We start from the raw sequence: 60,948 nt of genomic DNA, 5'->3' as shown, positions 1-60,948 counted from the left end.
ATTCTAACTTTTGAAGGTGTAGGTACTGATCTTCAGCACCGTCTCACTGTCAGGTTTCAGAGCTGTAATCAGTTATTGATTCCATCACTAGAAGCTGATCAGGACACGAGCTTCTCCGACGCGCGTCCGTCCCGTCGATGACGCGCACTCGGGAGCGCGCACTCGGAGCTGCCGTCTCTGCTCCTGTTTAAGAGTCGGAGGAGAGTCCGGATGCTGCACATCCCGGGGAGCGGACCTCAGAGGTGCTGCCGCTCCTACCTGCAGCCATATCACCCTACTGCCGCTCAAACCTGAGAGGAAATCAACAGAAACAACCAGAAACAAACACAAAGTAAGGATCTATCTTTATTCACGTATTGCATTATTGCCAGGTGTTTCCACCGACTGGTGCTGCTATATGGAAATATTCTGCTTTGTAGTGTTTCTGTGATGCACACACGAGTTTCACAGTTACTTACGAGCATTATTTATGGATGTTTCTCCTTAGAGAAGATTCATATAATAGATACAGCTGACATAATGAAAACCAATTTCAACGATTTGTTATTATTTGACCAATATGCAGCTCGGACCATTTAACCTATTCACCATTTGTGCGTAAAAACGCACGTGTATCTAACCACATTAATGTCACAAGTCCGTAATTTTAACTCAGGTTCACCTCCAAGTTCCACTGATTAACAATAATTGAAAAAAACAATTAAATAAACTTTTCAGGAGAGTGCAGCTTCTGTAATCCAGACGGATGAGTAACGAGCGTTTCCCAACATCAAATCTAATTTGGTTTCATATCGGTAAAATAGATTGTAGCTGATAATTAGTTTAACTTTATTGATGACTTTGTTCTCCTGCAGTCATTCTTTGTAATCGCAGCAACATCACAAAGGGATTTATTGGACGAATGGCAAGGCAAATCCTAAATGATCGGGGAGATTGTCTCCTCTTGACAGCTCATTGTTGGTCCCAAAGACAGCTTGAAAGCGTGAAAGAGACAGAGCCGCGTCTCATCGCGACACCATGTCATTACAAGTGAGCTCTGCTGTAAAGGGTTCTTTTTCTTTTTAAATTTGTAGCTAATAACAATCAGATACAAGTCAATCAAAAGTAAGAAGTTGGGCATGATCAGAGGAGCGTGAAGGGGTCACGTGAGGGAGTTGACATAGGTCCAAAACAAAAGTGAATTAAAACAAAATAACAATGACACCCAAATATGAACATTTAAATAGTGTTTCCAAACAAAGCCCATTTCTGAATCATGCATCTAAAAATGTTCATTATAACCTTCAGATATCTTTGTTTTTTTCCATCTCCACTAGAGCATATCTTTTTATTTCTTTGATCCTGAAAGTGACCATTGCTCAGCATCATCCACCCTCCTCTCCTCCGCCACCAGGACTTGAAATGTATGATACATTCTTCTGGCTGAATCTGTTTGATCTGGACTTCCAACACTGGCAGTCACAGCCGCGAAATTAGGGATGCGGGTGTTCGGGGGGGAAACTTGTGGTTGCTATGATTAGTTTGCATGCTTCACTTAAGGATGTTTCACCCTGCTGCTGGGTCGAGCTGTTCCCACGTGGAAAGGCCTCATACACATGTCCACATTTCAGGGTTTTTTTTTGTCAAGTGCAAACCAAAGCCTTGTTTTTTTGAGGTCATTCAGCTGGTTTCATCTGTTGATGATCTGAAAAATACCACACATGTTTTGTTTTTATTTAGACAGGATAAATCCTCCATTTTCGCTCCCTTTCTTCATGTGCTTCTTTCTCAGCGTTACATCTTATTTTCTCCCTTTCTTCAAGTTTCTAACCCACTCCTCCTCCTCCTCCGCCTCCTGTTCCCCTTTCTTCCTTCTCTTTTTTTTATTCCTCTCATTTGCGCTGCTCTCAGTGGGACGTCTCTCGCTGTGCTTGGTGGTGCTGCTTGGGTCTCAGAGCGTTTTTTTGGAGCATGCCTCTATGTGGGTGTCTGAAGACGGTCCCCCTGCTGTGAGTGTGCATTCGTGTGAATGTGTATCTCGCAACACAGAGAGAGTGTCAGTGCGCTCAAACGAGCGTCGCAGGATGCTGCTGATGTTGCTGTGCTTCAGATACAATGTTCTGGCCTCGTCTCACATCTGTTGTACCTGCAACCAAATTACCCCCCAAATTGCTTTATATCTCCCTGCTCTCTGCCCCGGCTCACTCGCTGACAGATGGACCTTCCTTATGGCTCCTTTTTTCCTTTTTTCTTCCTGTTTTTTATCACTCTGTGCTGCTTCCAGGGGCCTTCGCCATCCAATGCACACCTAAAAGCTGAGAACACCCCCCCCCCTCAACCCCTCCAGTCAATGTGTGAATCCCACTATTATTGTTTGTGGAGGATTTGAGAGACAAAGCACTTTTATATTGCTGAAGACACTGCTACTGGCCCCTGAGGAAATGAAGTTTTATGGTGTTAACGGCAGCTTGGCAGACGTGTTTATTGTACAAAGGCTTTACAAGAGCTGTAATTTAGACGCTTGGTATTGAGTGGATACTCATGACTATTGGGTAACACCAATTACTTTTATTTTATCCAAAAAGAGATGTAAAAAACAACAACAAAAAAGTCAAACAGACAGGATTCTGTTCCATTATTTAGCTTTAAAGACAAAGAGAACGATCGGTATATAACCTTTTTACTACCACATTTAATTCCCTTCTCGATATCAGTTAAATCTGTTTCAAGAATGAAGCACGCAGCAGAAAAGAGATGTTTTGTTCCCGTGCATCCACAGTCCCAAAGTGACCTGCAGTCCCTTTTGGACAGCTGGTAATGAATTTGCAAATGTGCTCAAAAGCCTGATTAATAGCTGTTGTTTGACTTTCTGCTTCAATAGACAAGATCTCGCGAGTATTTCAGACATTAGTCAACGGGACAGTACGTGTGATTTAAACCTTAAATCGCTGCATGTGGCCAGGAAGAAGAATTAAAAGAACAAACCAGCCCTGAAGGTGGTCTGTGTCTGACATGACAGCCCTGCTTCCACATTCTGCTCCTACGGTCTTTGTTTGCTGGATCCTTATGGCCATGCTGGTTGCTGCGCGAGATAAAACAACGGGAGCAGATGGCTCCTGGAGGTTCGGTGCCTCAGCAGGTGAAGCTAAAAGATGCACACGTGCAGCAGTTTTAATACCAGCACGGCCTCCTGTTCCGCCCCGCCGCCCCTCTTCTTCTCTAACCCTCCTTGTCTCAGCCACAGATCTGGGTTCAGCCTCTGTTAAGTATATTTTCATAACGACTGTGGCACTGTAGCGCTGCCTTGCTTAAGGGACTGACCGGTTGATTGCAGACTGGAGAGAGGTCTCTGATCTCATCAGAGCTTAATCATCCAATGCTCCAGTGGTGGCCCCTTTGCAATTTCTTGCAAGATTACCAATCATTTTATACTTACACACTCTACTCTGATTCATGTCTCTCCGGTGGCCCTCATTGCTCTGTGCGCTGTGCTTATAAAATATCCCACGGCCACCGCACGCACGCTCTCACACACATCTTTGGTGTGTTTTACCAATGAAAACTATTTTACTACAGTTTCAGCTTCCCTTTTTCTGACATCCTCAAAAATATACTAGATTTGAACAGCTAAGAATCAGATAAGAAGATAAGAAAGTTTATTTGCCATTTGTATATTTGTTAAGGTACATAGGAATTATTGTCAGGAATCAGATGGGAAATTTGACCTGACATCCTGGAGACAACTTAAGTTGCTCAATTTTTTTTGTCATGTCCTCTTAAAGATGTTTTTTTTGTCATTTATTAGTTTAAAATCACTCATTATCTGTAGGCTGAAAAAAGCAACAATAATCTTTCAGCCTTTCAGGAGGATACACTAATTACACGTGTTTAAGCATCTTCATTCTGACTTTATTTCAATAACTGGAACAAACTTTTTAAATTCTTTTAAATTTGCGGATCATGCTGAATTAAAAGTAACCTTCACCTCATGTAGGTTAACGGTCTGTCAGTCTCCTGAGAGGATCATGCCGTTCAGTCTTTCACCATTTCCTTAAAATCCTTGACTTGAAGCAACACTTTTAGTGTATTTATTCAGGCAGGGTAAAAACCCAACTCAGGTGTTCTGCATTGTTTCTCTGCAGTGAAAAACAAAGCAGAGCCACAAGAATTTATAGGATGGCAATGTTTTATGTTACCTAGTGTTTCATGTACGGCAGCAGCCCGGCCCGCTATTTCATTCTCGTACTCTTCCATACAAAGAGTTACTCTGGTTTCTTTGGATTCAGCTTTGATTTCCAGGATGCGGTACCAACAAACGGAGAGAAAACAGCCCCCGGATGCCGTCGGACAGGCAGGCAACCAGTCAGAGAAACGGAGAATGTGACGTCAGCAGACTCACAACCAGACGCGAGTCAACAAAAGACTTCCAAAATGGTGTCAGTGACTGCTGACGGTTGTAATGTAAAAACGTGCTAACGTCGTTAGCAATTCTGCAGACATTTTGGTTGCTTTGAATGGCGGCTTTTGGATGCTTGTGTAAGAATCATCGTATAAACCCCCAGAGCCATTGGGGCTTGTTGTCAGAACGTTTGGTAGAACGAGCTTCTGTGAATACGAGGGGTACCAGGCCCATTTCACGACACACAACTCTACCACATATGCTTTCATTTTCTAACACTTACCGTGTAACTTTAATAACTAAACATATCCAATCACTCGAGATAGAGAAGCAGAAAAGTGAATAAAAGAAAAGAGAAAATTCAACAACATTCGATAACCGCCCCTCGCCGTTGTGTGACAGCGACTGGGCGACGGTCCCTTTCCCCCTCCTCACACACACAATCCAAGTCTTTCAAAGGAAACAAAGACATGCAGCAATTTTGGAGCCATAAAATAATGATTTTATTGAGTTTTATGCTGAGGATTAACAGAAAGTTCTGGAATGACACTGTTATGAGTTTATGTTGACGATATGTCATAAAAAGAGGACCTATTGTTTCTGTATTCTGAGTATTTTGGGAAATCATAACTAAAAATCATAAAACTGTTTCTTCGTCCAGGCGTATACGCAGGTTTTTTTTATATACTATTTTTCTACCCCTCAGTACTGCAGTAACCACTTTTATGCATTTTGCACTGCTGTTTACAATAATCATAATTCACACTGGCCCTTGTGTATAGTTGTTAGTGCTTCGTTAAATCAAGATTTATACATATCTGTAGTTTGACTTGACTTGTGGTGTTTATCCTCTGCACACTGAGCACAAGCCACATTCTTCGTTTTGTAACCTGGCTAATGTATAATGATTCTGTTTCTGTGACAGCTTGAGACAGTTTTGCTTCGTAGAAAGAGATCTATCGAGTATCAAAGACAAATAAAAGACATGATGGTGAACCAGAGGCAGGGCTTGCATTCAGTACTTTTATCTTACAGGATTGTGGTTTTTAAGAGCTCTAATTGGAGCAACTGAGGTTATTTTTGACTTGATAAAAACACCCTATGTGATCTTTGTCTCAACTTCAGTACAAGCTCCATCAACATCCTTCTTTAGGAGCCTCGCTGTAGTTTTGGCCGACTGCATAACAATTATCCAAAGATCCTGATGTTAAATTTTGACTGGCTAAACCTCAACATCAGTGAGAAAACGGAGGAAATATCGGCACTGTCGTTGCTAGAAAATCACGTTCAAGCCGAACCCCATCCTTTGATAAATAAATATCTAATAATCATTTAGATCTGACAGGTCTTTCCATAAAAAATCTTTTATTGCACTTTTATTGCTCAAAGCTGAGCATAGTTTGTTTCACTTTCCTCCAGAGCGTCTGTTGCCGTTTTTTTGAAATGTTCCCATTCAAGTGGTAGATAATCTTTTCTGGGAATAGAACCCGTCAGGCCACCCGTTAACCCGCCTGGCCTCCCATCACCTCGGAGCAGATGATCTCCCTGCTGCGTCCCACCTACAACACATAACCTCGTACAATGCGGGAGGCTGGCAGGAGGGTGCAGTTGCTTATCACACAAAAGCGCTCTGTGCTTAAAACCCCGAATGCCACCCAGAGAGCTCCATTATCACGCTCACTCCTGCGTCTCCTCAAAGGGCCACCTGTTAGCAGCACATGAAAGTCTGAGAGAGGAAATCAGGGCGCCGCCGCGCCGAGATACCAGCTCACTTTCCTTTTCACTTGACAGTGAAAGGCGGAGTGCTATTCAACCCAGAGATTTGATGAAGATGTGGAAGGGGGGGGGGGCTTCAGTTACTATGGAGGCACCGCATCTTTCTTTTATATCTGAAAAATGAAGACTTTTTGAAGGGTCATATGCTTGTCCCAGTGCTTCGACCTCCAGCTGAGGTGATTCTCCTGCGTCTGCGTTTGCTAACAGTGTTTTTAGATCCTTGTCAACCGAAAACAAATGCAATGCTCCTCTAAAGATACTGGAGTGGTAGCTTTTAGAAACATTTCCATAATTAACCTATCCTCGGAGAAAGGTTTATTAGATTTCCTGCTGAGTTTTATCTGGTGAAACTGGAGCTACTTCATGGGAGCAAATGTACCAAGAGTAAGGTGTCTTTCTGTATTTGTCACTAGGAATGGGTGATATTTTACCGTTCACGATATACCGTCAAAAAAATTCCTCACGATAAGAATTTGTCATCTCGCGGTAAAAATGATAAATTCCCATTGATGACGTTTTTGTGTAAAACTGATTTATGGTTCTGCATTAAATCCACGCACAACGTACGGGAAGGAAGGAAGGAAGGAAGGAAGGAAGGAAGGAAGGAAGGAAGGAAGGAAGGAAGGAAGGAAGGAAGGAAGGAAGGAAGGAAGGAAGTAAGGAAGGAAGGAAGGAAGGAAGGAAGGAAGGAAGGAAGGAAGGAAGGAAGGAAGGAAGGAAGGAAATGAGCCAGAAAGAAAGAAAGAAAGGAAGAAAGAAAGTAAGATGAGCCTGAAAGAAAGAAAGAAAGAAAGAAAGAAAGAAAGAAAGAAAGAAAGAAAGAAAGAAAGAAAGAAAGAAAGAAAGAAAGAAAGAAAGAGAAAGAAAGAAAGAAAGAAAGAAAGAAAGAAAGAAAGAAAGAAAGAAAGAAAGAAAGAAAGAAAGAAAGAAAGAAAGAAAGAAAGAAAGAACGATAAATTCCCATTGATGACGTTTAGTATCATTTAGTATCTTTTAGAGCAGTGTTTTGGGGGCTCCAAAGACTGCATGTGGTGATAGATTTATAGTTAAAAAGGTGGAGTTGAATTGGTATTTTTTTTATCGTCATTTTTATCGTTATCGGGATAAATGCCAGAAATTATCGTGATACATTTTTTAGTCCATACCGCCCATCCCTATTTGACACAACATACTAATCATTCATACATTTTGCACACCAGTATGCAGTGTATACTGTATTGTATGCACAGTGTGTATTACCCTTGTTTTTGAAAACAGCCAATAATTTCCTCACATGAATACAACTATTGAAACACACTGACGCGTCAGGATCAATAAGAACCCCTCAGACTGTTTGCCTGCGAGCAGATGGGTTCTTTGCATGATAATGGGTCAAAGTGAGCAATACCTGTTGGATCAATGAAAGAAGGAGGGGACACCAACCTGGATGAAGACTGTCTAGTCTTGTGCCAAAAATCTCATTTAATGTTTATAAAACACCAAACACACAGCAGGTGGCACTTGTCTCAGAGCCACTGCTGTTCAACTACCTGCTTATCTGTTTTTATTTTCTCTTCCCCGACTCCTGCCAGTAACAAATGTTAGAAATGCGGCCCGGCGCTCGTACTCGGCGGTTTGTTTATCTTTAAACGACCCTTTTCTCGGGCACGATCATGACTTGATGGGTCCAACGGACAGATAGTTTGTGTCATGTGACATGTCTTATTACCCTGCCCTTTGACACGCCGAGGGCCCGTTTGGAGATAAAGATCCCACCCCAGCAGCTGGCCTCACACTCTGCTCTGCAAACTGCACAGCTGGTTTAACTGCCGACACAGTCTGGCCCTGATTCCCCCGGGGGAGGATTTCTGCACCGCCGCTGCAAATCTCCCCCGACGTCGCCATCATCGCCTCCGCCCTCCAAAGACACAACAAGCTGCCTGCATCCAGTTTTTCTGAGAGACACCCTGATATCCGACATATACCGAAGGGTGTTTTTCTTTTTCGTTCAACTTCGTGTGATGAAAGATCAGAGACCTTATCAAGCCTCGGGCTCCGTCACCCAGAACATACACCCGCCATCGCCACGAACTCAATACTTCTCGCTCATCGATTTTCTGCATGCCCTGCACTGTCGTTTGTCTTTTATCACAAAGGACTCTCCTGCTACGGCACCATAACAATGCTGTGTGCGCTTGTGTCTCAGTCTGAGAGGAGAGACAAAACAAAACAAAACAAAGAGTAATCTTACATGACAGGACACAACTGAGATTGCAAATGCAGATGACGGGGACGGGGAAAATGATTAATTCTCTTTTTAGCGTTTGAACTCCGTGGCCTGCAGAGCAGAGGAGCATTAGTCCGAGTTTTTGAAATTTTAAACTCGTTGCATGTTTAATTCAGCTCCCCAAACCTCCTTTAGGGCGGTGCTTCTCGTTTAATGTGCTCCGTTACTGAGCCAAGTGATGAAAAATATTACTTCCAGTGGAGACCATCATAATTCTGAGTTTACTGACTTATCTGCAGAGATACTGTAGGCTCGAAGATACATGAGCTTATATTTATGTTGTATTCCTCCTCACAATGCAGTTTGCAGGATGCTGACTTCTTAAGAGTTTTTTCTACCAGCAGCTCTCCATAACATATAATAAAAAGGCCTGAAGTTTCTTGTATATCCATAATTTCCAGGCAGTGTGCATCCACAAGAACAAAAGCACCTGCGGTCATTTTAATAGTGAACGTTTACGACTTTGCAGCGAGAATCTACAATGTTTCTTTCCCGGTGGATCTGCTACCGGCCCTCACTGCTCATTGTACTTTTGTTTCCAAGATATTGCGAAGTAAATGTGACAGCCTCACTATCACACTATCAAGCAAAAAAAAAAAAAAAAAAAACATTTTAATGCAACTCACTAAAAACAACCCAAAGTGATCAATCAGGTCAGGTATCACATGAATAGAGCCTCAGTTATTGGCAACTCGGCATCAGCATCGTGTTTTCTATTCTTTGCATGCAGACGGTTTCTGACTACACTTTACAAGCTTATGTTTGCAGAAAACACACACACACAGCTTGCCAAGAAGGAGTCATCCAGCTGTAATCTTTGTTGTCGCTGTTTGTTTTGCGGTCCACTTTCACGCTCTGGATCTGATTCCAGCTTAAAGATGCAGTGACAGATTTTAATGAAAGAGAGCAGAACAATACAGACATGTTTTAGTAAAAACTGACGTTTTTAAGAAGTTATGAAATAAATTTGTAAAGTCAAACACATTGGGACGCAATTGGACAAGAAAACAAATTAGACATTTTCTCACTCACAATACAATTATTATTTTTTATTTCTTTTCACTGTTAATGCTTTCATGCTTTAACCCGTGTTCTACTGCAGAGAAGCAGAGCGGCATTGACAATAGGCTGAAGCTTAATGGGTTAAATATGCCCCACTCCTTTTTTCCCCCTTCTGAACTTATTATTATTATGCTGCCAAAAATATAGAGCTTTTTCAGGAAGAATTACACTGAAATAGCTCAATGATTAGACTAAATAAGAATTTAAACCGAACCCAATGTGTACATTCTTTCAGGTGATGGGCCTCAAGAAGCAAGTAAAGCAGTAGTTTAGTCCTTTGGGTTTCAAACAGGACTTTATTCATATTTAGTTGAGGTGTCGCACCTTTAATGTAGACACATAGAGTATTATATTGCAATTCATTCACACCTCGCAGATATGTTGACTTTTGTAATGAAAGGTACGGTTGAATGGCTCTGGTGACGGTGAAAATGTTTCATATTGAGTGTCATGAGGGTAAAGGAATGAGGAATGGAAAAGTGTGTTTTTCAACCAGCTTCTGCATCAGTTTATTACATCTTTAAACCCTGTATGATGAACTGAATGATGATAACTACAGAGGAATAGAAGACATCGCCGTGGTTTAGGCCTTTCCATGAAAACATGGACGGCCAAGGCTGAACGAGGGTTCCTACTCTGAAGAAAGTTATTCTTTTTTATGCGACTTATATTTTTCCAGTTCATTTAACGGGATGTATTATATACAGTTGAATTGAAGCCATTAAACATAGGGTTAGTGATACAAAAATAATAAAAATAATAAAAAAAATCCAATCTTCAAACAGCCCTGGGCTCCATAAACTGGAAACAAACAGAGCAGGAGAAGACGCTAGTTAAATAAAAACAACCATTGCTCCACCCAATCGTTGATAAAGGGAGGATGGAGGTGGTAATGCTTTAAAAAGGTTTGTTGGTGATGCGGTGTGTTTTCTTGGGGAGTACATGAGAGAGGAGCTTATATTCCATGTTTTGTTAATCTTCTTTTCAAATATCAAAGACGTGACATTATCCAGAAATTGCTTACCCTAGCTTTAATACTGATAGGTTTCTTGTTTTATCATCTTTTATCCTTTTAAATACTGCTTTGGCACATTTTTGCTCATGGTCTGATGATGGAAAATGACTAAAATACTTGAATTCAATTCACTCGACAAGCTGAAATAAAGGTTATTTTGCAGTTGGCAAAGCATCACAAATAGGTCATAGTTTAGCCGAGATGGGAGACAATTTTGGCTTCAATTCCAAAATATAAATGTCAATCTCAGGGTGGGACGTGATGGGCATTCTGGACATTGAGATTCCTCCCACGCACAATGTATATATATTTCTGTATGTTTCTTTTTAATCCATCAAACGGTGCAATGCTGCAAGTCAATAAATCAATGAACTGACACAGTGATCAAAGTAAGGTGTTTTATGTTTCTTGATACTGGAGGTATGTAAGATGTCAACATTTCTTGACAGATATTCAGACATCTAACCTGACCTTTTCCACACAACTGGTGTACAACAGTTGCTGGGATGTTTTATGGGTTTTACATCTTTGAAACTAGGCTTGGAATCCACAGAAAGACTGAAGGGGATGTTCTTTAATCCTAACTTTCATACTTTTTGGTTCGGTTAATGTACCAAAACTTCGTAAGGAAGGTTGATCAAAAGTTTCAGATTGGATATAAATACAAGCCTATTCTCTGCAGAGGGACGCTAATTGTGCATTTTTGGACCCTAAGCATGGCTTTTCCACTGCTGTTATGCTTCCATATTCGTTGTGTTGTTAATGCCCGGTTTTAAGGCAAAGCCTGCAGTTTTCCTAACTGTAACAAACAAAGTGCACCTCTGGCAGGACAAAGTGGTATTACAAAATGTGCCAGACGAGCCACACTCAGTATTGTTGGGACTCTTTACGCCACGTAGTGGCTTTAAAGTACCGTAATCTATAAAATGAGCACAAAAACAACAGGCAAAATGTAACTATTTATGTTATTAGATGATCTGATTTTGTTTATTTCATTAATTCAGAATAACTTCAAAACGTGTAATGTAAGGAAACTGCAAAAGAAAAAAAAAGGTTCTGGATTTCATTTGACTTTTCAACACATTTCATCACAATTCAAATTTGCTCATAAAATCTGCTTGAAATTTCTTTGTTTTTTGTCAGAAAATGTGCAGTGCTGAGATATTATTTCATCTCCCACCAGGTGGTTGCGAGCTGGACCGACAATGGCACTTTCCTGGACTCTCCTACTGGTGTGTTTGTTTGCCATCCTGGCAATGTCACATGGCGCTGAGCCCGGAGCCGCTCATGGCAAGAGGAGGAAGGCACAGACCTCAGCAGGTGGCAGCAATGCCCTACAGTACCTTCCACAAGGTCTGCAGAGCCACGGTTACAGCAGGGAGCGCGGAGGCCACGCCAGCCAGAGGGCGCGCGCTGCCAAAGACCGAGCCGCGCTGCTCTCTCGCAGGGCCGTGCATCCGCTCGCCAGGCCCGAGGACGACGGGACGGGCCTGGAGGGTCTGAGCCCCGTGAGGGTGGAGAAGGGCCCGGGCCCGGGCAGGGACAGAGACGGGGTTCGGATGAGCATGAAGAGCTTATCCCAGGTTCGGGAAAACCAGCTTCTGGGGACACGCAAGGGGAGAGGGAACGGGCATGGGAACGGGTACGGGCACCATTTAGAGCATAGGAGGCAAGGAAGCCGGCGGGACAAGGGTCGACACAGAAAAGGTGAGCTTTGCACGGATGCATGCACATGCACCAGATCTCCTGTCCAGAACACTTCTTTATTGACTGCAGTTGAAGGGACTGACATGGTGGGAAGACTTCACTCTGGCATCCTGACTCGTTAACGTCAATAGATAAAAGCCATAATAGAGATTTTAGAAATGGAAACTGATCTCCGTTTCATGGTTCTGTTCATGCTGGGACAAAGGAGGGCAGAAATCAGGAATCAGGAGAGTGTTTTTATTTTTTTTTATTTGAAGATGTTGCATTAGGGCTGGGCGATATGGACCAAAAGTCATATCTCGATATTTTCTAGCTGAATGGCGATACTCGATATATATCGATATTTTTTCTGTGCCATAATTGGGGTTTCCCCTAAAGCATTATAGCATAGCATCTCTGTTAGCTTCATTTTTTTCTGAGGCAAACCCTTAAAAAAACAGTCAGTTTTAATACAAAGCCTCGTGCCAAATGTCACACAGGTTCCTTTATTAACAGAGGTCTGCACAATATCAAAATGTATAAAACAAATGAAATAAAAATAAACTGCCTGCATATATAGAATAAAAATGCTTCTTGAATAAAATAAAACAAATATCCCTTTCCTGCATAACAATTAAATTAAAATACACTGTGCAATTAATATAATGTAGACAGTAACAGACAGACTTTTCCACTGAGGTTGACAGTTGTGCAAATAACAAAACATTTGTGCAAATCTCAAATAAAACATTCAAGTCAATTTGTCACAAAATAAGCTATATCAAAATCATAAAAAAACATTAAAAAAAAATAAAATAAAAATCGATATAAACGGTATTGTCTTGTACCATATCGCGTTTGAAAATATATCGATATATATTAAAATCTCGATATATCGCCCAGCCCTATGTTGCATTGATTTTATTAACAGAACACCACCCAGTGCTGCCAAGCATTTTAAGTTTTATTCCAGCTCCAGAGATCATACAGTCGAGCTGATAAGCAACTCTATCTCCAAGGGTGAGTCCAGCCACCCTGCGGAGTAAACTCATTTCAGCTGTTTGTTTCCGCAATCTTGGTTTCCAGTCACTCCCCCACGGTTCACGACCACAGATGAAGGCAGGGGCACCGATCAACCAGTAGACCCGCACTGTTCCAGTTTATGGATTACTGCAAACACTAGAAAACACACAACTGGCAGAACAATATTTTTAAAATGATCTGGCAAGGATAGCAAAAAAAATCGGAGCGAATGCATATGAAGAAAGCGATGGTCGACTAAACGCAGGTGTGTCGGGAGGAAAAGGCAGACGCCACTAACACCGGAGCACAAAGACATCATGAAATAAACCAGACACAAAAAGCCCAAACAGTAGCATTTTATTCACTTTCACCATGGTACGGTTCAAGGAACATTTCCAGAAACAGAAATTATATATATATACATATAATGAAAACATAGATCTGGATTTTCAGTCCTCAGTGTGGAAACAGAAAGTCAAAATCAAAATTGCAGTTTAATAATAGTAAAGATGAATATCCAGTTGACCAGTTGATACAACAGAGAGTTTAACTGAATGGGCTTGAACACAATCTATGAGTGAAGTAATTTTAGGAAATACTTAGGCCACATTAGTACTCATTTAAGGACAGCATGGCTCAATGTTGTGATTGTAAAACACAATTTTCTCCTTCTCTCTCTCTTTCCAGGTTTTTCTGCAGAGCCCGACCTGAGCTCCGCGGTGAGGGACGGAGATCAATTCGAAGATCCTCCCCCCTTGTCCTCATCCGTTCCCTCCCCCTCGCTCAGCATGACCCCTCCCAATGAACCCCCCTCCCCCAATATTAACATCTTTGGCTCTGGTTCCTCCATGGTTACCACGGCAACCAACGAGCATCCCCCAACGCTGCTCCCAGCCTCTGCCAAACCCCAGGTAGCCTCAACAAAACTTGACTGCTTTTAGAGGCTCAACGTGATTGCAGCAGGGGTGTGTGTGTGTGTGTGTGTGTGTGTGTGTGTGTGTGTGTGTGTGTGTGTGTGTGTGTGTGTGTGTGGGAGGGGGGGTGATATGGACTTCATTACCACTACTAGCCTGCCACAAACCTCTTATCTCATCTTAGAAAAGACACTCTTATCCCGAAATTGCCACTTGTGAGAGATTTCCCGGAGCATTCCGACCCCTCCGCCCGTTTGGTCACAGTGTGTTTGACAGATATGAGCATGTTCTTTATAATAGCACTGCACCTCTGGGTCTCTTCGGTCCAGCGGCACATTTCCTCTAACAGCCTCTCTGTTGCTTCACCACGAACCATGTCGAGACAAGCTATGTGAGCAAAACTGTGGGTGCATGTTATGGAAAATGAGAAAATTTCCCGTAACGTGCACTTTGGCACGCCACTAATCACCTGTCACTTCCACAGAGAACGATGCCTAAGTAGCGTTCTGCTTTTTTCTTTTTTTTAAAAATACTGCATTTTAAAAACGGTGCAAACAAGGTGTCAGGAAACTGAGGTTGAAATTTGTCACATCCGCTTTAAGAAGCAGCCAAAGGCTTGGTTGACAAGAACAGAAAAATAACAACCAAGGGTTTCGCTTACGTTAAATTACAGTGCAGGAACGTGTATTTTGGGCTTTAAGCCAGAAATTGTTCTACATCAGGTCAAACTCACTAAGCCTTTTTCATGGACATCAAAAGAACTTTGATCAAAACCGAACAGTCGCACTTCACAGTGATGCAAACAAACTGATTTCTGGAGAAATCAACAACTCAAAGCAACCACAACATTTTAATGACTATGACTCTGTATTGGGAGATTTTGGAACTCAAAAAACTGTCCATCATTTCTTCCACACAATTGGCTGAGATCTTAATTAAACATATTTGGAAAGCTTTTATCAAAATGCCACAGAGATAAAATGTGGAAACATTAATTTCGACTTTGTTTTACACCAGTTAGCATGACTCTTGAAAACGGAGACCTCGCTTCAATTAGTAATTGCCACTGCTGGGATCTAAAGTGGATGAAAAAACCTGGGAAAACAGAGTTTCTATGAATGAGGGTTGGAAAGTTGAGGGGCATGCCTTCAACCGGTACCTGTTTCAGTTGGACTGTGTGTCCATGTCATTCACTGTGGGTCAAGGCCAGGTCACCACCCACTCTGGAACAAGCCCCTCCCCCAGACCAGGGTCCGCGGTGGGACCCTAATAATCTGTGGCCCCGTTTACACGGAGCAAAAACGGAGGTGTTTTCATGCGTTTTGGCCGTTCGTTTACACGAAAACGGAGCTCAAAATCACCAAAAACGATCATTTCTGAAAACTCCGGCCAAAGTGGAGATTTTCAAAAACTCTGTTTTCACGTTTGCGTCTAAACAGAGGAAAACGGAGATTTAGGCTTCAGAACGTCACATTATGCAACAGAAACGTCACCAGCGTCATGTGTGCGACCTGTGTTTACAATTAGTTTGGCCACCGTCAATATTTTCTTGTATTTTACCTGTTTTATATTCTAAAGTCACACTTAAAAGTAACTCCACTTCTCTGTCACTCCAAACGAAAGACTCTCGTTCCGTCTTGGAAGTAAAGCCTGAATTATGGTCCCGCGTTAAATCGTCGCAGAGCCTACGGCGTAGGGTACGCGGCGATGCGCGCCGTACGGTGTGCGTCGCCGCGTACCTTACGCCGTAGGCTCTGCGTTGGTGTAACGCGGAACCATAATTCAGGCTTAACTGGAAGTTACACGTGTCATTTGTTGATGTTTTTTCCAGGATTCTGATTGGCTGGCATGACATTAACAGTGTATTTATGCGGATTCGTGTAAACGAAGAGATTTTGAAAACGATCTCGTGTAAACGATGGAATTTTTCAAAACGTAGAGGGGGAAATATCTGTTTTTGTAAATACCCGGCTATGTGTAAACGGGGCCTGAGCCAGAAACAATGTGATGCTTGATTTTTCTTCTTCTTGTCTGCCTGAATCCCTGAAAATAATCAGATGATGAAGGCAGCAGATGATCATTCAAATGATTATTCAGAGACAAAGCCCTTATGTAATGCATAATTATTAAGTAACGTTAAAGTACAACTTCATCGTATTTCTAAGGCCAAAAATAGACACAGACCAGACTGGTGACTTCAGATTGACCTGCTATTTTTACGAATTAGAGCCATTTTCATAACAGGTTTTCTTTTTCGATGTTTGGGTTTTGCACAAATTTATGGGTAATAGAAACGCCACTATAATGCATAGATTCCGAGCTTATATCACCTGATCTTCATAACCCAGATGCACCTTAACAACGGTGTAATCAACAGCGTGCAGGCGGAACAGGAAGTGCTGCTGACTTTGTTCTGCGTGGTTTCAGCTTTTATTCAGACACAGTCTGCATTTAATATCACTGAACGTAGAACCCAGTTAGGTGGTATAATGTGGATGTATTCTTCAAACACTGCTGTGATTAGAGATCTGGTTTGTTGTAAAACAGTAAAACATTTCTTGACCAGGAAAATCAACCAATGAATTGGTTCTTTGGTCATTTTTCTATGTAGATCTGAAAAAAACCCAAATCTTTCGGTCCATCCCTTAAATTCTTGCATTTACTTTAAATGTTGAGCACTTGATTAGACTTTAAAAGAAGTAACTGTTCTACTGTTTGACCATATGTCTTCATCTCTTGGAATGATCTGTTTTCTCTGAGATCCAATTAAATCTTGCATCTAAATTATTTCTGTACCACGGAAGGATACAACTTTCTTCAACTCATATACAGTCGCATGAAGGGAGCAAATGCTTCTTAATGAATGTTCGATCTTCTGTTGATGGTTTAATAAGCAGCAGAGCAGAGCAGGTACACCCCCCTCCCTGCAATTAATCTAATTGATACATTCAATGGTTTATTTCCTGTCGGTGAAAGGAAGCTAGTATGGATCTGTGCTCATGGGGAGATTATTTTGGATAAATGAAGTCGTCCCGCAGGAGGCATCTCACGGTCCTGCTGACTTAATTATTCTTCGACACAAGTTTCCCCCAGTGTGGGCAAAATGAAGGGGGAAACATTTTTATGGATTTCATTGCACGAAAAGGTAATGGCTGCGTAAATCACCAAGGAGTTTTGTTTTGCAGTCGTGACAAGAAAACACTAACGCATATGATGAGATTTCACATAGATTTATGACACTCCTACATTTAAGTTAAATAAATCCATCTAAACTGGCTTTTGAGATCCTTTTTTGTCGTTTATTCTGTTTCTGCTCCGGTGTCTTAGCTTTGGCTGGTTGACTCCTTTGTGGTTTTAAGGTTTTTTCTTCTTCTCTTATCTCCATCTCTCTGCCAGCCAGCTCTCTGGCATCAAACAGAGGAATTTTAGCTTCAGCTACACACATTTTACACACATTATTTTAAATATGCCTCATTCTTTTCTTACTTAAAGATAGTTTATGTGGTCTGAGATGATAAAACATCCGCCTCAGACTATTGATCACATGCAGGCAGCATTTGTTTCCTGCTGTCCTCTGATCTGAAAATAAAGCTGATGGTTAATGAGCTGTAAATTACAATCTGTAAACTGCATCTGTATCAACGGCACACATTCGATGTGAAGATTATTTGTAGCCTGGACTCCTGGCAGCCATTGTGTTTGTTACTGATCAATTAATTTTACTTTATTTATTTTTAAGCTCTGCTGCGTTTTCTGTGAGTGCCTTTTATGAATCGCTAAACTCTCACAGATGCTCTTCACAACCCAGTTATATTAAGTTGTATTAAGAACACTGTAAAGGAGTTTAATTGCAAAGTGAAGAGCACACATTAGACCTCATCACTTACTGATGCTTTTCAACTGAGAGACGAACAGTAACATTGTTATGTAAAATTAATTTATCATTTCTCTCATCACACTGCAATTATACATGAATATAGCAGATACAGTACAGTGTTTACACTGGCTGATAATGTTTGAAAAAGGACTTCTGAGACATAAGAACCGGCTTTAATGTGAGTTTCATTTTCAGAAGTCTGGACGAGCAAAAGGGCAAGGAGAAGTGATGCCAACTCTGGACATGGCACTCTTCGACTGGACCGACTACGAGGACATGAAACCTGCGGACACCTGGCCGTCCAGCAGGAAGAAGGGTCAGTGATATGACTGCAATCGTTTCATTTCTTTTTATTTGAGGTCAGCAGAGTTCATTCACACAATAGAGACTATTATAAATAAAAAAGAGCAGATGACTACAGGAGTTGGAAATCCCAATATAGGTCTGGCTTCATTTGTCTATAATGAGCTGTATGTGGGGTCAAAATGATTGCAACAAACACAGAGGTGTATAATTGTAGGTACAAATCCCTCAGATGCTCAGTGTTCTGATTGGTGTGCGTTCATCAATAACTGCAAGCTTTTTGTGAGCTGTGTGGCGGAAACTCACGACTGAGTAAATGTCAGGACGGTTTTAATGAGGGACTGAGGTACAAATCGTATTCTGAGGTATCCGTGATGGTATCATTACTGTTTACCAGATTATTGAACGAGGCAAAAATGTAGAAGTAATTTAATTCATTTGGGTTCAAAGAGTGATAACAGCACAAAGAAAGGCAATGTTTCATAAAAAAAACAACTCTGTTAACGTTATCCAGTCAACCCTCTCTTAGCCTGTAAAAAACGTGTAAATGCTAATTCAAAGCTTTTTCACTTTTTTAATATGACTGTCTTTGAACTCATGTTACTCAATATTCTAAAATAATTATTATTTATATGTATTAAACATGATTATGCTACACTTATGTTGAAGTAGTCTTGAATGATAAAACATAAAAAAACTACCAATGTGATTAATAATGAACATGACTGTAGCGTTAAGCTTTCCTGAGGAAAAGCATGTTGTAGTGTATGACATGGTGGAGTGTGCTTTATATGGATTAACAGTAATAAGGTGATAATAAAGGCTGATACTTTTTTATGAAATACAGTTATTATAAATACAATTATTGCCACCTCAGTGAAAGAAAAATACAGTCATTATCACTATATAACGGGAACATTTATTGTAAAACAAAAAACTATCTTATTAAAGTTATAATGTGATTACTATATTATTTTTCATGTTTGAATAATATGATGTCACATTATTACAAATATATGTTTATCAAGTCAATGAAAAACTTCACATTTGTACAATACATGATCATGTTATTACAAAGTAATTATATTGTAATAATGTAATGATTTATTATTCAAACATGAATGATATATTGTAACATGTGAGAAGATATTGTACAAATGTAACATTATGAATGAACATTAACATTACATTATAACGTGATATGGCTAACTTACTTTTAAAGATGGTGCCAGTTCTACAGTACAAACACTTCCGTATGAAATACAGTATAATGCTTTTTTGTTATTTTTGTTACTCTTGGTAAAACAGTAGTGTTTGATTACACCCCCAAGCAAAAAGCTTTCTTACAAGCATTATACAAAATATACTTATTATGTTCATGGGGTTGATTTATTTATGTTTTTGTTGCTGCAGACAAAAGGCGGAGTAAGAACCTCAGCGATGGAAAAGTGAATGCAAGCGCTGATGCAGTGGAACCGTGTGACCACCACCTGGACTGTCTCTCTGGTCAGTAGAAATGTGGCACGGCTCCAAGATAATCCATAAACTAATAAATGAATACATGTGTGACTCCAGCTCCTGTGCATCCACGCGTCACTCCTCCAGAGACTGCTTTTATGCCACGGTGCAGAGTTTGAACAGAAATTGATTTCAGTGATGTGAACTGTGTAGCCACCGATATCACTTTAGTGTTGATGTTACAAGTTGGGTGTTTTTCTTCCACAAGGTTCCTGTTGCGACTTGAGGCAACATGAGTGTAAACCTCACAACAGAGGGCTCAACAACAAATGCTATGATGACTGCATGTGTGAAGAAGGTGAGGAAGGAGAGCATTTCTTTATATCACATCTTGTTTACGCTCTAAGCCGATCATTTTTAGTGTCCACCGGTATATTTATCGTCACACCTCATCACTTCAGCTGCAGCTATCATTTTCTCTCATCTCATTGAGTCAGTTTTGTTTTTTTTACTTGATGTTATTTAAATTGCAATTTATTTTTCAACATGCTATTCAATTTTTTTATCTTATGCCAAATGCACCAAATGGGGAGGGCTCCAATCCAACCCAAAAGTGGCTAAAACTAAATCTTAAACGGATACTTTCCCAATGCTTTGCAAATTTGACATACATATTTGTGTAAAATGTGCCCGGAAGTCCCGTCAGGGTTCATTTTCATAAATAACAGAAAGACTTTCACCGTTTTGACTCATGTGGGGAGCCGTGATGGACAAAGGGACTACTGAGAAGCTGGTGGGGGCTACATGCCTCCCAAAGCAGGAAGTGAATTATGAAACTGACCTCGAGTAAGCGACTCACGTGATAAGTCACTTCAGAGTTCATCACATGAGTTTCCTGATGTGCGCAACCGTTCAGATTAGCTGTCGTCTCGCTTGAGCATTTGTACGCCAACTGGACCGCCTGCTGATTCAGCTGCTGGTTGCATATCAGCTCTGGCAACCCAGCAAATGGGACTGAGAGGTCAGTTGATGACCGCATCTCTTTGGTCAAACCGGCCCCTTAAACACCCCGTAAATCCAGACCCATGTCAAGCTCCCCTGAACTTAGACCTTTGTGTTAAATGTCTTAAATGGTCCTATTCAAACGGTTGCTTCTGGGTAATATTCAACCCTTTTCACCCAGGAATAGTGAAAAAGACACCCTCGTTATGCTTTCATTAGTCTTGCCTCTGCTTCTTCAAATTAACCACACATCGTCTATCATATGCTTTTAGACTACATGTTGGCAAAGTGAAGATTAACACTGTTACAGCAGTGCAGAAAGAAACGTTTGCAGTTTTTAGCTCGGCAGGTTCCCCTATTGGCGTGGAGGTTTGGGCACCCTATTGTTAGGTCTCCAGTTTCCTCTTCCATTATTACTGTCTCCGTTATGCCATCTGCAAGCTAGTTTCATTGTGACTGATGGGAGACGTGTCGTAAAGCAACACGCAGCTGTCGCAAAACATGACCAGGATGGGAGTCCAAAGTTACTTTGGCTGGTTTTAGCTTCATAAAGATTACTTCACATTAAATCACAACTGATATTTGACATGAAAGAAAGTTGTTTGTGCCGATTAAAGGCCCATGTAGATGTTGGCTTCATCACTTCAAATATTACCTTAATCAACTCACCTCTGCACCTCACAATAAAGACACAACAGCACATAATTACTTCACATTTACTGCTATAACTAGCTCTTATGTGATGCTATTTGCTGCATGGTTAAAGTACTACGTGCTGCATGAGAGGAGGGATGAAGGTCAGCCGTAGGAAGACAGAATGTGTGTGTAAATGAAAGAGAAATAGGAAGAACGCTGAGGATGCAAAGATTAAAAGTAAAGAAGCTTCTGGAGTTCTGATAATTAGGTCCAACTGTGCAGAGCGGTGGGGAGGGTGGGGAGGAGGGGAAGAAGAGCGTGTCAGCCGGAGTGGAGTGGGTGGAGAAGAGTGCCAGCAGTGAAGAGAGTAAAGGGAAGGTTACAACAACAGTAGTTAAAACAGCCTTTCAGTGTTGCTTGGAGACGGAGGCCGTGCACACCGGTCAGGCAGCTGGAGATGGCAGAGATGCAGATTTTAAAATCATCATCGTGAGTGACAAGGATAGACATGATGAGAAATTAGAAAATCCGAGTAACAGCCAGGGTTAGATGTATCGGAGATAAAGTGAGACAGTGATGGTTCACAAAGAAAAGGAATAGATTGTTAGAAGAATGCTGAAGGTTGAACTTCCTCAAAAGAGAAAAAAAGGAAAGACCAAGGAGGAGACTGAATGTGGTAAAAGTTGATATGACAGATGCAGAAGACAGGGCAAGAAGGGAATAAATGATCCACTGTGGTAAAGGGAAAAGTCGAAAGAAGAAATAGACTCTGGTAATGTCAAGAGATACTAAATCAGTCCAGGTACGTATGTGGACTTGCACATTTTGACTCGTGTATAACTTCATATAAACACACATTTACACAGAGGTGTGCTCTGGAGAGTGACCCACTAGAAAATGTGGTGGTGTATTAGGACCAATCCCAATACACCCCCTACTTAAAAGTAGGCGTAAAAGGCGTAAAAGTAACCGTTAAGATTCCCAACCTGGGCTCAGTTTATCCAAATAACGCCTGTTAAGAAATTGCTCTGATGTTTTCGGAGATGAGAAGAGCCGCTGCCCCGGGGGGCAGCAGCAGAAGCAGCTCACGTACAGATGTGATCGCCGGGTCAACCTGCACTGTCGTCCCAGGGAGAAACCTGCAGCTCTGTGGAGAATTACCGCTGGCTGAAATAAATCATTTAGGAAGATAAATGTTGGTTTAATAGATTAAATCTAACAGTTGTAGCTACGCCTGTTAAGAAATTTGCTCCGAAAATGTCGGGATGAGAACTCAGGAGCTGATTTATGGTTCTGCGTTAAATCGACGCAGAGCCCACGGCGTACGGCGCGCGTCGCCGCGTAACCTACGCCGTAGGCTCTGCGTATGTGTAACGTGGAACCATAAATCAGCCTTTATTCTGGCGAGGTTTGAAAAAGACTTTGCAACAACGGGCAAGCGAGTGATTATATACATTCACTGAGTGAATATTATGAAAGTAAAATATATATTTTTCTCTCTAGAAATGTAATCAAAACGCATTTTTATGCAGAAACTCACTCAAAATATTGATTTTATTCACTAAAAAATAAAAAATGTCCTTACATGTTTTAATTTTTGATTCAGTCCGCAAATGACGACGAAAAGCATTCTGGGAAATTTTTCTGGCCCTAGGTCAGCTAGTGAGCATCGGAAAACCCTCGCTCTGAAGGGCTAGATTGATGCCCCCTACACTCGTTTTCCCCACTACCACTAGGTGAAAAGAGGAATTGGGACACCACTACCCTCCCTATGTTTGATTGTTCCCAACATGGGAACATGGGCTGCGATGTACAGGCAAAAGCGTGTCGCCACACTCCATGACAGACCTGGCACCTTCAGTGCCTCTTCGCTGCTCTCTTTGTGATTTTATGTGCTTCACACGCAATTTAATCAGGAGCTTTTACACAAAACCTGTTGATGTAATACTTTCCTGTTACTACTTAGTGTAGCTTTAAAGACCTACAGGTTGTCTGACTTACTAACCTTTTCAAGCATGTTGAAATGATCTTCCAGGGTTTCGTTGTTATGCTAAATTCCATCGGAAGCGGCGTGTGACCAAGAGGAGGGGTCGCTGCGTGGTCCCAGACTCAGTCAGCAGTGACCACGGAGGTTTCATCACTATATGAGGACGAGGAGGAGCAGAAGGGGCGAGACGGAGAAAAAAAACACAAAGAATGGCAGCATGACCACGCTAACAAACGTGAAAGGACAGCCATGATACTGTTAATGGACCAAGTGCTTAAAGGTGATGTCATTACATTTTCTTTTCTTTATCAATTCACTGACAAAAAAACACTAATCACTTAGATGCAAACATTATTTGCATCGACGTAATGTAACTCGAAACATCAGTGGACTAAACTGGAAATGCTGCTTGAATGTTTTGGCACGGAACGAGATCTGCATCTAATCCTGGAGAAAAGCATCATTCGAACTAGTAAAAGCCACCGATTTATCTTAGTTCTTCAGTGCAGGAAAAGAGACTCCAAAATAAATGTATCCCAACAGATCTTAGAAAATCTATTCTTAGTTACTTTAAATTGGTTGAAGAGATTAATGCTGTGGCTAAGTCTTCACTAAATACATTTTATAGCTATCACAGAGACTAGGTGTTGATTAATTACTGCAGTTATGTTTGCTGTTGGTGTGGCTTGAGTTTTAAGGCTTATTTTGTTTCCTGAAGCCCTTTTTGAAATGTCACTCAGTCCTTTCTGTGTCTGGTCCTGTTTCCATCCTGCTGAACACTGTTAAAAGTCAGCTGTAATATTGGCCCAAGCTCTTTGGAGTCCCAGATAAGAGGCTTTTGCTGCTTTAAAGCCATCAGGACAAGTAAACTGTCACTCTCGCAGATGAAAGCATTTGCTTTCTTATTTTTTCCTTTTATACTTTGTCACATCAAATTTCATGTGAAGAGCTGGTTCTCCAAATGCTAATGATATTTGAAACCATCCGCTGTCCTGAACTGTAAACATCAATTTATTTCAAGCACAAATGACATTTTTAAGTCAACGCCACTTTTCAGAAATGCTTAACACTTGTACGATAAAAAAAAAGCTTGTTTAGTTCGCTCAATTGTCCTAATGTTTGTTTTATTTATTCTGTTTGCAGACATGTTTGTTGGCACACTGTGTGTTTCTGCTTTCTATGTTTTCTTGAATAAACACTTACAAAGATAATCTCTGTCCAGAAAGTAATGAGTTACTTTATTGGCTTTTAAAACTATTTGCATTACGAGAAGTAATTGCTGTGTTGCATTTAAGCGATTACTTATAAGAAAATAGAAAGAAACAAATGCATATTTTAGATGATGCTGTTATATCACAGCGATGTGAGTCTTGCTGTGACTCATGCGGTGGAAGAACAGCCAGTGTTGCTAAGACAAAGCCAGCTTGACATCCATCACTTTACAGCTCGAGGCAAGATATGGACTAAAATACAGTTCTCAAACTTCTCCTTTTGTCTTTCTGCTGTTTTCAAGACCCCTGAAGTGATTGAATCCCAATCACTTTTGAAGTGATTGAATCCCAATCACTTCAGGGTTTTCAGCATAATTCACAAGCCTGATCAGGCTTGAAAAATGATGTAGAGACAAAAACAAATACCACAGCACCGATGGACATCTCGTGAAGGTGCCAAACCAGGCTTCAGGAAATACTCGTTACTAATAAAATCACACATACCGGTACACAAGTTTTACAAGTGACTTTTGTATTTTGTTTTCTATTTCAGGGAAAGACAAAAGAAAATAAATTAAAAGATGTACCTGATTGAGGCAGAGTTGTTTGTACCTGTTTTGTATTGTAATTTCTTTTCCCCTCTATGGGTCAGACATCCTTACAGGTCATATATGATGGCCCAAGTCACGTCTCAAGTCCTTGGCAAGTTTCTTATGACTGCAATAAGCATTTTGATCTCCTGAACGTTATCCAGTTAACTTTGAACACTTTGCAGTGTATGAAGAAATTAAAGTACGTACAATGTTCATCACTGATATCATATAATCTTATTAATACCCCTCTCACCCCGAAGCAGGTATACCTGTGACCTAATGACAAAATCCTAATGTCAACTTTTCGGACTGTTAAGCGGACGACAACTGGCTTTTTCAGGCGTAAAACTACATGTGGTTGACTCAGCATCGTTTGTTTCCGCTCGTGCATTGAAGTTGGCGAATCTACTATTTTCCCCACGTATGCGGCTGCTGCATGCACAAAGTTACATTTGCTTTTCGGACAGAGAACAATATTCTGACAGACAGGATCATGGCGGACATTAAAAATGAAACAAGTCTCACATCACAAGGCTGAGTTGAGTCTTTTCAGGAGGAATCTGACTCAAGTTTCAAGTGTGGCGTACCAAACACAACACGAGCCCGTAAGCTGTTGAAGTAGACAAGACACAGTAGTGAAAAACCAAACTATATTTTATTGAACATGCTGCAGCGAGAACACGAGCTATATGGTAGTGGCGTACTTCCTTATAAACTCTCACACGACCCACTGAGAGACCTCCATCACATCTGGAAACGGCTTACATTTAACATAATAAACCCACTATTTCTGTAGTGGAACACCACAATAAAGGCACCAGTATGTGACTCGAGTCCAAGTCGCAGACGGGTCCCGTTCTGTACGACTCGTACAACAACTGTTTAACTTTGTTTAGTGTCTATTTGTAGATGTGTGTTTCTCATTCTCCCATACTCTCATACAGCTATGCAGCACATTGTTCCTACAATCACACACTGACAACCATCTCAGAGTTGAACGTGTGGATGGTTTGACATGTTAAAGGGGGCGGGGACTCGGCTGCAGATCTTCTGCTGGGCCAGATGGTCACCTCCAATCTGGGGACCTAACAGAAGGTCCCTGGGACTCGGGAGGTCATTAAGATTATTAAAAAAGGTTGAATGGAAAAGAAAACTGTTCTACTAAAATTCAAAATGTTCTTTTCTTTTCCCTTTTCAACTTTTCTCATTAAAAACGCCTTTTGTGCTTCTTTGGACAAGGGATGGAAAAGACAGTCTCTGCAAAAATGCAAATGGTAAAAATAGCTCTGATTTCCCTTTTATTCCCTTTTATGAGAGTTAATGTTTGGATAAATTTCTCCTCAAGGTTCCTCGGAGGAGTAGAATTTGCCCCATTGTACAAATAGCAGCATCTCATTAAAAATAAGCTTTTCTAAAGCAGTTACAAGGTGCCATCTATTTATATATAATTTAATGATCTCTCAGCTACCCTGACCTGTCAGAAGCGGTAACCCAATAGAGCGAGCACAGTCAATAATATCGAGCACGTCTCTGATCTGAATTCACAAGGCCTCCGAAAATCAATCCATATCAATATTTGATTAGATGGAGAGTGTAACTTTTTTTGTTTTTTATCCCCCTCTCAAAAGCAGCAGCAGTAAAGTCAAACTGTGATGGTGCCCTCCCGGTTTCCAGCCGCAGAGTAAAAGCAACACTGATGTATTTTTAACACTTCCGACGCAAAGCTCTGCTGGAGTGTCCTGATGAAACTTGGCCAATAGTCAATGAAGTGATAGATTACACGCAACTACATCCTGGCAAGCCTGCAGCAGCAATAAAAACCACTACTGAGTGGGCTTCTTAAGGATTTGTTGAAATAATTAACTGCTAGAGTTGCTATCTCGAGTGAAATTTTGTACACAAGTACAACAGTGACGAGGATCTTCTGGAAGCAGCGGGAAACTGTGCAATTTCTCTTGCGCTGCAGAGAAAAGGAAAGAGACCATAAATCATTTCATGGGCAGGGGTGAGAGGATGGCTGCTGGCTGGAGTGGATCTCCGTCGCAGCTTCTGCAGCTTTGCATATGAGATCTGTTATTCACTTCTCTGTCACAGCATGACAGAGTTTAAGAAGAATTATTCATTTCAATATAATAAGGCTCTTGTGATTGCTTCATCTCATTACTATTCAAAGCTGAATAACACGTCTCCTATTTGTCTCACTTCAATCCGCTTCGGCATCAAGCGTTCAGCAGGACTGTCAGGACAAATGCTAGAGTTGAAAGGGTAAAAAATCTTTGACTGCAGGGGTGCAGCTCATGGCTGTCACCCCTGTAACAGCCGCGAGCTGTCCTGGGGTCAGAGGTGATCTGAGGCTCCGGGTCACAACGGGCCTTGCAAGGGCCATCTGCCGTCCTTAAGACGTGTAATGGATCATTGCTGTTGAGGTGAAGCGGGGCAGACAACAAAGAACAATTAGCAGGAGTGCATGTTTCATTAGCGTCTCAAATGTTTGGCTCGTGCTCTTGTCTACATGATTTATTTCAAGGTTATAGGTTGATCATTTAAAACAATCAACTGTGAAGGTGGTACATGTTCGCCACAGTATACACGAGCCCCTGAAGTGCCACTGATTATAGGTTTTTTAAAGTGTGTGTGTACAAAACAATATTTTCTCCGCAGATGATGATAACTTCTATCTCTAATTGCTGGAGTCTGGGAGAGAACAATGCTAAAGTATCCCACAGAGCCAGAGCTCTTCTTACAGAAAAAATCATCAAAACTGTTGTACAAGCATGATGTTTCCCTTGAAATGTAAGCATAGCCCACGTTTGCAGTCATTGTTTCTGTCGGCAGCGATTACACTCAGTTTGCAATAAATCGACAATCCGATTTAAGATATAACTCCTTTCAGATGCTCTGGATCTGCAGTCTTTGTTGTCCTTCAGCACTTTATAACAACATCAGCTACAGAAGGTAATCATTACAGCTACTTTAGCAGAGGTACAATACGCTATGGCGGACAACTTGGCAAACAACAGCCTTTGGAAAGACAATGAATCAACTTTTGAGTCAAACTTTAGTGGGAAGATGAAAGAAAAATCTTTAATGAAACTCCCCAGCGTAGCCGAAGTCTGAGTAATTATCACCCATTCATCCTCTCACTACACTCTACAATACCATATTGAGGGTTGAATGGATCCTGGTGTCAATAGGTGAGAGTATGCGCACACCCTTAACATGTTACCAGTCTTTCACAGGGACACAAAAGGGCAAAACAGACACCACAGATGCTTACATTGACTCAGTCCTAATCAGCCTGGCATCCACGTTTCTGGGTTGTGGGAGGAAACCAGAATACCGAGATAAAACCCATGAACAGTCAAACTCCGGACAGAAAGCCCCAGCATGCACCGAAACTTTGAGCCTTCATGCTGTAAATTTTTGTAAAACCTCCTCTTACTTTGGATCGGGTTGTAGGAGCCTAATCAGAAAGGCTCAGACCCAGTGGCGGCTTGTCAATAGGGGGCGCTAGGGCCCCGCCCCCATTAAAATTACAGGAAAAAAAAAATAATAATAATAGACACAACACACAAATTACGTAATAAAAAGTAATTATCACATCTGTGCACTCATAAAATGTGTCTGACTTAATTTTTCAAGCCTTCCCATCCCATACTGGGTTTATTCAGAGTTGTTTTTTGTGCAGACCGAAATACATAGGTTTCAATGGCGAGGGGCGCCGGCCAAATGAGTGTGTATTGCATGTTCTTAAACTTTTCTTCCACGTGACTTCATGCTGGTCTCTAATTGGTTACTCAAAGACTCTCCTCCGGGCGCAGCTCTCTGCGCCCGTGGCCAATCAGCGTGTTTTCTGTCATTCTTCATCAAATCTGATTGATTCATGAGCTGTCAATCAAAGTCACACCCCTGACAGTGTAGACGCGCGACTGTATCTGTCACTCGCTACAAACGGAGTCACAGCCATAGACATCTATCCGTATCCGCCCCATGGAGCTGCTGCGATACGTCGACGCCGCCATATTGGATGTGGCAAGACTGCGTTGTGAACTAATACAAGTAAATGGACTTATTTTGATAAAGCGCCTTTCTACAAAGAAATGTACATTTTACGTCTCATTTATTCATTCACACATGCACTAATATACTTGGGAAACAGTTAAGCACCAAATATAATATATTTAATTTTCTGAGATTGCAAAAATAAGAACTTTATTGATCCCACATAGGAGTAATTCATGTTATATCAGCTATAGAGAACAAGGTAGTGACGAAAAACAATATATATCCCCCCTCACAAAAATAAGAAAAATAAAGAAACATATTTTCTCATCAACAAAACAAATTAAAAAAAATTCAAATAACAAAATAACATATTTGAACCATTTTTCAGACAATATCTGTCAATATCTCTATATAATAACTGAAAAAATCTGAAAAATTGTTCAAATATGTTATTTTGTTACTTGAAAATTTTTAAATATGTTTATGTAAAATATGCTACATGTATATGTAGTATATGTATATGTATATGTATATGTAGTATATGTAGTGATATGTAATAAAAAATAACAAATAAATGTATGGCCAAGTAGAGTTTATAGTTGTGTTGTAATCCCCACTCACCAATGCACCCCGCCAAAATTTTTTATCACCAGCCGCCACTGCTCAGACCTCCCTCTGTTCGCTCATCTCCTCCGCTGCAGAACAGTGAAGAAAAATAATCTGCACGGACATGAGAGCCTTTATGATACTGTGAGTCTTTTCTAATTCAGAATGGATTCAGAGAATCTTCTTATCAAATCCAGTGATAAGATTACATTAAAGCTGCAAGCAGCGATGAACGGGCCCTCGCACCCTTGTGCACGTTCAGGCGTGCTGCAGTGGAAGCGCTTGTATGACTTGCATGTCGATTCTTCAGGCCTGGACATTTAGCGGATGACACCAGCCACGACTCTCTATACCAAACCATTGAAAAGTTATGGCAGAAAGTAGGAACTATCAGATGTTGACCAATCAGATGAAGGGGCGGGGCTTATTCATGCCAATGAAGGTGAAATACTCAAAACCGAGTTTGATGACACCACCCACGAGTCTGTATGTCACACCATTCAAAAGTTATGGCAGAGAATAGGGACTATCAAATATTGACCAATCAGAAGAAGCAGTGGGGCTAATTTGCACCAATTATGTTCAAGGACTCAATACCGAGTCAGATGACACCACCCATGACTCTTTATATCACACCATTCAAAAGTTATGGCAGAAAGTAGGAACTATCAAATATGGACCAACCAGATGAAGTGGGGGCGCGCTTTTTGGCATCTATCGTCGCCACGGTAACGCTTTTGACTGAGAAAAGTAATGCACATTGTCGCAGGATGGAGACACACATTTTGATGTATAACATACCTGGGTGCATGTTACGGTTCGAGCCGTATTAACTGCCGAAGGAATGGCATAAATTGCGCCAAAATTACACGATTAATTCAAAATGGCCGACTTCCTGTTCGGTTTCGGCCATGGCGCCAAGAGACTTTTCATTAAGTTGCGAAATGATACAGGTGTGTACCGATTTTCGTGCATGTACGTCAAACTGTATTGTGGGGCTTGAGGCACAAAGTTTTCTAGGGGGCGCTGTTGAGCCATTTTCCACGCCCATTAATGCAAATCATGAAATATCAAATTTATCGCCAGGCCTGGCTTGCGTGCAAAATTTGGTGACTTTTGGGGAACTATCAAATATGGACCAATCAGATGAAGGGGGGGCACGCTTTTTGGCGTCTAGCGTCGCCACGGTAACACTTTTGAAAGAGAAAAGTAATGCGCGTCGTCCCAGGATGGAGACGCATATTTTGATGTAGAACACTGGGTGCACGTTACGGTTCGGGCCGTATTAACTGCCGAAGGAATGGCATAAATCGCATCAAAATTACACAATTAATTCAAAATGTCCAACTTCCTGTTCGGTTTCGGCCATGGCGCCAAGAGACTTTTCTTTAAGTTGCGACATGATACAGGTGTGTACCGATTTTCGTGCATGTATGTCAAACCGTATTGTGGAGCTTGAGGCACAAAGTTTTCTAGGGGGCGCTGTTGAGCCATTTTGCCACGCCCATTAATGCAAACCATTAAATATCACATTTTTCGCCAGGCCTGGCTTGCGTGCAAAATTTGGTGACTTTTGGGGCACGTTTAGGGGGGAAAAAAGGCCCTCCTTTTGTCGGAAGAAAGAAGAAAGAAAAATTCCTACAGATACAATAGGGCCTTCGCACTGTAAGTGCTCGGGCCCTAATAGGCGCTCACTGAACTGCAGCGGAGGGTGACCTATGCACCTATGGACACCCTGATATTCAAGCATGGTGCTATGGACCAACTGTGACTAGCACAGAAGTGCATCAGCAGAACACCGGCAGAGCCTGTTTCCCGACCTGAATGTGTGAGCTCTCTTGAGAGGACCGGCTCTGGAACACTGACTTATGGAGCATCGGGGTGAGCGCTACCATATGTAGGAGGTACGGCTTGACCTCATTTTGTACATGAGATCAAAACATACCTCGTGTTCACGATCCTTTTCCACCTGAGAGGTGACATTTCATATCTCAGTTTCAGCAGCTGAGAGCTGGAACGCCAAGGTCCATACTCCTACCATAACCATATTACACCCAATCCATCCAGCCCCTCCTGCAGATGGAAGCCCAGCAAAAAGCATTCACTTTTGGTCGGACACCAGGTTATAGGTTATAGGTTTTTGGTTTTAAAACCAAATCTTTATGGAATGTAGTATAGAAACAGTTGAATCCAGTTGGATGAACTTCATTGCTAAGGCTGTTTGTACATCCAAGGCATTATTTTTCTGTTTTCCTTTGTTCCTAAGTAATAATGGGAGAACTTTTTTTATAAAGCACTTTAAAAACAACAACAGATGACCAAAGTGCTGGACAAGCAAAAGGAAAGAAAAAAAACAGGACAACGTAAAATATAAAACACATAGATAAAATAAAACAATCATGCTATTTGAATAAAAATGAGTTTTAAGATGAGATTTAAAAACAGCGTACTGTATGTGCAGTGGCGGCTGCTAAAAGATTACATGTATAAAACAGTGGAAAAATCTAATAAATGTACAAATACAGACAGATATAAATAAGTGTAGCTTATATTACATAAAATCAATGAACTTTCAAACAATTTGTCATATACGTTCATCATGTATTTATTTATAATATAATTTACTGTATGTAAACTACAATTTATTCCCACATAATTTCTTTTCTTTTTGTAAGTTTTTTTCTTTTCCTTACTTTATTTTCTCAGTCACACTTCGGCTCCACTTCTTTCCTTTCACATTGAACTCAGCCAGCTGGGTAAAGTGTGAACTGCCTGTCTTATTACTCCTTTGTGTCAGTGTTAACCGCCCTAACTGCAGAATCATATTTCATACGCCCGGTGCAACAGCAAATTCTCTGATCCATCAGATTAAATGATCCCAGCAGGAAATCAACTGTATCTTCAAACAAAGAACAACAGCCCGCTTAAATTAAGCTATTTTTTCACATTTATTTACACCCGTGCATGTTATCTTGAGCCAGATGTTTCTGGCTGTTCTGAGATGTGGATTGAGAAACAGTGGGGATGAAACATTTTATTTTATGTTTATTTTACATTTCTGTAAGAAACTACTCTCACGATGCTCTTCATGATTATTGTAAATACAGTTAATTTTATCTTATCTTATTATTTAATTTGTATTGTTTATTATTAGCTATGATAGCTTATATTTATTGCTGAAATGGGAATTTATGATTTTTTTTTATTTTTCTATATGTATTTGTTTAGACCTAGATCTTTAGTCAACCAATTTTTTTTTAAATGTTATTGTTTTAGATTACAGATGAATTCTTCTCTGTGGCACCCGTTCAATCCTATAACCAATATTATTCATATAAATTGATATAACATTTAAAATATATCTGCAGACCACTGTTTCCTGGTGCTTATTCAACATTCCTCATTTGTCCCAAATGCTGGCATGTGATGTCATGTGCCATACATGTTTGTTTTTTTTTTCTAAATCGCAAAATAGCATCTTGAGAAAATATTTATTAGGGCTGTGAAATAAAGATCTCACATATTTTATTTGAGAAATTGAACAGATATTCTACAGCCAGAAATGTTGGTGTTAATAACTTCAACAGCCATCTAAAGTTTATCACTAAATCTGCCTATTACCACCTAAAAAACTTTGCTAGAATTAAGGGGATTCTGTCTGAACAAGACATGGAAAAACATATTCATGCATTCATTTTCAGTAGGTTGGATTATTGCAATGGCATCTTTACAGGCTTAACAAGAAATCTATCAGTCAGCTGCAGCTGATCCAGAACGCTGCCGCCAGAGTCCTTACAAACACCAGGAAACTGGACCATATCACACCGGTCATGAAATCACTACACTGGCTTCCAGTGAGTCAAAGGATAGAGTTTAAAATCTTACTGCTGGTCTACAAAGACCTGAATGGTCTTGGACCAAAAAACATGCTTGATCTGTCCCAGCCCCCAGACCCCTGAGGTTCATCTGGATCTGGTTTGTTGTGGTTCCCAAGAACCAGAACCAAGCAAGGTGAGGCAGCGTTCAGTTATTCTGCTCCTCACCGGTGGAACAAACTTCCTGTAGACCTGAGGTCTGCTCCAACTGTCAGTTCCTTTAAATCAGGCCTAAAAACATTACTGTTTACTGAAGCGTACTCTTAAATTAAATACTTACCTGCTGTACTCTACTGACCTTATTTTTAACAACTTGTGCTTTTTATTATTTTACCTCTTTTCTTATCATTTTATTTCATTTATTTGGTATTTAACGTACTCTTAAATTAAATACTCTCTGAAAACCGTGAATGAGATGTGTACCTGCTGTACTCTACTGGCCTTAGTTTTCAGCAACTTGTGCTTTTTATTATTTTACCTTCTTTTCTCATAATTTTATCTCATTTTATTTGTTATTTACTGTTTAATTGTGTCTTGCCGCTTTTAATGCTGATGTAAAAGCACTTTGAATTACCTTGTGTTGAATTGTGCTATATAAATAAACTTGCCATGCCTTGCCTTGCCTCATTTGTCCCAAATGCTGGCATGTGATGTCATGTGCCACGTGTGTTTTTTTTTTTTTCAAAATCGCAAAATAGCATCTTGAGAAAATATTTATTAGGGCTGTGAAACAAAGATCTTACTTTCTTACATATTTTATTTGAGAAATTGAATTCTACATTTCAGATCCTTCACCTATCTCGGTGCGGGGGGCAGATTGCTGTTGACCATCATAGTCCATGGACCAGACCAGATATCAGCACCACTCAAGGTGACAAAACTTGCTTAGAATTTTTGAAAATATCCATGTCTGTAGATGATATTCTGGTATGATAACCTTCCTGAGTGGCAGCTGTATCATAGTTATCAGCTCATGATCTTACCCATCCCCTTCAGAAAATTACATTTATGCATGGTGCATATCCTGGTTTAGACTCATGTACAGGGTATCTGTCAATGTTTCACAATATTGCCCTTGGTATCATTTTAAAGGGGACCTTTTAAGCATTCATTCAAGCTAAGATGTGAATCTTTCTGACCAATGTAGAGGTCCCTGCAGCTCTTTAAACTATAAACAACACACATTTCTACACAATTTTCGCCTAAATGATATACTATCTTTTAGCCCTGTGTCATCTAGGAACAAAAGAGACACAAAATACAAAAACTGGAATACTCACATGGCCATAAGGATTCAGGAAATGTATCACATCTTAGCTTGAATGAATGCTTTAAAGGTCCCCTTTAAAATGATATCAAAGACAATATTGTGAAACATTGACAAATATCCTGTACATGAGTCTAAACCAGGATATGCACCAACATCTAAAATGTAATTTTCTGAAGGGGATGGGTAACTTCATGAGCTGATAACTATGATACAGCTGCCACTCAGGACGGGTTATCGTACCAAAATATCATAGAGACATGGATCTTTTCAAAAATTAGAAGTAAGTTTTGTCACCGTCCTTGAGTGGTACTGACAAGTGCAGTGGTGGACAGTAACGGAGTAAATTTACTTGAGTACTGTACTTAAGTACATATCCAGAGGATTTGTACTTTACTTGAGTATTAGATTTCTTTGGTACTTATTACTCTTACTTGAATACATTTCCAAGACAAATATTTTTACTTTTACTCGAGTAAATTTCTAGGAAGGCTGAAAAGTACTCGTTACTTTCAGGTCTGCTCTTTTTTCTTCTTCCCTAAAATCCTATTGGACACAAGCTGTTTTTGTCAAAGGAGGAGACCTATCACAGTGCACGCTCTCCACTGGGATGTACGTAAAGCGGAAATACGTCAAGCCTCCTCAAAACGATACCGCCAAAGTAGCCTGCGTTTGTCAAGACAGAGCCGCAACAAGTCAAGACAGAGCCGCAACAATGGCTACGCCTGCGTCAGGAGAAGAAAGACAATCCGCTGAGTCGTCTGACTTCAACATTGAGTTATTGAAAGCAGAGATGTAGTTTTTTGTAAAGCAGTGGTCTTTGAGGGGGATCCAGACTTAGTTGGATGGTGCAGGTTCATTTGGTTTCAGTTCATGATTGTTAATAAACTCTGCATCATCTGCTGTCCTCTTATGATCCCATTCATTTGATTTGTTTTTTGTGTTTCTGCAGGTTTTATATAACATTGTGGTTCTAAAAGCAGCACATCAGTGCAGCTGGTTTCAAAGAGTTAATTCTCAGAAACAAGAGTTAAAAGATCCTTAAATTAATTTAGAAAAAATATAGTAATTTACTGATGTGGAAAATAAGAAATTTACTCTTACTCTTACTCTTACTTTTACTTAAAGTAAATTTAAAAGCATTTACTTTTGGATACAAACACTTTAAAAGCAAGTACTTTTCTACTCTTACTCGAGTAATTTTTTGACTGAGCTACTTTTACTTGTAACGGAGTAAATTTTGACCAGTAGCATTTGTACTCTTACTCAAGTACTGGGTTCGAGTACTCTGTCCACCTCTGGACCAGTGAGATTTTGGGCCTATCTTGGACTATCATGAGGTCTGAGAGCTGGAGGCCGAGGGGAGGAAGGGGTGAGGGAGGGATGGAGAGGTAGGAAGTCACATGGGAACCAGTCAGGCTGCTGTCACATGGCTTGTGTTTGCAGGGTTGTGGTGGGAGGGCTTGCCCTGAGAAGTGTGTGTAAGAGGAACAACTCTTTTTTTTCATGAGCCCTTTCAACAAGTTGAAACACTGAATCGGATCAAGGAGGAGCTGCTTTCGACCAAACAGCCTATTATTATGGAAATCCCTGCCATAAACTTAAAGGTGAGCTTTCATTCTCAAAGTTCTGTGTTTTTTTGGCCCGATTGTGTTTGTTGAACAAAAGTTCGGCTGAAACTGATGTTTTCTGACAGTTCCGTTGCTCAGCTGCTCGGTCTTGGCCTCTCGTTCCTCTGTGAGGGAAACCACCTTGTAAAGCCTGAATTATGGTTCCGCGTTAAATCGACGCAGACCATACGCCGTAGGGTATGGCGTAGGGTACGCGGCGACGCGAACCGTAGGGTGCGTGAGGCCGCGTACCCTACGCCGTAAGCTCTGCGTTGGTGTAACGCGGAACCATAAATCAGACATTTTGCTAGAAAGCTAAAGTTGCAAAAATCCCATCGTGCACCCAGCGGTTGTACAGCATGACCCTGCTCTGATATGGAAGAAAAAAATCCCCCAAAAATAAAACACGCCCGTGGAATACAACATACTGAGGTCTCATTAGGCTGCTGTTTACAGCTTTTGAGATATTGAAGCCAAATTGTCCCATTCTATCCTATGGGGCTTGTTACCATGGCAACAAAAACCTATGCATTTGTATGAGGGAGAAATATGAATAAACCATCCGTAAATGTGGCCTGAACCACAACGTGCATCCAGGCCTTGGTTTGGTGTATTGGCCATTATTAATAACCCCAAACATGGCCAGAAGCAACCTTAAACACAACTACAGCCCCAAACCAAAGCAGCGAGAGGGGACGAATGGGCAGTAGGGCATGCCCATGTCTAAATTTCCTGAAATGTTCTAGTTTGTTTTATTCTTTTGTCTGATGTGGGTTCTCACATGTCTCACAAACCAGCGACAGTATCTGGGAATTCTTTCAGATTCAACTGATCACATGTTTCCAATTCTCAGTAGTGCTATATTTACTGGCTTTGATTTTCCTCAGCATATCTTGATAGTTTCACTATATCTGCTGACTGTAAATGGACTGTAAGATCCCATAGATGTCAGAAAGGGAGATATTTTGTCTTAGAAATGCTTTAAATGACACACTATTTCAGGATAAAATACAAAGGGAGTCATGGATGTCAATGGCACATAAAAAGAGCTTCATCTTTATTTTTCTTTCCTCATTATCTGTGTTTTCTGCTTCGTTCCAGGCCATAGTTTTGGTACACTGGCTGCTTACTGTATGGTGAGTTTGAGCACTTTCTTTTCTCACAAACCTGAGGAATTTCTCTGGTCTTTTGGCTCGCACACACACACACTCACACTCTTGAGTCAGGCCTCCTTCACCTGCACGTACCATGCTACAAGCTATCAAACGTAACTGCTGTTTGTCATAAACCTTCCCTTTTGTGCATTTTTCTCTTTCCTTCAGGGGATGCATGGTGTGGCTGCCCAAGTCCTTCCCGTGGGGGAACTTCAGTGTTTTAGCAGTTGGAGTGTGGGCGATTGCGCAGAGGGACTCAGTCGATGCAGTTCTAATGGTGAGTCTTTGCCTCGATTTCAAATTTTTTAAATGTTTATCTTCCAAGCAGTCCTACCATCATCTGTGTGCATCCCTGTGAGAAGGATAGCCTCCCTTTAACTCGGCCCAGAGTGTGAAAGCTGGGACTCTTAACGGGATTAAAGCATCCCAAGAACCTGATTTGACTTATTTTTTTCACATTTTGTTATGTAGAATATGTAAGACAAGTCTTATGGGGAGTGTAATAATGGGATGTTAATGTAGAGCCGTGAGTACATGATTTCCATCTGTAAATACTGGGCACCGTCCCAGCTGCACTGCTCGGAGACTGTATGTTGTCTATGCAATTTCTCAGTAAATTACTGTGTTGCCGAAGCTCTTCCAGAAGGGGTATTTTCTCTTCTGATGGAGTGAAAAGCATTTTCTTACAATTGTACTCCAGGTAGTCAGGAAGCCTTTTTCAAGAGGGTGGCTTGATGATATCAGTGAAATTATTTCCATGAAAAGATAGTGAGATTCAGTGTTTGGATGCATGAAAAAAAAGTGAATGTAAACCAAAAAAAAAGGACGATTAAACCAAGATGTTGGGAGATGGGTGTTAATTCTGATCACAATGAGAACAATATCACTGAAAACAAAACGGCAACATGAGGTGTGGCAATTAGATTACCGTATTTTCTGGACTATAAGCCGCACCTGTATATAAGTCGCACCCACTTTTATTTAAAAAAAAAAGATATGCAAGCCGCAGATATTTATGTTGTTAGATTAGATATTTACTACATGTACAGAAGGATTTTGAACTGTAAATGATGTACATGTTTGTACCTAAATACATCCTTTCCTAACAGTGTCTTTTAACACGGCAGCAACTTTGCTGATTAAAACTGGACAGAACCAAGAGAAAATAACTGGTATTTATTTATCTATTTATCTGTTTGAAATCTGCTTCTACCTACTTCTATCTGCTAAAGAAGAAGTAGCGTATTCTTCTTTGCATTTATTTTGTCTTAGTTTTTATTCTAATTCCGGTTAGCACTCCCCCTAGCGGTGGAAGAAAAATCCACAGAATAGCCGCACCTTTGTATAAGCCGCATGGTTCAAAACCTAGGAAAAAAGTAGTGGCTTATAGTCCAGAAAATACGGTAATCAAACCCACAGTGATTTATTTGAAAGGGATACTCTAGTCTCTAAAGAATAACAAAACAAATCATCTTTGAGCAGCAGGATGAGAAGAAGAGTTCTCTTTCAGAGTAGCCTAATACATCACTATGCCTGTAGTTCTAATTTCTGGCATCACATTCAGAAGCACCAGTGACTTATGGGTTTTTAAGTGTCAAGTTTGGTTTAGATCACTTTCCTGCTGTCTTGAGCAGTGGAAGGACTTTATATTCCACTTATTGCATGATAAATAGATTCTATGGCTCTGTTATTGTTACAAGTGTGTGTTCAGATCATGATAAAAGCGAGTCCATTAACACGCTGTGCTCTCTTCTGTCCTGTCCCTGCAGTTTCTTATAGGAATGGTTATGACAATATTGACCGACATCATCCACTTCTCACTGTTTTATGGACCGAGCAACTTTGCACCAGAAATGGGGCACGACGTGTTTCGCTTCAGCGCAGGAATGGCCATCCTCAACCTGCTGCTCAAACCTGTTTCCTGCTTCTTTGTCTACCAAATGTACCGCGAACGAGGAGGAGAGTATAACTTCAACTTCGGTAAGTACAGCCTTAGATACCGTCAGTGTTGTCAAATGCTGGCAAAGTGCGCTATGCAAGACATTTAAGCTACATTTTTATTTTATTTTATTTTAATGTTTATTTAACAGGGACGATACATACAACATTGTCACAAAGAATGAAAAATGTGATGCATACAAGACGTCTAGCTTCAGCTAATTTGCAGTCTTTGTCCCTGGTCAGGCAAAAGAAGGATAAAAGATACTGAATACAAAATACAATAATACAAATACAGTGAATAATGCAGTGAACTGATATCATAAACAAATAAACACAGCTCCAAAATTTAGATTAAAAATTGCACAAGTTAAATACATTAAACATTAGTAAAATACTGTGCTGACAGTGACTTGAGAGAAGTTAATGTTCGCATTTCTGCTGCTGCTTAAGCCAATGTTTAGCTTTGGCACTAAACATCCTTAATTCTGTTTGGGATTTTATTTCTGGTGGTAAAGAATTCCATAGGTGTGTACCCAGCACTGAAAGGGATGACTGACCAAATGTTGTCCTGCATCTTCTAATTTTACAATTTTGGTTGCTCGTGCTCCTTGTCATTGTCCCACAGTTGCAGTTTGATGCTTCTGGTCAAGACAATAATTAATCACCCCCCCCCCCCCCCCCCAACATTTGTTTGTGAGGCCCATCTGAGATATAAATGGGCTGAGTAATGGGGCCCATAATGGGGAATAATTGAATTGTCCCCTTGGGTGGACTTATATGGTCCCCCAGGAGGAACCCAGACAAGACTCTGTTAGACCACAGTCACTCCTCTCCATGTAGTCGGGTCCGGTTCGCCACTAAAAGTGTGTGAGCCCCAGCCTTTAAAGAGTCTTACTCTAATCAAATTACACTGGGACTCTTCCAAGCCGTAGGCAAAGAGACATGCCTGGTTCCTAATTGCGTACATCCTCACCTCTCTAAGTGGACCCGTGCAGTTTGGAGAAATTACCAACCATGCTTGTTAAAACCAGCTCTCCTAATTGATCTCAGCTCTCGTTGGATGCCAGGTTTCTGATTCAGTGGCCTACATAACGGCCCCAAGGATCTTTTTAAGATTTAGTTTGATTTTACCAAGCCTTTATGAATCTGTTTTCTCATTTAGTCTGCCAGTTTAGCCAAAATTAAGATTATGAGGGAATACGGTACACAATTTGTACTTTTAATGGCAGGATTATTGTTTTCGTGCAATGAAGCAGGGGAACGGCAAGCAGCTTGATAATGTTACAGCAATAATTATAACATAAAACAAAATGAAATCAATAATATTTGGGTTTGCAGTAAAGAATCAAATTATAACGCCATTCTTTCCGTACTGCGAGCTGAGGCTTGTGAGTCCTTATGTTTTGGTTGGAGAGTAAAGAAAAGAGTAACCTTGGCCGGTAATAACAATTTCTCTCTCGGCTGAAGCAACTATAATCCACCGTGGTGAAGAATGTAGAATTAAGTACAAAGTCTTTTTTTCCTGCTGAGACACAGCATCCTCAGCCACAGAGTGAACAGAAAGGACTTCAGAAAAAACATTTCTTATCATCTGTTTGGGGTTTTACACCCAGAGACATCCAAGTTGTTCTGGAAACAATCCCGGCTCTCTTTGGCAAAAGGCAGGGATACACCGTACCGGTCCATTACAGGGTCACGTATAGACGAACAACTACACACAAGCAGTTCTGATTCACCCATCAGCCTGACATGGATGTTAGATGAAGTACCTGGAGAAAAGACTTGCAAGCACATGGCTAACTGCAGCTCACTCGAATCAAATCAGCCATGCCAAGTCTGAATGCACCGTAACATAAATGACAGGAAATTCACACGGGGTCAACTTGGAACCCGTGGACAATCCCATATAAGGCTTCACTTTTCAGTTAATTTATATCTCAGATGAGCCCCACATGGAAATGTTGGAATGATTAGTTTAGTTTATGACTAAAAAGTTCTCATTTGTTTAGTATTGTAAGTGCCATGTATAGCTTATAGTTTAACTCTTTTATTGCATAATATGCCTTGTTATTTACACAGAAGGAATATATTTCAGTTTAAGTTTTGAGAGTTATTATTTTATACTTTAGTGATTAATACCTACATTTCACGACTGAGATTTGTTTTGCCTTAACGCTGTCTGTAGTTTGGGCCTGTGGGGCTTCCGTAGCGGGAGGAAGTGCGGGACTGTGTTTTTTGTGAGTTGATTGAATAAACGAGTGACGGTGGAGCAACACAGTGTTTTACCGTTCTGTTGACGGTTCTGTTGCCGTACTCAACGCGTAAAAAAATCTCCTGTCGTCATTACCATTCATGAAGTGAGTAAAAAGTAGTAAAAGAAGAAAAAGTCTAAAGATAGTCACTACAGGTATTCACGACGGCCTTTCAACATCGGCTGGAACAAAAACTCGTGGAAAATGTGGAAAAGTTCACTACCTGACTGGACAGATAGTTTGGAGATTTGTTCACTTCAGATCAGGATCACGTTCATATGTGTTGCTAAACTGGATATGTATCTGACGTTTTCCAATGCGACTTCTCAGCTGTCTTTGACGTCACTGTCAGGTGACTAATGTCACAATTCTGCACTGGCGGGATTTGTTTTTTGGTGAAATCTGCTTCAGTGGAGCTGGTCATGTATAAATGTTAAAAGATTTGCTCTCCTGCTCCTCAGGTTTCTTGTCATGATAATTAGTTTATGAATTTTTCCACATCCACTGAAAAATAGATGCCTTTTCCCAATGAAGTCTGACATAAGACACATATAAAATACCGGTGTGAACAACCACACACAAAAAAATCAGATCTTTGCAAAAACTCAGAATTGAGCATTGAGCCCTGCAGTGTGAGCGTAGCCTAAGTCTGCTTGTTGCTGTGGAGCAAGGTTTAAATGAACACGTTCAAGTGAACCACACAATACCTCGCTTCAATCAAGGCAGGAATGCCAAATATAAATGCACCATAACAAATTCAACTAAAATGCCTGCAATGGAAACCCCATTAATAGCCTGGAATGATAAAAACTCCCGCTTTCCTGTTTCTATTTTCACCAATTGAATTATCTCCATTATGTGACATCATTCCCCTTTCCATTACTCATTCTAACAAGTTTAATTGAAGAAACAGTGAGTATCCTAAATACCCTCGGCTCGAGACAGGAATCATCCTTAGTCCTGCCGGGTCGTGTTGTTCCGTTTGTCATGAAAGACCCGCAGAGTGAGGCCTAAACTGCAGCGACTCTTCACTAAACCACTGGCAGATGATTCCACCGTCTCACTAATTTGTTCCAGTCACAAGACTTTTTTCATGCGGAGACGTATCTAAGCTGCAGTCGGGCTGGGAAAAAAAGAAACCTAATTCTTCACAACTTGCTCGTAGCATTTGTATGTCATCCTGGCCACCGAATAACACTGCATGGAGAATTAAGACCATGCAGGCTGTAAAGGCAATGATCTGCCTGGATCGTACATGAACACAAATAGAACAGGGCTGATGTGAAAGAAAACACAAATTTGTAGGGATTGGGAAACTACTGAAGAAAAAAAGAGATTTGTGTTACTGCGTGTTGAGTTTCTAGTCTCCTCTGTGTGGAAAAACAACCGATCAGCGCGCACAGGGGACACTCAGGATATGTTCCTCTAATCAGCCATGTGTGACTATTGATTCGAGGACCTGAACCAGATCAGCTAAGAGCATTTCTATTAGAAATCCCACCGAACTGTGACGACTGCTGAGCTTCAACTCTTTAAAAATGGTATTCGTTGTTATGCCCTTACATTTTAACTTAATGATACTATGATCTTCATTTGTTGTATGAGATTTGCTGGCGATGCTGAGACCAGTCCTCTAAAAAGCTGCTGAATATTTCCTGCATGGGCTTTCTCATTGTTTGCCTCGAGAAAAAGCAGATTGAAAATAAAATTCAGGGAAAAGCCAGGACATTGAGAGTGGGATGCTAATTTGGTAGTTGCCATGTCGTCGGATAAGATCGGTTCATTTATCACTTTACACACTTAAAGAAGTGATAAAAGTTATCCAGCGTTGCGACCCATGCTTGAAATCCATCTCTTGAGTGTTTGGAGGATAACTGAATACTGATCTTTGTGGTTTTACCTTGTGCAGCAGGAACACTCATTAGACTGCGTCTTGACTGATGGAAGCATGTTTTAATTGCAGTCTGAATGCATAGCTGTGTTTTCTGCAGAGAAAAACAGGAAAGTAGGTGCTAACAAGTGAATTATTGATTCAGGCTTTCAGAGTTCCCTGAATTTTGATGGGTGGTTCTCAAATGAGGGCTCAAAGCAGCATCAGTGGTACATTTAAGTTTGCTGTTGTTATTCTGAACCATCGCTTTGATTTCATGCTTGGTCAAACTGAAAGTTTACAAAGATTGGCCTCTTTCTTTCCTCTTAACCACACTGGAAGATACTAGGAATAGATAGCTGAAGTTCTAAATGTTTTTTGGTTTGTTTGTTTTGACATGGGAGTCAAGCGGCTTAAGAGTTTGGTGCCAAATTTTGCAGGTTTTTGTTTGTTTGAGAGATAGATATTTTCAGTAGCTGAGAGTTGTGGACTATAGATATGTCATTATAGTGACTGGACCTGTTCATTTTACTATGGCACCCTGCTACTGTCGTATGTGCATCAATTGCTTTGACATCATCTTGCTGAAATATGCAATGTCTTCTCTTAAGAAGATGTGACACTTTTGGAGTTTTTATTTGCCACTTTCAGTTTAGTTTTGACACATTTTGTCTTTGTTCACTGGAGTAGTTGGTTGTGCTTCCTGTCTTTGCTTTGGTGCCTGTGTTTCTACACACATATGCAACTGGTGGATTACTGAGCCAGTAATCCCTTTTGTTTTTGTATCTTCTTTTTTAGTTTTGTATAATTAGGGCCCGAGCACTTGCAGTGCGAAGGCCCTATTGTATTTGCAGGAATTCTTTGTATTATTTTTTTTTTTTTTATTATTATTATTTTTCTGACAAAAGGAAGGCCTTTTTGCCCCCCTAAACATGCCCAAAAAGTCACCAAATTTTGCATGCAAGTCAGGCCTGGCGAAAAATTTGATATTTCATGGTTTGCATTAATGGGCGTGGCAAAATGGCTCAACAGCGCCCCCCGGAAAACTTTGTGCCTCAAGCCCCACGATACGATTTGACGTACATGCACGAAAATTGGTACACACCTGTATCATGGCACAACTTAAAGAAAAGTCTCTTGGCGTCATGCCCGAAACCGAACAGGATGTCGGCCATTTTGAATTAGTTGTGTCATTTTGGCGCAATTTATGCCATTCCTTCGGCAGTTAATACGGCCCGAACCTTAACGTGCACCCAGGTGTGTTATACATCAAAATGTGCGTCTCCATCCTCCGACACCACGCATTACTTTTCTCTTTCAAAAGCGTTACCGTGGCGACGCTAGATGCCAAAAAGCGCACCCCCCCTTGATCTGATTGGTTCAGACAGAAAAAACTTTGCGCCTCAAGCCCCACAATACGGTTTGACGTACATGCACGAAAATCGGTACACATCTTTATCATGTTGCTACTTAAAGAAAAGTCTCTTGGCGCCATGGCCGAAACCGAACAAGAAGTCGGCCATTTTGAACATTCTGAATGAATCGCGTAATTTTGGAGCAATATGAGCCATTCCTTTGAGAATTAATACGGCCCGAACCGTAACGTGCACCCAGGTGTGTTATACATCAAAATGTGCGTCTCTATCCTGCGACTACGCGCATTACTTTTCTCTTTCAAAAGTGTTACCGTGGCGACGCTAGATGCCATAAGGGGCGCCCCCCCTTCATCTGATTGATCCATATTTGATAGTTCCCCAAAAGTCACCAAATTTTGCATGCAAGGCAGGCCTGGCGATAAATTTGATATTTCATGGTTTGTATTAATGGGCGTGGCAAAACGGCTCAACAGCGCCCCCCGGAAAACTTTGTGCCTCAAGCCCCACAATACGGTTTGACGTACATGCACGAAAATCGGTACACACCTGGATCATGTCGCAACTTAAAGAAAAGTCTCTTGGAGCCATGGCCGAAACCGAACAGGAAGTCAGCTATTTTGAATTAATTGTGTAATTTTGGCGCAATTTATGCCATTCCTTCGGCAATTAATACGGCCCAAACCGTAACGTGCACCCAGGTGTGTTATACCTCAAAATGTGCGTCTCCATCTTGCGACTACACGCATTACTTTTCTCTTTCAAAAGTGTTACCGTGGCGACGCTAGACGTGAAAAAGCGCGCGCTTCATCTGATTGGTCCATATTTGATAGTTCTCCAAAAGTCACCATTTTTTGCATGCAAGCCAGACTTGGCGATAAATTTGATATTTCATGGTTTGCATTAATGGGCGTGGCCTAACGGCTCAACAGCGCCCCCTAGAATACTTTTATCTGCCATAACTTTTGAATGGTTTGACATAGGAAGTTGTGGGTGATGTCATGGGACTCTGTAATGAGTCCTCAAGCTTCGTTGGCCTTAATTAGCCCCGCCCCTTCTTCTGATTGGTTGTCCTTTTTTTAATGATAAAATCGCCGCGAGCCGCCAGTCGCTCTCGCGCTGACTCCCGCTTCCTGATTCAAACGTCTGCCGGCCCCGCCCCCCGACCAATCAGTGGCGAGTAGGGTGATGACGGCCCCGCCCCCCTACCAATCAGTGGCGAGTAGGGTGATGACGGCCCCGCCCCCCGACCAATCGGTGGCGAGTAGGGTGATGACGCTAGACGCGAAAAAGCGCTCGTCCCCTTCATCTGATTGGTCCATATTTGATAGTGCTCAAAAAGTCACCAAATTTTGCATGCAAGCCAGACTTGGTGATAAATTGGATATTTCATGGTTTACATTAATGGGCGTGGCCAAACGGCTCAACAGCGCCCCCTAGAAAACTTTTCTCTGCCATAACTTTTGAATGGTTTGACATAAAGAGTCGTGGGTGGTGTCATCAGATTCTGTATGGAGTCCTTGACCTTCATTGGCCTGAATTAGCCCCACCCCTTCTTCTGATTGGTTGTCCCGATTTTCTGCTATAACTTTGGAATGGTTTGACATAGAGAGTCGTGGGTGGTGTCATCAGATTCTGTATGGAGTCCTTGACCTTCATTGGCCTGAATTAGCCCCCCCCTTCTTCTGATTGGTTGTCCCTTTTTTCTGCTATAACTTTTGAATGGTTTGACATAGGAAGTCGTGGCTGGTGTCGTTTCTGATATGCTTATGGGGGGCGGTGGCCGTGAGTGCGAGGGCCCGTTCATCGCTGCTTGCAGCTTTAATTTCCATTTGGAGTTTTTGATTAGACTTAATTTATTCCCTTTGTTTATTGTCGTTTGCAATAGTGACTATATTTCTGTATATGACCTGCATGGGATTTATGATGGTTTCTTTCTTAGCTGCTTTCATTTCTGTCAACAGGAAACTTTTTTTTTTGTGGTTACAGGAATTATAATAATATATCTCAGCGTCACAGAAAATGGGGATGTTTGTGTTCAATTTTGGAAGTTTTTAAGCTCCTGTTGGGGATAAGTTTACCATCTGTGACATAACTGTGCAGTGAATGATGCAAAATAAGCACGTCCAATAAATACAGATAAACATAAGATAAGAAGTAGAAGTCGAATGAACATTTGCAAAGTGTCAGCCGTGTAACCTGCTCTTAAAGCAACAAAAAAAAGTTTTTTTATTATTATTGCTAATAAGCTCCATAAAAATAGGGGATAAATGAAGACTAAATCCACCCCATACACAACCAGCACCATTCACATTACACATTGTCCTGTTAATGTATCGCATCGTTTGAGCAGTTAAACAGTATTTAGTGGAATTACAGCTCTTGCATTAAAAGCTGTTCTTTACTCTTTCTTTCTTGTCTTTAAAGTCCAGTAACGTCTGTCAGAAGGTAACAGTTTAAACAATGTGTTTCTGGGATGGGTTGGATCCCTGAGGATGCACTGCACCTTCCTGAGGCAGTGAGGACTGTAGAGTTCCTCCGGGGAAGGAGGGAGGCGTCGGCGCGCGGTCTTCTGGGCCGCGGTGACAACTCTTTGGAGTGTGTTCATGTCGGCCGCGTGCAGTGTGTAAAGATGCTCTATATGGAGCATTGGTTGACTGGAGCGATACTAGCAGTCTCTGTTTGAGGTGGTTATTTCTCAGTATCCTCAACAAAGACAGTCTCTGCACGCCCAGGAACAAACAGGTGCTGAACAATGTTATAATAGTTTTGAATTTTTCATTTTAAATTGATCATACCAAGAGGCTTATATTGACAGGGACGAAAGCGGAGGAAATTATATCTATAATTTCAGTTCATTTTAGTTAGTTTTCTAAACACGCAATATAGTTTCAGTTAGTTGTCGTTTTTGTCTTTTAATTTCCGTTTTTATTTAGTTCAGTTAAAGAAATTGTTTTTTCAATTTTAGTTTTCGTTATTTCGTTCGTTTTCGTGAACGATAATAACTCTGGTGCTGAATGACTGTTTTCCTCCTCCTGAAGTACAGGATGATTTCCTTTTGTCTCGTGGTGTTCAGGGTCAGGTTGTTCTCTGCACCACACAGACAACCGCTCCACCTCCCCCCTCCAGAGATGAGTCCAACTACACTGGTATCATCAGCAAACATGATGCTGCTGTTGCTGGGGTGTGTGGAGATGCAGTCATGTCTATAGCGGGCAAAGAGGGTGCTCAAGCCCTGAGAGGAGCCGCTGCTGAGGCTGATGGGTGAACCACTCAAAGCAGAACTTTGTCGGAGTTGGGAATGATGTCACGCCCAAGCTGATTGCATTCCAGTTGCAAAACTGAAAAAATCACGGACACTCATTCACCACCAACCCTTCCAACTGCCAGATTAGTCGTTGCTATAGTTGCTGGCAGCTGTGTAAAGTTGATTGCCCTCCAACTTGATGGTCACCTTTACAATCCCATCAATGTGCCAAACTGACGCTTTTCCCAGCAACTAAGGGGCCACAGGTCATCTCAAAAGGAAGAGTTGTGTTTAGACATACAACTTAAAACCTGCGTTACATTACAGTTTTTCTCAGTCGCTTTGGTACATTTCTCAGATCATCCTCGACATTTGCAAATCAGTAAGTGCATTTCTCAAAACAGTTCGTACAAATAGCAAAACACCATGGATTACCTGCAAAAGCCAGTCTCTTGCTCAAAATCCTTAGTTCATCTCTCAAAATTAAATATCTGTGTCAATGAACATGTCAGTGCATCAGAATCACAAGTGCTTGTGTCATTGTGTACGGATAAGACAGTCAATGCCTAAATGTTGTGGGGGGTGAGACTATTCAACAGAGACAGAGATAATACATTTTGATCAACATGACATAAACAACTGATAATGTAGGAAACAGCAGAAAATTGTACATTATCATTTGCATGGATGACAAATGCATTTGCAACTTGTTCAAAGAAATGAGAAACTGCTTTTTTGATGTGCACAAGTGACACAATGATGTAAAGATTGAACAAGTAGTTTTGAGAAGCAACTGAGAAAAACTGTAATACACGGTGGGTTTTTCAGCAAAAGTTGAGTGGAAATTCTGACCTAGGCAGCCAATTAAAACATTTATCTTTTGTGACAAGTTTTGCTTAATAACATATAACACATCAGAATCAGAATCAGGTTTATTTGGCCAAGTCAGGTCAAACAAGACAGGGAATTTGACTCGGTTATTTTCGCTCACTGTACAGTAAATAGAAAAATGTCAACGATAAGCTCAGTGAGCTACAGCTGATGGCAGAGCCCAGACCCGTGAGCGTAATGACATCAAGCCGCCTAAACACACACATATAGGAGCCTCTGAGCTTAAAATCACAGCTTCCTTTGTGTTCCCGTCGGCAGGTTGAAGGTATGTCAATGTGTTTTCATCCAAAAAAACCTTTTTCACCTTTTGGTGTCCTGCATTTCAGACCTTCCTTAAGCTACGATTGGTGGCAGTTGTTTCTCCGTAGCGGTATGTTTACTTCAGGATGGATGGTGCTGAAGTTTTCCTCCAGGATCACCACAGATGCAGCATTTGAACCCTTTACAGATAAGTAAAGGTGGACGGCTCCTTCCCTCTGTAGCCCAGAGGATCCCATGTTTGCTTTCCACTGTTTCCAAAAAGAATTACAAATGATGTTTGCTCATGCAGCAGGACAGCTGTTCACTTTATCTCAGTTCATCTGAAATGAGTCGTGGCTAAGATAAGCCGGCGGCACATTTGAATCCCGTATGTAAAACGTGTTCACCTGTGTGTTTGAGGAGCGCTTCTGGGCGCGGTGAAGATCATTCCTGAGTCACGTCTGATGTTTGTAGAGGTTTCCGGTGTGATCTATGTAGATTCCGTCAGTCTTTTATCCTTTGTCTTTTTCATACTTTACTGAATAATTTCAGTTTCAATGTGTTTTTGTGCATCACCCAGTCTTTTGTTTCCTTTTTGGTTAAATATCACCTAGAATGAGTATATTTAGACTTTTTCTCTGATATGTGTGATTAATTCATAAAAAGTCGGTTTGTATTGTTTTCAAATATGTTTTACATTTTCCCCAATTCATTTATTTTTTCAATGAGCGTAGAAAAACTGCAAACAGTAAAGGATTGTTTTATCTGCAAAACCAGACGCCTGTGAGCCAGCGCAGTGTTTGAGACACTGAAGTCAGACAAAAATTGACTTTTTCAACCAACTTGTCACATCAACATTCTTCTGAAATTATTATTAATTATTATAAAACATACCATGTAATTTAAGTAGTAAAATTCCCATCTCCATGAATTGCTTCTGAAGTAGAACAGTTTTTAAGTAGTAATTCAAAAATTATAAAATTGTCCTCACTGACTTGTGGTTATGGTCTTTACTGTTTGTTTATCTGTCCAAACCTTTTTGTGTATTTCTCATCAGTTGGCCTGTTGTACTGTTGCATGTCTTTGGGACGTCTCGCTGTCTTGTTTTTGTCACGGTGTCTCGTGGTTGTCCTGTCATGCTTTGACTTCTCTTCTCTTCTCTTCTCTTCTCTTCTCTTCTCTTCTCTTCTCTTCTCTTCTCTTCTCTTCTCTTCTCTTCTCTTCTCTTCTCTTCTCTTCTCTTCTCTTCTCTTCTCTTCTCCTCTCGTCTCTTTCCCCCCTAATCTCCTCTCTTCTCCTCTCTTCCTCTCAGACTTAGAGACTTCTGTGGACAGTCGATGCACTACGGACAGTGCTGACAGTGCCTTTTTTGGGCGCCGCTACTGATCCCCGGCTTCTCCCTCTTTACCATCCCTCTTCCCCAACCATCCTTCTCCATCCCCTTCCACCCAGGAAGTAAGACAGACAATAAGACTGCAGGAGACACAAGCAAAAGGGAATCCCTTCTTCATGTTTTTATCACATTTATGTTCTGGTCCATTCTTTGTCCATCTCTTTCTTATGAATCCTTCTTTTTCTTCATCTGTTCCTTTCTGATTTCGCTGAAAAACACGAAACATTCACATCTTCAGTACATGGTGATACTTTCTGGGTTAAAAATGACATGCTAACGACAATAGCAAGTCAACATGCTGCTATTTCATGGACAAAGAAACCTTTAATCATTTCTACTTTAACTTTAGTGTTTGTGGATGTTTTTGCTAAGTTTAGGCATTTGCAAGTCTTGGCTACAAATGTGGAATCATTAATGGGAAGTCGAGTGCTAAGGAGGACGTATAATCAGCAACCATAAGGAGTTGTTTCTTTTCCTGGACCTGCACCAAGCAGATGGTCCAGCTACTCCTTATCTAATGCTGATTTGTAATTCGCTTTAATTCAATCTTCCACAGTCCATGACTGCGTATCTTCAGTTGTACTGTTAGGTGTGCCACTCTAACATTATTTTCTTTTGTTTAGGTAGAGATGATGGTTTAGTTTTTGACTTTTTCTGTGGGGAAATCCATCTCCTTCATCTGATTTCTTGCCGTTCAAACACTAACATTGACTCATGGTAATGCTGTTTGCTTTCCATTTCATTTTTGTATTCATTTTTTTATCTTCAAGGCATTTTTCTGTCAGGACTTTGGCGTCTACCTTTGTCTATCAATATGTTTCTCTCTTTACAAGATAGAAATTTTAATGCTCCAAGTTTTCTAATCAACTCAACAATACCGGGTCTCCCTAGTTAGTCTGCAAGCAAAAATATCATTAATTACAAAGCAAGGATGTTCAGCTGTTAATAAAATTGTTTTGTGTCATACCTGAGATTTTTATTTTTCTGCAAATTACGGGACGTCCGCTAAGAATGTTGATTCCCTGTTTCGGATTGAATTTGTTCACGTTCACTTTCTGCCACTGTTTGGTAATAAATCCTCTTGTAAAGGTTGCTTTTGTACAATTATAAAGATATAACTTTTTGCTAAATAATAATAAAAAAAAAACATTGTGCAACAAAAGCAACTAGCTTCTTTGGATGTTTTTTAAAGCGTGCATGTTTGTCAGAGTCAGAAGACGAGGCCATCATGAGGTAAGAGCACGCAGGGCTTTGAACCTCCAAAATCACTCTGTTAGTATTCTGGCCATGGCATATTCGCGCTGCCTGTCATAGAGCATCACTTCAAGTCCTTAGTTTGACGTAATTTATTGTAAAGGATGTTAAATCTGTTACAAAGCCCCTCGCAGCTTGTCTGCGCAGGAATCTGGGTGACTTGCTTCATTGCTCAAAGAGATGCTGCTGCAGATCCGCCACGCTAAAATTTCACACCACTAAAAAAATTCCTGTGGCACAAAAGTTTTCTCAAAATAGTCACAAGAGCTGAACAGACAGTGGTTGAAGGGAAAAATAATAACTTTATAATGAAGTAGGAGGCATTTCTGCACCATCAACAAAGCATTTGAATAAAACTAGTGGGTTTCTCAGACTGGTGCTTTACAATACGTTGGGGAAGTCACTTTATAATATGTATTTATGCAGAAGCAGCAAAATGCTTGAGCCAAGATACATCAACAACAAAACAGTGTCAGGAATCGGTATAAGGTAGAATGAATGTGTAAAAAAAACACTTAGATTTGAAGGGCCATGATCAATTGAAATAATACATTTGCACGTTGGTGCTTTTGGCGTGTCTCAGCAGGTTTCCCCACCGTGACGCGGGAGAGAGCCGCCTACCAGTCCATCGACAATCAGGAGGAGTCGTCGAGACAAGTAAACCCCTTCAACCAGGCCCAGGACAGCAAACCAGGACCCCGCAGTTACTGAGCAAGGCAGCCGATGAACCCCACAGTCCCCCCCCCCCCTCCAGTCTTCACGCAGCAGACCGAAAGCAAACACTTTTACAGTTTTAAAGTGACTTATTGCTTGATTAAACTCCTTCTAATTGGAATTTGTGTTTAAAGAACAGTCAAACATATTCAGAGTAAAATCTGCTCTCCCACAACCAGGCTCCGTCTGTGTCCACGACTCCTACAGGTTCTTAGTGGACGGATGTTTGAATGAAATTGGTGTGTTGTAAATGATGGTTACTTTGTACGCAGTATTTTATAAGTATTTTCCAGTAACTCTTAGTGTTCTAGTACATGACATTGTATTGACTCGAGTAGAGGAAAACTGAAATAAAAGTCGATTTCTCTTCCTCAGAAGCTACCCTTCGAGTTTTTCACAGATATCAAACATCCTTCGGCTGAGTTTTAAGACACGGTGTCTGGTACTGAAGTCCCAAGTGAGGCACGGTGTCGTCTCACACAGACAGGCTGTTTATTTGTCACCATGTTAAGTTTGTTAGTAAGGTCTATGTTCACGCTAATGTCATCAAGCTGCCACTGGAACTGTAAACCAACACAACTGATTTGTGTAAACTCATTCTGTGTAAAAGTATCTCGTCCTTCATCATTATCATCTCTCTGGCATTACTTTATTACGTGATACCGGTTTTACTGAGCAGAAAAATGACACAGCTGTCGTTTGTGTGGCGCTGATCATGAACAGAGCCTTTCAGTTAACAGCAGCGACTGCATAAGAAGAGAAAGCACTGTTGTGGCTTTCCGTCTTAAGCGGTTGCATCATTTTACATTTGGTTCTCTTTTCAATTTTGTTAGGACTTCCTGTTTTGAAATCATCTTCATCCATCTGGAGGAATGAAGATGTTGCAACTATGTCATTCATTATTTATCTTTGTGAAATCATCACAATGTAGAGGGGTGTGAACAACAACCCTCATGTCACTCACACATGCTCATAAATATGAAGGTCTATATGTTGTAAAAAATAAATAACTAAAGACATCCAATGTGAGAACTTGCAGAATAATATCAATGTCCAAACCTTCACATGTGTTAAAATTCAATCCACATCAAAGTTTCATCATTTCATGGTGTATTCCAGTTACTCGTTGTCATTCATTGGCCATGTGTAACAAGTAAGAAGTTCCCATCATGCCTTTTGATGTCTCTCGCCTGCCAAGCTCACCGTCTTGCTCAAAATCCTACCTGCATCCAAGCTCCACCTGCAGACTCCTGTGTCATTACCTGCAATATCCAAACAAATGAGTATTGATTAGCAACTACCCCTCTTCATATTGGTGAATCTGCTGCTTCGTGTACAAGTTTCTGCTCTCTTGTATCACCAAGTGATGAATCTGCATTTTGACATTTGCAACACTTCTTACTGGAAACATGTTGCAAAATTGGAGGGAAAAGAGGAGCTGGAAGAAGGAAGGTGTGGTCAGATTGGAGTTTATCCACCAATCGGTAACAGTAGCTTTTTTTTTGCATTAGCAGACATCTTTAATGTTCCAGACAAGCAAAACAACATCTGCTTTCGTAGAAGCCTGCAAATCTGCTGATGATTACCCTACATCATCAAATGCTGATCATTATTAGCACTCGACTTCCCATATTAGGTCCTACAGAAGGCAAGGCAAGTTTATTTGTATAGCACAATTCAACACAAGGTAATTCAAAGTGCTTTACATCAACATTAAAAGCAGCAAGAATGATATATATAAAATGATAAGAAAAGAGGTAAAATAATAAAAAGCACAAGTTGTTAAAAAGTAAAGGCATTAGAGTACAGAAGGTAAGTATTTAATTTAGGAGTACGCTTCAGTAAACAGTAATATTTTTAGGCCTGATTTGAAGGAGCTGACAGTTGGAGCAGACCTCAGGTCTACAGGAAGTTTGTTCCACCGGTGAGGAGCAGAATAACTGAACTGCCTCACCTTGCTTGGTTCTGGTTCTGGAACCACAACAAACCAGATCCAGATGAACCTCAGGGGTCTGGGAGCTTCATAGGAACTAACAGATCAACCATGTATTTTGATCCAAGACCATTCAGTGCTTTGTAGACCAGCAGGAACATTTTAAACTCTATCCTTTGACTCACTGGAAGCCAGTGTAGTGATTTCATGAACGGTGTAATATGGTCCAGTTTCCTGGTGTTTGTAAGGATTCTGGCGGCAGCGTTCTGGATCAGCTGCAGCTGCCTGATAGATTTCTTGTTAAGGCCTGTAAAGATGCCATTGCAATAACCCACCTTACTGAAAATGAATGCATGAATACGTTTTTCCATGTCTTGTTTAGGCAGAAATCCCTTAATTCTAGCAATGTTTTTCAGGTTGTAATAGGCAGATTTAGTGATAAACTTTAGATGGCTGTTGAAGCAGTAAGTTGGTTGTGTTGGCCTGTCCTGTAACGTCAGGGAACATTCTACCGACACCAATACTCACTACCATCAGATGATTTTAACAAATGATTACACATAGCATTTTTTTCGACTAAAAATAAAGAAATATGACTCATTTGATGTCATGCATCTTTATATTTTCTTCTGTTATGTCAATGACATCTTTATTTGGAGTAATATGCATCTATTTAGTTTGAGGAGGAAGCAGCTTTTCCCCCATGTATTTTTCTTTTTGGATACATTTGCTTTTTTTCTGTTTTTTTTTTTCCTTTTTCTTATCCGATATTTCCCCCATCATTTAGCTTCAACTCATCCTGCCAGAAAACACATTTATCTTCCTACTTTCATCGTCCTAAACATGTCTTAATCTCAATTTTTCCACTTAAAGGCTCTAGTTCAGTTTCAAATCCTCTCCATTCCCAAACCAGGCTGAAGCTCAGTTCAGCTGGTAGATACATCGCATAACTGGCACAGAAATGTTAAAACATTAAAGGGCAGCGTGAGAGGGGCAGATCTGTTTCCCACCGGCTCTTACACTGCAAATATAAGTAATGTTATTTCTTATTTAGACACACCACTGCAGAAAACAAGCATTCCTCGCTAGCCCGTGTGACAAAGACTGCCTACTTGCACTCGAGGTTATTACCTTGATGAGTTTTATTATTTCTCAGTTCAGCAACCCTGATAAGAACCTTGTCAACCTTTTGTGCTGCCTTTGTGTCTTTTGCAAAATCATGAATGGAAGTTGTGTTTCTGCAGCCTTCTACACACATATGCATGAAACACTCCAACTGTTAGACACCATGTACTGCAGGTTTAGATACTTTAATACAGTTTACCATCCAGTGGAATAAATCCAAGACTCAACTCATGGCCGTAAAGGAGCATGGGGCTCCTTTTAAGAAATGAGACTTTATAGCGCCACCCTTCACCACGACGGCCGTTGGGGGTACTGCAGCCAACAGTGAAGCCGGCACGGGAGAACGGGGAGAACGCGCATGCAGCATCATTTGACGTCACATCCGCAGGACAGCGCGGGAAACTCGGCCCCACAATTGCAGCACATTTTGCAGCACACAGCCTGTTCAAGGCAACAGAGAGATACGCTAGAGGGCTCATTTGTTTTGATTTGGAACGCTTCATCTGACATTATTACTAGAAAACTTAAAACGTTTACGAATTTTTTTCATAAATCCTGCCTCAATCCTGCTTCAAGCTCCTTTAAATGCTGGATTTTTTGTACAGCTTTCTTTTCTTGACACAAACAAACAAAGAGCCACACAAGGTAACAGAAGAAGGCACAAAATATATATTACCTCTATCAATTATGTCACTAATACACTACACTTTCTTCACTTCTGACTGATAAGCTCTAACTCTTCTAACCAAACTTTTGATAATGACATCATCAAATGTTTTATTTTGCATATAAATTACCGTCATCTAAAAGAAAAATATAAACGTTTACAGGGATCATCAATATAAAGGTGATTAACAATACATGAACATTTTCAAAAGCAGCTTTATTAAAAATACGACCCGCGGTCGTCATATGAAGTTTGGTTGTCAGGCCATCTCTACCAGCCAAAACAGGAAACCAAAAGTATGACCTCTGAAAGTAACAGGTTCCTCGTCCTAACAGAGGCTGCTTTAAGTGCCTATTGTAAATATAATAAATGAACACGCTCACAATGTTTTTGATAATGTCATAACTGATGGGGAGCAGGTGGGTGTGCATGTTTGAACTGTTGCTGTGTGGAGTTTGCATGTTCTCCTTCTGTCCGTGTGGGTTTTGTCCTGGTACTTCCTCCCACAGTCCAAAAGCATGGATGTTATGGTTGATTTGAAACCCTAAATACATCTTTGGACTTAGTGTAAAGTGTGCATGGTGGTTTGTTTCCATGTGGTCCAGTGATGGACTGGTAATGTGACACCCTGCATCCCACCTTAACCCTGGTGACAACTGGGAGATGCTGTCAGCATCTTCGATGTGACCCCCAAATAAAAGTGAAACAGGTGTGGAAAATGACTGACGGGTGGATTATAAAAAAATCATGAAACCTACAGCAGGCTCAAAGTTGAAGGGGAAAAAAAATCTTGGCATCTTTGCAGTCAAACATCTCACTTCCTTCTGTGATTTACAAACATATTTTTTAGAAAGACTTTAGTGAAGTGTGTTAAAACTATCCCCTTCTAAACCTCCTGAATAGTTTGTTGCAGAATAGATTAAAGGGAAGACTGTGTGACATGTGTACAATATATATATATTCATTTAGATTCAGGAAACAGCTTGTATAACTTACAGTATGCTGACCAACCAAAAATAAATGTGGATAAAGTTCAAATGCTATGACTTTCTGAGTAGTTGGAACATTATTCATGTAGTTCTTAGAAATAAACCGCATACTCATTCTGCATTATATATATTCATATATTTTCTTTTTTTAACAAGTCAGTTCAACCATATATATTACAGTTCTGTCAGGCTCCTTGGGCAGTTCCTTGGACGTCATGATGCTCATTTGACCTGACATGCACTGTGAGCTGTAAGGTCTTATATAGACAGGTGTGAACCTTTTCTAATCAAGTCCAATCAGTTTAATTAATCACATCTGGACTCCAATGAAGAAGCAGAACCATCTCAAGGAGGATCAGAAGAAATGGACAGCATATGTAAATAAATGTAAATATGAGCGTCACAGCAAAGGGCGTGAATATTTATGACCATGTGATATTTCAGTTTTTCTTTTTTAATACATTTGCAAAAACTTCTACAGTTCTGTTCTTTTCTGTCAAGATGGGGTGCTGAGTGTACATTAATGAGATAATATTTTTTTTATATATATATATATATATATATATATATATATATATATATATATATATATATATATATATACATACACACACACATGATCATATTTCATAACTTAATTTCACTTATGTCTGTAATTCTTTTTTAGATCATTTTTATCATGTATTAATTTGAACAATTGTAACACAAGTTTTACAACATGGTTTGAGAAAAAAGGATCTATTCTGACCCTGGATTAACAGCCTGTACAGAAAAAACTGCCTGTAAATGATAAATATTGAACCATATGATCAATATTTTCAAATTCTGAAGAGGTTTGATAGCATTTTGAAGGATTAAAGACCCAAGTGCAGTTTAAAGTGTTTGCAGTTACTCATACTGCTGTCTACCATTTTAAAAGAGGCAAAAAATAAATGTCTGCTTCTCCTCCATGAATAAATTAAATCAGACTCCCAAACAGCAACAAATGAAACCTCCGCTAGTTTAAACTGATGTACTCTCATACAAAGTATATTTTTATCTTCCATTTTGTGCATTTGGGAGTGAGGATCTCAGCCAACACCATAAGTCCCCCTTATTTTTATTATATTATTATTATATTATTATGGCTATTCTAAAACAGTCTCAATCAAGGTGTTCAAGGTAAATGCAGTTTATCGTTTGTAATTATTAGAAGGTGTAGAAAATAACTTTTTACTTATTTCCTTATTAAATATGGAGGCTGTGGCTTTAAATTAAGGATGGATGAGGACGGATGGGTGGGTGAGTGGAGTATTGTAGGTGAACAGAAGGAGCTGGGGGAGGAGAAGATGACCAGCAGCTCAACAAGCTGTTGATTAATAAGGAGCTGCCGGGTAGCCTCTCCCGAGTGAGTCCTGCGTGTGCACGACTTTGACACGTCCACAGACTCACACCTGTGAGTCCTCCGAGTCAAGGACGCCCTACTCGCTGCCACTTCGGCTCCGTTCAGTAAGAACAACTCAATTTCTCAGCTATTACTGCAGAACTGAGTGTCCCCAGGGAGGTCTGGAGGAATGAGCGCCTGGGCCTCGGTGGTGCACCCTTCCAGCGCAATGACAAATGTCTCAGCGTGGCCGATATTTCTGGCATTAAATAGATTTTTCTCAAAGTAATTTATGTTGTTTATCAATCAGAAATCACTCTCCATCCTGATCTTTCCTCTACAGGAAGTCCACTGCCTGTAGACCATGCAATTTAGTTGTGGTGTTTGCAATAAATAATAAAGTAATAGGGTTGAGACGGAAGGTTTGCTTTAAGTTTCTTAAAGAATTCTGCCTTTTTTTCCCATCAAGCCTCAAAAATGATCTGTCCCACAGCCGCTATTCACAATTTATGTTCCCCGCCCTCCCTTCATCAGCCCTCTCTTTTGTCTGTCTTTCACATAAACCAGACTCCCTAGATATCTTTGCATATTTAAATATTATAAATGAATAAATAGAGGGGAAAAAAATGCAAATAGCTCTCCAATTCTTCTGGGGTTATTTCCAAATACAGCCTGAGAGAAACAGCACGAGCATGTGTCTCCACGTTAAATTATACAGCTTGGAGGCAGTAAGGAAACGAGAACATTGACGTTCTTCAGCCAGCGTGTCTCATGATACATTTAACGTTAAGTAGTAGAATAAATAGGCTGGAGTGAAGGCTCTCGGTGATGAAGTAACACCTCCCTTAACATGGCAAGAAAACTGCAAGAAGAGGACGCACTTGGAAAAATAATAGTATAAAAGAAAAAAGTTGTCACGTGGGAAATTGATTCAGGATTGATATTTTTATGCCTCGGGCATCTTAAGTCCGCCGGGAGGGCACAGTCAACCCCTGACCTTTTCACACCAAAGCCTTGCGCATCTGTCACCGGCGATAACGGCATCAAAATTGATTCCAACTGCCCTCCAGTCCACCGTGACCAGCACAGAGGGAGGTCAACAAACCTCTAAGCATTTGGGCAGGACTGGATCGTTTTATTTCGTGGTAACAAAATAAAAACTAAGTAAACTCTTCGAAAAAAGAAAGAGAGAAAGGAAAAAAAACAGTCTTGTCCTGTCTCCTGAGGATTCTTTTAAAAAAGAGAATAAAGACTGCTGACTTCAGTCAATGTAAACGGTTACATCTGTTCTGAAAGGCCAACTTAGAGATCCTTAGTCTGATTTCAGTATTAATGAAAATTGCAAAAGTGGGATTTGAATTCTGAGATCTTGGAGTCTAAAGACAGCAAAGATCAATGCAGTTATTTTAAGATGATGGAGTGCAGACAAAGGATAATCATCGCATGAGTGTAAACTTTAAATAAGTTGCTTGTGATATTAATATATAGTCAAATAAAAAAAGCAAATCAATGTACACTGGACCTGCGGTAACACGTTCACAGCAAAGGTGGCCCCTCTAGAAAAGTGCCCTATATTCCTTAATCTGACCAGAATTGTCTTATTTTAAGCAAAAATGTCTTGGCCATTAGGGTTAGAAATGTTTTCTTGACTAGAATTTTTAAAATAAGCGAAATAGTTCAAATTTTATTGAAACTAGGCTCTTTTTTATTAGTTTCATAGGAAAGACTTTTTGCAGTAATATCCTGATGTTTATCTCTATCTAACAAAAATTTGATCAAAATTTCTTGAACTGGATTGCAAAAAAGAAAATATCTTTTTAGCATTGAAGCAAATATTAGCACTTTTTGGGAAATGCCATTTCAAATCTGTAAGTTTAGGTTTTGTTCACTTTACAGTTTAGCATAGTTGTTTAAAGTTGAAAATTAGTCTTTACGTTGTTTTTAATTTTAAATAATTTTTAAAAAAAAACAACATTATTGCCAAATGAGATG

At 40.5% G+C, this 60,948-nt stretch overlaps 2 protein-coding genes across 5 annotated transcripts; both read left to right on the top strand.

The window, feature by feature from the left end:
• Positions 1 to 200: 200 nt before the first annotated feature.
• Positions 201 to 24,852, top strand: draxina (dorsal inhibitory axon guidance protein a). Its single transcript, XM_061728460.1, has 7 exons — positions 201 to 331; positions 11,681 to 12,204; positions 13,894 to 14,117; positions 18,193 to 18,313; positions 19,714 to 19,806; positions 20,027 to 20,116; positions 23,432 to 24,852. Exons 2-7 carry the CDS (start codon positions 11,703 to 11,705, stop codon positions 23,542 to 23,544), a joined length of 1,143 nt encoding a protein of 380 aa, XP_061584444.1. The 5' UTR covers positions 201 to 331; positions 11,681 to 11,702; the 3' UTR covers positions 23,545 to 24,852.
• Positions 24,853 to 36,424: 11,572 nt separating this feature from the next.
• On the top strand, positions 36,425 to 53,892 carry agtrap (angiotensin II receptor-associated protein). 4 transcript variants are annotated; one of them, XM_061728457.1, is made up of 5 exons: positions 36,425 to 36,547; positions 37,652 to 37,686; positions 37,873 to 37,981; positions 39,474 to 39,684; positions 52,752 to 53,892. In XM_061728457.1, the coding sequence occupies exons 1-5, from the start codon at positions 36,521 to 36,523 to the stop codon at positions 52,874 to 52,876; spliced, it is 507 nt and encodes a 168-aa protein (XP_061584441.1). In that variant the 5' UTR covers positions 36,425 to 36,520; the 3' UTR covers positions 52,877 to 53,892. The 4 variants fall into 4 exon arrangements, with proteins under 4 accessions (XP_061584441.1, XP_061584440.1, XP_061584442.1 ...); XM_061728456.1 differs by having other exon boundaries at positions 52,749 to 53,892; XM_061728458.1 differs by lacking the exon at positions 52,752 to 53,892 and adding an exon at positions 50,831 to 51,205.
• The last annotated feature ends 7,056 nt before the right edge of the window (positions 53,893 to 60,948 follow it).

The sequence above is a fragment of the Cololabis saira genome, chromosome 8 (assembly GCF_033807715.1).
Source record: "Cololabis saira isolate AMF1-May2022 chromosome 8, fColSai1.1, whole genome shotgun sequence".
In the NCBI taxonomy this organism is placed as follows: domain Eukaryota; kingdom Metazoa; phylum Chordata; class Actinopteri; order Beloniformes; family Belonidae; genus Cololabis; species Cololabis saira.
Note: the sequence above shows the minus strand (reverse complement) of the source record. Positions and strands in the feature narration are given on the sequence as shown.

Bases quoted from the DNA above. Each gene is read 5' to 3' on its own strand.
- draxina (XM_061728460.1), top strand. From the start codon at position 11,703: ATGGCACTTTCCTGGACTCTCCTACTGGTGTGTTTGTTTGCCATCCTG. The intron at 12,205-13,893 runs GTGAGCTTTGCA...CTCTCTTTCCAG, and splicing joins CAAGGGTCGACACAGAAAAG to GTTTTTCTGCAGAGCCCGAC. The intron at 14,118-18,192 runs GTAGCCTCAACA...TTTCATTTTCAG, and splicing joins CAGCCTCTGCCAAACCCCAG to AAGTCTGGACGAGCAAAAGG.
- agtrap (XM_061728456.1), top strand. From the start codon at position 36,521: ATGGAAATCCCTGCCATAAACTTAAAG. The intron at 36,548-37,651 runs GTGAGCTTTCAT...GCTTCGTTCCAG, and splicing joins TCCCTGCCATAAACTTAAAG to GCCATAGTTTTGGTACACTG. The intron at 37,982-39,473 runs GTGAGTCTTTGC...CTGTCCCTGCAG, and splicing joins CAGTCGATGCAGTTCTAATG to TTTCTTATAGGAATGGTTAT.